Source organism: Lactuca saligna, chromosome 4 (genome assembly GCF_052625555.1).
Source record: "Lactuca saligna cultivar CGN05327 chromosome 4, ASM5262555v1, whole genome shotgun sequence".
In the NCBI taxonomy this organism is placed as follows: domain Eukaryota; kingdom Viridiplantae; phylum Streptophyta; class Magnoliopsida; order Asterales; family Asteraceae; genus Lactuca; species Lactuca saligna.
Window position 1 is genome coordinate 215,849,315 of NC_136420.1, and position 72,089 is coordinate 215,921,403.

Here is a 72,089-nt window from a genome sequence, read left to right on the forward strand (position 1 = left end):
AGAGCGGGTCTTCAAGATCAAGGTGATATTTGAAGAACGATTCTCGGTTTGGCAAATTTTGTTACAATTTGAGCAATTTTGGTGAGTCTCTCTCTATGATCTCTCTTAATTTCATTGAATCGTGCGTTGCGTTTTTTATTTGTGATCGTTTGACTCGTTGGGTCAAATTTTTCTTGAAAAACCCATTTTTTGTGATCGAATAAATTTTTCATTAATCAAGCCTAATCCAATCTCAAATCCATTTGTTTGATTTAATTCTAAATTTGAATTTGTTGTGTTGAATCAAAACTGAGTCCAAAATGCATCTTGTATTTGATCCGAATATAAGGGTATGTTACTATTCATCGAGATTGATCATGTTTTCTATTCGTTTAGTCCAGAATAAGCCCAAGTTCAATTTGTATACTAATTCATACTTGAGCACAATTCGATCCAATTAATATCTTCATTTGATAAGCCTAAAAGTAGATCAATCCATCACTGTATACAAAATTAATTCCGAATCGTCAAATAAAGATAAACATATGTGATGTTTTTCACCTTATGATGTGTCATCTGATCATTCAAATAACTAAAGTCTTTCATTGATTTATGTATCACTTCTCATTAGTTCTGTAAATCGATGATTTTCAGGTATGATTCTAAGCATGTGAATCGATATTCTTCTATATTGATGATGATCACTTTATGATTTTGAAATTGAGAATTTTCGTTTAATATTCGATGATTTTTGTGATGAACAATCAAGAACAGATGAAGAACAACATTTTTTTATGGTCAAAGATGAAAGTGAACATTCTGTTTTAGATCAACATTGAACTGGTTTAATTTGGAATTAAGAAGTCCATTTGTTATGGGAGTTTAATGTGATTTGAAAATCTATTGAAAAGCGAAGAACGGATGTTTGGATTCGTGATAATTTTGGATTTTGATTTCTAAGGGCTGTTGATAACTGAGAAACGAAGATTGTGAAATTGTTTTGGGTATAAAATTGGAATTTTGGAGTCGATTTCAAAGGAGTAATTGTCGAGGTATTTAATCGATGGAACTCATTAGGTTAATCGACAAAGGTCTGTGATCAAATGAGTAGAAATCGAATTCTATTTGGGTCGTATGTGAAGGATGATTGATGTCTTAGGTTGGTGAATGAAAAACAACAATTCGATGATCAACGATTAATAATGAACAGATGGTCGATTTGTGATTTGCTTTTGAAGATTTTAGATACGAAGGGATAAAAAGAGTGAATGTATGAAGCTATCATGTCTTTTGGATTGATGATTTGGGGAAGAACTGTAAGGAACAAAGGGTTGATGATTGAACAAACGAAGAATGATTACTATTCATTACTGTTCATATATAAGGCTTCGTACGCTTCAAATTCGTATGTTTAGTTGAAAAATTTTCATGTGTTTCGTGCCTAATAATTTCGTACGAAGCGTTGCAAAAGCTCGTATGTTGGGGAAGAAAGTTGGAAAAGTTTGGCATATAGCCCTTATAGTTTCGAATGTTTGACAAAGGGAAAAAGCAAGGCTTCGTATGATTGGCAAAAAGCTTCGAATATTTTGATCCAAAAAGCAAAATTTTCGAAAATCACCCCTGAAACTTCGAATGGTTGTCAATTGTGAAAAGTGTTCGAATGTTTTGAAAAAGCCTTCGAATGTTTTGGTGAAAAAGTAGATTTTTCGAATTCAACCCTTAAAATTTCGAACATTTGGCCATCTCCACAATTAATTGAAGTTTAGAATATTTGATACTTTTCACCCAAATTCGAATTTTTTTTGGAAGCTTCATATATTTTAGGCATGCTTCGTATGATTTCAGCACAAGGGTAGAATTTTCGAAAATGGTCCCTGAGACTTCGAATTTTCGGTAGTTTTCACCCAAATTCGAAAAAGGACTATTTTTTTCTAAAAATTGAAGATTGTGCATTTCAAGCCCCTGCAGTTTGTGCAAATTGACGCTTTCTACCCAGCTTTGACGACGTGTGCTCATGTCTAATGGGTTCTAGAGTGTCAGACACGTCTACTCATCGAAGAGGATCATGATAACTAAGCCTCAGGACGTGAGCAATCGAAAACTCACGATGTGAGACCCCAAATCAGCCCCTATAAATAGAAGCTTAAGGGTGTCAGCTTTTGTGCTCATCTCTTTCCATCTAAGTGTCGTTACTCTGCGTGATTACCTCGATAAGCCTTCCTGAAGCCTCGGTTTTCCATACTTGAGTTCCGAAGGAAGTCCTACACTCCTGAGATCCCCGAGAATCCCAAGATTTCAACTCTCTCTAGTCGAAGTTCTGCTCGATTCTTCTCTCGACTACTTCAAAATAACCACTTCAATCAAGTGAGTTTGTACCCCTTTTATACATCTTCAAATACTTTATAATGTTCTTTAATACATTTCGGGGGAGAATACAAGTAAACACTCGGTTAATCCCGAGTGAAACCATGAAAACTCTTGTGATACCTTGCATGCATTAGATTTATACAAAATGCATAGTATCCAGAGTAGCCATCTTTGTTAAACCATTTTATGCACTCAAATAACTTATGATTTTATGCTTCGTCAAACATTGTGAAAGAGGATAAACATTGCATACAAAACTGTCTCTTTAAATACAGACTTAGTTGAGAATCCGTGAGACGATTACATCTTCAATGCTACCTTTTTGTTAAAAGGTACTACTTAAAAGTCATGTCTATTATAAACAGAGTCTCCCGTTGGGAGAGCGTGTCAAATGAATATAGATCTATACGAGAAGTCATGATCCCGCGCACTAACTGTTAGCTACAGTCCTTTGGGTGACAGTTTGTCGTAACGTTTCGACGCCTGAAGACGGTCGCCACATTCATATTATGTTTAGTATGGTTATAAAATTCACTGGATAGACAATTATTATGGTAGTCTGATTTTATGAACGAGTAGCTATTAAAACTATTCTTCATCTAACGAGTGCAATCTTCTTATAGCATTACTATATAAAACTATGCCTCAACCTTTGAGCATGTCAGTTGCTTTCCATTTTTGGTCTTGGACATTAGAGACTGCCGGTTACTTTAGGAAAATAAGGGATTTTCCTGTATCCAAAACAATCAACAAATAAGAAAATAAGGGATTTTCTTGAAAAACACAAGAACTTTGGAATGGCATACATTTTTTCTCAAAACGGATTATGAGCTCACCAACTTAATTGTTGACACTTTTTCTTTGAAATAACTTGTATTTTTAGGGAACCACTAAGTAGGTTTGGAAACCAACTTATAGGGATTAGCAGTTTTTCGTTGATTACTTCTTTTGAAATATGTTTACGTATCTATCTTTTGAACATGTAACAAATACAATTATGTAAACATTTTGAAACCTTTATATGTATGGTGGTGTGTACTTTCCTTACTATGAAATGTGTTGGGATTAAAACCCTAATTGAGATTTGATGAACAAGATGTGGAAAATAAGAACAAACACAAATATGAAGATTATGTCGAATGATCACTTGATTTATTGAATTGTGAGGAACAAATTACACTTAAGAAATAAGAATCTAACTCTACAAGAAACCTCACAACGTGGCGGCTACATTTTGCCTAACTCTTAACCCTAATAATGAATAATACATGACTATTTATAGGGAAAAGACAAGTCTTGGGCTTTTAACCTACACTTCATCAAGGGGCCCATTTTCATCATCCATGGAGTGCTTTGAAACCCTACAATCTCCCCATCAAAGTATGGAATGGATGACAATGCTGTAACTTCCAAAACAAGCATCTAGCAAATAAAAAGATCTTGCAACGAGGAATAGATGAAGCAATCCACGAATCTTGATTCTTCAATAGTCTTCAAACACGGGCTCTAGGATATATAAATCAAGCACTGAAGTAATGTCTTTAAACTTCATTTTCGAATGTAATCCCAAAAAATCTTCATGAAAACCAAACCCGCCATAAAAACCCATTGCAGAACAAAGAAACCGAATCACTTCTTGTTTTTGAAGAGCTCCCCCTCCAAGTCATAAAGATCTTCAAAGAAGCTAATGATATAAGCCATCAAAAAATATCATGTAACAACCCAAACTTTAAGATTCGTAATGCCGCTTGATCGAGAAAATACTAGAATTCGGAGATATAACAAGTCCTTAGCAGAGCTCGATAAAGAACTTCCGCTGTAAAGGATACTTCTTTGTAAAAACTTTAGCAGAGCTCGATGAAGAACTTCCACTGTAAAAGCTACTTTCATAATTCTACCACAAGCTTTATCAAAAATCTTCAAATTTGAAAAGTTACAAATCCAATTTCGAATGACCATACCAAATTCTCCCCCGATTTATAATCAAAAACATGATTATAAAGCCTTCAAATGGTCATGAGAATGATCTTGAATGGATAAAAATTTACTAAGCTACCCCGCGACAAAATGATATACACAATGAAGTATAAAACCCAAAAAAAAAAAGTCGTGAAAAAATTGACGTTATCACGAAAAATGACGTTCCGAACCACCAAGACTTGATGGAATCTTTAATTTTCTGTTCACAAAAAAAATATGTGCGTAAAAAAATCCAAAACTGTTCACCGGCCCTCAAATTTGTAAACTTTTCTAAATACAGGGCAGAAACTGTCACTTGCTGAAAGACAGGGGCTGGAATGGAAATTCTACATCAATACACCCCTTCATTTGTAACAAAAACAGGAAATGGTCCAAAAATACCAAACTATGAAAACAACAGGGACCAAAAGTGCCAATTTGCTGAAGTTTTAGGGACCATAAATGAAACATTAAGTCTTCTTCCCCATTTTAATCAACCAGATGCAAATCGCACGTGAACTGCGAATCAAAAAAAAATTAACTCCCATGAATCATTCTTTACGAGCACTGAGTTCATTTGTAAGATGCGAATTAAGTCCATCCTTATTTCCAATTGAGAGAGGAGAACTGACTTCGAGCCATTTCAACTGCGAAACCATACAAAATACCGACTGCGAGAACATGTTCGCTTTCATTCTCGATGTGAATCTTAGTCAACCCGGAATCCATAGATATCAAGCGAATCTCAATCTATACTACCTCAACAAAAATGAGTGCGAGCCTAGAAGGACGAGCTACAATAGTTCGCGTCGATTCTGTTCAATCCAAAACAACCATTTGAAGTGCCTGTGACTGGATGCGAGCATTACAAGCTTCAAATATACCAACAACAAACAGTTAAGTCTGAAATCGGTCTTCATTTTTCCTTTTGAGTGGATGAGTGCGAACCCAAAATCCAATTCCGAGTCCGAGTCGATCACAGGTGAAACAGTTCATACCCAAAAGATTCAAGACTTCAATTTTGACTTTTATTGTTTGACTTGCAACAACATCTGCTGATTCCGATAAAATCCAATCCCGATTTCATTGGTTCCGATCATCACCGTTCCAAAAAAAGTTTCACAATTTCGATTTGGTCTCCAAATCCCAAATAAAATCTGATTCCTTCATTGATCTCGAAAAACATTGACCATCAGAACCTAACGCTTGATTCAATCAATAATTATCACCATCTTTATTTTTTCTTGATGTTCGTCAAAAATATTACGTTCACTGATTTTTAGATCAAAAACATTATTTCCAATCATCCAAATTATCTAATTCAAACCTCAAAACATCCAAATCAATTTAGCAAATCGCACACAATCAATGATTTACGAATATGGATTCTCAAACAAATCAATTGAAATAGACGCAAGAAATAACAAGATCGATCAAATATCAGTTACGGTATGAATCGAAATAGGAAACAAGCAAAATCACAAACTCAATCTAGAACCCATCATTGAAAAGATTATATCGATTGAAAGAATCTGTTATCAAAATTATGAAAGGTGCGAACTCAATTTGGAATCGATCAGAATATAAGAACGCTTAATCAACATACTGTTGAACCCTTAATTTGATTATAGAATTTTGACTTGTGAATTGCGATTTCAACAACAATATAAGGGCTAAACGATGAACAATAGTAAAAAAATAATGGGCTCAAGAATAGTACAGGATCGAATCAATGGCTAAATCAAGGGAAATAGATCTGGAAAGCAATAGAATAATATTGGATTAAATAATTGATTAGATCCAACAGTGATTAACAATGAAATACGAGATGGATTAAAATAATACCCAGATGACCAGTAGAATACAACATAAATCTTCATTAACAGTCGCTTGAACAGAATTTTGATTCCAAGATGCCAAGACACCAATAATCTTCAATAACTTGTGCAGAAAATCATGAAACCAAAAACCGATACTTCAAAAATCAATAGATTTTCAAAGACCCGCTCTGATACCACTTGTTGGGATTAAAACCCTAATTGAGATTTGATGAACAAGATGCGGAAAATAAGAACAAACACAAATATGAAGATTATGTCGAATGATCACTCGATTTATTGAATTGTGAGGAACAAATTACACTTAAGAAATAAGAATCTAACTCTACAAGAAACCTCACAACGTGGCGGCTACATTTTGCCTAACTCTTAACCCTAATAATGAATAATACATGACTATTTATAGGGAAAAGACAAGTCTTGGGCTTTTAACCTACACTTCATCAAGGGGCCCATTGTCATCATCCATGGAGTGCTTTGAAACCCTACAAAATGTTATGATACTGAATATGATGTCCTCCGCCCCCGAACATTTCCACCGTTCTAGTTTGGGGCTGTGACATATAGCCATATTTTTTTTATGTAATTTATGAAATTGATAGATATGAATGCGAGAATGTAGGTGAAGTTTCATGCTAGACTGCATGCTTAAGTGACATGCCTTGAGTTCCTTAAGTGTTAGGTCATTGTTTGTTATTTGAAGTCTATTTTAATACCGATTACTTGTTGAGTGAATGCTTTAGGGTGTATACACTTAGAATCATATAGGCTTGTGATTCTCGATTTGGCCTTATTTGATTTTCCTTGTTTGGTTGTTTCCTTAGGGTTGGTTTAATTATTTCAATGTGCATCTGGATCTTGACTACTACGACTGTGCATTCAAAATGTGACTTGTTAATATTAGGAAAAATGCCATCTAATATGATACGAGTGTCGGATCCTAGAGAGTTTAATACGATTAGTGTTATGTTTTTATGCAATGATATACTTATAAGATAGGACTCACAATAGTGGATTTAAGGTGCAAGTTAGGAACTTTAGGGAAATTCTTTGAACACGTAAGGATAGGTGTGGAAGTAATATGGGTACCTACTATCAGAAGAATATGATACGTAGTTGGATCAGGAAGGGTCACAAGGGTTTTGAGGAGCTATTAGACAAGGGAATAAAGTGGGTATACAACTATGTATAGGTTGTAACCTTTTTCTCTTGTTCCTTTAGTATGGTGGCTGACAAACCGAGAGCGGTGACTTTGGGATAGGTCCGAGTGAATTAGACTTGCAAGAAATGATTGCATTGGAGGTGTCGCATGTTATACTCAATGTGATAACATATGTGGTTGCAAGTATGAAAGAGGAGCTAATTGTGATCTTCGATGAGATGTATGCGCACAAAAATGGGAATTTGATTTGTAGACCCCACATAGGAAGAGGGAGTAGGTGCAGTTTTGTGTACCATTGACATCAAATAAGATCTTCAATGTTTCCTATATCCTTACAAGACATCATATGAGCCACAATCATTATGGATAGTGTGGGAAGACTCACAACGGTGCATGTTGTGTGTTTAGCTACTTCAAGTGTAAAGAGGAAGGTCATTTTAGTCAAGATTATAAGCATGAGTTGAGGAGGTGCTTTCATGTCAAGATTGATTGACCTAGGCTAGTAGGAGGGGTATTGCAGGGTACAACACATGTGATTTTATGGTTGATTTATGCAACACACCAAAAATCATAGAAATTTAAATTTTTCAAAACCACAACCAATATCCATAATTATTTACAAAAAGAACCATTGTGTCAAAAGTAAAGTCATATAAGACTGTCCCAAAAACCAATATCATGATAACAGGAAGATGTGCATGATCAAGACTTCGTTTTCCCACGATCCTGTGAAGTACGTTAAACAATAAACTCAAATTGTAGGCCAAAGCTTACTATGTTCCCCCAAAGTACCATCACACAACATATAATATACATATATTAGCATGTCGGGTCCACAACCTCCCAGTTAGATTACCCTAGCCCACAACCTCCCGGTTGGATTGCTCTACATTCCACATACTGGGTCCACAACATCTAGGTTAGATTACTCTAGTCCACAACCTCCTGGTTCGAATACACCCTGATCTATTGACTGACATCACAAAGCAGTAGTCTCAACCCATATTACATGTAGACATATAATAAACGACAGATATACTCAACAAACAAATAATCATATAGCCAATAATCATAGGTGGTCCTACATGCCTACGATTCTAACACTTATCACCATCTACCATATAATCATATAGGTCTACCACGCTCTTAACATATCAACAACATTATGGAACAAGTTATCAACCATTGGGCCGACCTTGGTGGCTTCGAGCTGCAAGTACAGTGAGCAAAACTCACCTCTCAGTCTGAAAAGATCTCTAACAGGACAAATCTTCGAATGACAGCTTAATTGCTCATCTAAAAACCAAATAATGACTAATCTCAAATACTACCCAAATTATCTAAAATACCCTTAGGTTAAACTTGGTCAAATTCAAAAAGTCAAAAGTCAATCTTTTGTTAACACAGTTGAGTACAATGGGTGTAACCAGCCTGAACATAGGGTGTACTTAGCTCTTGACTAGAAACGCAAGGTTGACCTAGTAGGCTCAGCGTACCAATCTGTATGCTAGCGTACGAAGCCTTCCATTAGTTCTTCTATTAAGAGCTTTTTCCCTTAAGCATTTACGTCCATTTCTTAGATCTGGCGCTAAACTAATGTCCTTCACCATAAAGTTTCCAACTTTATAGTATTACATGGCTAGCAAATGCCCAAGAGTTAAAACCCTAACTTCTTAACCTATTAAGATCCCTCAACACTTGCATGAAATGAAAGGAAGGTCAAAGATCACATTTTATTACTCAAGCTACCCTAAACAGATATAAGAACAACTCATTGGGTCTAGGGTAGCACATACCCAAAAGAATCAAGAATATGGGGCTAATAAGCATAAAAGTTTAACATAAACAAGATCTAGTGATATTATCATCAAGTTCAGAAGTTTATACCTCAAAATGAAGATTGGAGGTGAGGTGCTCCTAGAACTATGTGCTCTTGATCTTCCAAGTTGTTACTTCTTTCTTCTGCTTTCTTTAAATCCCACCACAAATACACACTTTCAAGCTCAAACAAACACACACAAGAGATTATGGTTGTAATGGAAGAAATGAGGGTTAGAGGCTAGTGACGAAGTAAGCATTGGAGAGTTAATGATATTTATATAGGGTCCAAACCCTAAAAATTAGGATTTGTGGATCAGGAACGTGCACCCATCGTATGCTACGTACGCCCTGTTGGGTTGTGAGCATACTAAAACTCCTATGGTGTACATGCAACCCTAAATACCATAGATCTATGTTTTCTCTATTATACATGAAAATATCAATTTTTCCAAGGTATTATCCTAACTAGTATATCATGAAGTACAAGTAATATAAAACTAGTAGAATTACATACCTCTATGTTGGTGCTTGACTCCATGGAGCTCAAGAGCCTACTGCCCCAAGTGTGACACCTCAAATAGTTTAAACAACACCATGAACATTTGGAATAACCATGAGATAAGATATGAGTGCATAAAAATTGGCTTGCCCACTTTTGTATACACTAGTGCCTAATTCACGAACCAATGGGGTCTTTATATAGTGTGCACATTAGGGTTACACCATGTAACCCATGACATTACCCATTCCTTATGCTTCAAGGGTTTTAACCTCCATGGAGTATCCATGGGCCACCACATGGGTTAAATCAAACATAAGGAATCATGGATCATAAGCCCACATATATAAAAATCAATAATTTACACAATCAATCCCCATATATTTAATTAGTCTCTTTTTGATCACTAAATTAATTCAGAATTAATTCCTTATCAATACTAATTAAACAATATGATTTCATAATAATATATTAGAACTTATAATATATTAATATGTCACAAATATCTTCTTCTCATTAAAAGGTCTACCCAAATGTTCCGATGCCATGCAACCCAAATAGACCATACTGCGTCGGGTCAAGTATATACCAATTATAGTTATGGACTTAGACACTAATCTAATAGTCTACTACTTGGATAAGTCTAAAAACTATTATTGAAAGTATAACTTCAAGACCTGACCAGCAATCGTAGCTCTTAAAAGTTGCTACCGAACTCTAAACAAATCAATGATACATCCATTAGATAAGTGATCATATATTCCTCCATTCTAGATATCATACGGACTGAGACATGGATTATAATCATTCTCTGTCCAATTTGTTGTTTCCTTAGTTTTGATTTATGACGACCAACTAATTGAGCAAATTAAATCAGCCCAGGCTTAGCCAAGCACATATGGGTGTCATCACTAAATCATCAAGGGGCTCACATATATCTCTTTTATCCTGAAGGTAAAAGGAATGGAAAAACATCGACTCATATGCTTATACTGACTACCTGTGGAATCATACACAAAGGCACGTTTTATAACATCAAGTTACCAATGCGTTTTTGTGCAGTCAATGTATAACCAACTCATAGTCAACAACTCATATCTCTAGGTTTGAAGAATATAAGATATTATCGTCTCGTGATAAAATCCATGAAGTGATTCAAATGAGCATGGGTTTAATCCAATACTAAGAACTTATGAGCACTCATGAATGTTGTAGCAACCATTGCTCTGTATAATGCACATTAGACAAATCTTACAAGCCATATTCATGACAGTCTTAACTCAATACCCACTTCCAAAGTATGACTGACTGTGAAGAGTTTGAATAACTTAGTCATTCGGGAAGAATGACCTAGTTATCCTGGAAGTCAAAACATGCAAAGTGAAACACAAAAATAATACTTAATCCTATATGGTCCCAAACTCTTGAGTGTAAATAAAAACCCTTTTATCTAAGCACCATATTGATTACTCATTATTCATTGTTTCTATTTATCAACTTAATACTTGAATTGAAACAATAGCCATGCTATGCACCAAGCATGCATACTATGTTCGTCTAAAGAATAGCTATGGCAAAGTCTAAGTATGCACACTATGTTTACATATGGTCTTCTCTTTGTGAAATAGATCAATTGACAATATTTCAATGATGTTTGTTTCATAATTCCAATCCTTATTGTAAATGTATGAATACCAAACTCTTTCCATCTACTATAATCTGTTAGATTATAAACTTATATGCAATGATCCCTTTGTAATGACTATGCACAAAATTCACAAAGACTTGGCAATGGACATTACAGAGTATTCTAATGGAAACCAATTCCATGGAAATGAAGTCTCAAATTCAAAGCACATTCGTTTGAATATCCTTCTTTGCATTAACTTCATTAATCTTGCATAGATTCAGAGAATAACTTCCACTTATGGAAACAATTCATTGTTACCATTTTGACTATCACTTCTGAACAAGAGTTGCCTCTTTTCAAAATATGTCAATTTGGTCATTTCCGTAGTTTACATTATACTTCTGATTGTCCATGATCAACCAATCTTTGGTAAACCCTAGATTGTCCTCAACAATTGTTTAATCATTTTAGTCATGGCTGGTTCCATTCATTTTTATTTGCCATGTTCTCACAATTCGAACTATGAAGAGCGATGCCGTAGTCATAATCAAATTTTGAGAACGCGACATATATAGAATTTCCTTATGTTGAACCATTCCAACATAACATAATATATATCTTTGACTAATGTTGACTAAAATCTCAATTTAAGCTTGTAGAATTGGAGTGAAGTATAAAATCCTCTCCCTTAATTATAGCAAAAAAACTTTTCAAACCCGAATTGAAACTTTTGTTTTTTATAATTAACATTGATAACTTGCAATACTTAACATAATAATCATGCTCCCACTAACATGATTATGTGTTGGTTAACCACATGCACTCCACTAATGACTAGGAGAATGCAAATTTCAAATTGCAATCTACTTAAAATCTACTTAGTGAAAGTATTTCCTCACCATCATTTTCAAGAATTGGAAAGAAACCTTATGACACTTAGATTTTATGTGGTGTGAGTGTTCCTATCCATGTGAATTTTTCATAACCATAGTTACAAGACAAGGTCAGTGGCAAATCCAAACACATATGGACTAAAGGTCGTGGGCTAGTGATTAAGAATACTCTTGATTAGTTCTTGAAACTATTTCAGGATCTTTTAGACTCCCATTGTCCTCTTGACATATAAGACTCTTTTGCCAAATAATTAATAGATAGTGTGGATTCTAATCAAGAGAAATGCTTCACACAATTGCCTTAGTTGGTTTTATTTTATCCAAAACATCAGAACTGACCAGGTTTGTCGCCGTAGACTATAAGTGTTTCGTTAGACGGGAGGTTTAAACGGATTGCTTTTTCGAAGCACATGATGTCGACGCGATGAAGACTCAACCAATCCATGCCGATGATAACGTCGAAACTTTTTATTGAGACCGGCATGAGGTTGATTGGGAATGGATGGTTATCTAGCGTTAGGGTACATCCTAAGTATATACTACTGGTGTTTTCTGTTTTTCCATTAGCCATTTCTACTGTGAATTGTTCTTTAAGTGCGTGTGGTTGTTGTTTAAGCATGCAAGCAAATTTATGGTTCACGAAGCTTCGCTCCGCTCCACTATCGAACAGAATACATGCATAGGAGTTATCGAGGAGGATCGTACCAGTCACCACTGTCGGGTCAGCAACTGCTTCCCTGTGGCCTATAGCTAGTACCCTCCCTGCTCCTCCAGCATTTCTCGCTTTGGGGAAGTCCCTCTTATAGTGGCCTGTTTTGCCACATCCATAGCAAGTTGGGCTCGCGCCGGAGCCAGGGACTTGGGAGATCGGTTGTGCCGGGAACTTACAGAAATGGACAGTGTGTCCTTTCCTGTTGCAGTTAGAGCACTGCATTTCACGGCAGGAGCCATTGTGGTGGAAGTTGCATTTGTTGCACTTTGGCAAACTTCCAGCATACTGCTTCATCGGAGCAGTAGCAGTAGCAGGGGTTATCACGGCATGTACTGCCAGAATTTGCTGCTTCTTGGCAGCTCGCTGCTTCTTCTTGTCATCCCAGAACTTCCGCTTGGTGTCAGCGGGTTTGGAGGGTTCCGAGATGGCTAGGGTTGTTGTGGTTGCAGGGGTTTTGACACCATGGTCAATGAGTCGATGTGCCAGTCGCTTGGAACTGTCGAAGGTAGCGGGGTTTGATGATAGGACATTCCCCTGATACGGAGGTACTAGCCCCTATATGTACCTTTCGATCTTTTTCCCTTTAGTGGGAACCATATTAGGGCAGAGGGCCACCAGTTAGCTAAATCGGGCAGTGTAAGCAACAATGTTGGTGCCCTTCATGGTCAGGCTCCAAAGCTCCTGCTCTAGTTTCTGGATCTCACCCCTTGGGCAGTATTCCTCAATCATGAGGTATTTCATCATTTCCCAGCCTATGTCGTTGGCCACGACGAGTTTTAGAGCTTTAACGTGGCCGTTCCACCACGTTAGGGCTTTTCCTTCAAAGGTGCATGCGACATATTTGACTTTGCTCGCAGCAGGGCATGAACAAATTTTGAAGACTGATTCAGTCTTCTCGAACCATTGCGAGAGAGTAATGACTTCGCCGGTCCCATGAAAGGACTTCGGCTTGCAGTTGGTGAAATCCTTGTAAGAGCACTCTCTCGAGCGCACAGGAGTTTCAACCGGGATAGAGTTTACAGGGGTTCCACCTCTACTGGCATCAGTAGAGTGATATTGTGCCATGGCAGTTGCCACTACTGCAGGTATGGCAGCATTTAGGGCTGCTGTATCGATGACCGGAGGTGGAGGAGGCGGTGTAGGTGTAGGGTTATTCCGGGGAGATTTGCGAGGAGGCATCTTTCAGCTATAAGTTTATAAAGATTAGAAAAGTGGTAAGAATCAATTTGTAAGTAATGTGAGAATGACACATGGACTAACTAACCATAGCCCAACAATTGAATGAGTGTTTGAGATCATAACAAGAAAGATGTGTAGGAAAACCCAAGTGTAAAGATTCTTCCCACAGAGTAGGTAGTTGTCAATAATGCTGGTATCACTGATGTAACGAGTTCAATGAAAATTGACCTAATAGTAGGTCTTACATCATACCATACGGAAAGTTTGACAGTTTTTAGATTCCTAATTAGAGTACTGAAAGTTAGGAATATTTTACAGATAAGTGCTACTTAGAGCACATATGTCAAAGGCCAATCCTTCACCAAAAAAATAATGATGTATTAGACATCATCTAACGGCGATGAGTATTCCTCGGGAGAACCCTAAGGTCTCTCATTTGTCGGATCACCTCTTGAAGGTGTCGTTCATGAGTCCCTTGACGAGCTCGAAGTTCTGTGACTTCTGCTTGAGAGGCAACCAAATGTTGCTGTAGGGTTTCATTGATTCTCCGGGTCCGTTCCATGTCTTCTTCGAGACGGCGAACGAGGACTGTGTTGACACCCGAGTTGGCATCAATCTCCACGACCCGGTCGATGGCTGCTCGCTATTCTGCGGATAATGACAGGTAGAGCTCGGTCAGCAGAGCCACCATCGCTGACGTTGTAAAAGGTTCGGTCCCCAAAGTATGGTAAGGGTTGACCCTGTTCGTCACTCCAGCGATTCAATTTATCTACCCACAAGGGAGTGGGACCTGGAAAAGCTGGTCGAGGGTTGTTGTTCGGGGCTTGACCTACTGGAGGTAGGTTGTTGACTTCGGGCTCAGAGTCTGGTCCATCTGAGAAGCCTTCAGCTTGATGATCATCCAACGGAATTTGGTGTTCATCATTAGACTCTGCTTCGAGCCATCCTGCGTTGCCTTCATTTGGAAAGTACGGGTCGCCGTGATGGAATCCAGCCATTTAAATCTACGCGAGAAGAGAGGTATAAAGATACAGTATATATGTAGTTAGTAGTACAAAATACACCTATAGTATTTTAAGTTTAGGTTCTACTGATCTTCTTGTGGTATTGTTGGTAAGTTTTTAGACTTGTTAACACATCACAACTATTCTAAGGCATATGCTAATCACTCCTTGGACCAGCATAGTTGATCATGCTATGCCATTCGCAGGACTGCACATATATCCCCGAGCTTACCTGTTCTTGTCATTGTGACATTGATTTTAGTATGAATGCAAACTAGTATACTTAATTAAATATTTTAATATTTAAAGTATAGACTCTTGGTCAGAGTGTTTTAATCAATCTACACGACCCGGTCGATGGCTGCTCGACCTTGCTCGACATTACGTGCTATTCTGCGGATAATGATAGGTAGAGCTCGGTCAGTAGAGCCACCATCACTGACGTTGTAAAAGGTTCGGTCCCCAAAGTATGGTAAGGGTTGACCATGTTCGTCACTCCAGCGATTCAAGTTATCTACCCACAAGGGAGTGGGACCTGGAAAAGCTGGTCGAGGGTTGTCGTTCGGGGCTTGACCTACTGGAGGTAGGTTGTTGACTTCGGGCTCAGAGTCTGATCCATCTAAGAAGCCTTCAGCTTGATGATCATCCAACAGAATTTGGTGTTCATCATCAGACTCTGCTTCGAGCCATCTTGCGTTGCCTTCATTTGGAAAGTACGGGTCGCCGTGATGGAATCCAGCCATTTAAATCTACGCGAGAAGAGAGGTATAAAGATATAGTATATATGTAGTTAGTAGTACAAAATACACCTATAGTATTTTAAGTTTAGGTTCTACTGATCTTCTTGTGGTATTGTTGGTAAGTTTTTAGACTGGTTAACACATCACAACTATTCTAAGGCATATGCTAATCACTCCTTGGACCAACATAGTTGATCAGGCTATGCCATTCCCAGGACTGAACATATATCCCCGAGCTTACCTGTGATATTTAACAATCGTAATACTTTTGTTCTTGTCATTGTGACACTGATTTTAGTATGAATGCAGACTAGTATACTTAATTAAATATTTTAATATTTAAAGTATAGACCCTTAGTCAGAGTGTTTTAATCCCAAATGGGTTTATAGTTTAGTATATCTTTTATGGGTTGATATACTTGTATCACTATAAACAATGCTCTGATACCAATCTGTCACACCCCAAAACCAAGAACGGCGGAAACGTTCTAGGGCGGAGGACGTCATGTAAAGTATCACAACACAGTAAATGTAAATAAGCAAACAACATCATCCATTGCATTAAATATATAATTTTAATACAAGCGTGTTCTGTACAGTATAGACACCAAAAATAATGTATATCAAAATAATAAGATGAGTCTTGGATGCGCTCCATCTTCTTAAAAGTTGGCCTCGGTACCTGTCTACTGATGACCTGAGAATACAAGTTATTTTGAAAGAGTTTATCAGCATTAAGCTGGTGAGTTCATAAGTATTTTAGTGTCGGTAATTGTCATCTGAAAATGTTTGAACATGTATCAAGTATAAGTTTGTAAAATGTATGTAAAGGTTTGTAATTGTTTGTAAAAGTTTGAATCTTTTAGAAAAACCTATATTTTCTATTAAAGTAGCCTTCTACCAAGGCTTAACTAATTGGTATGCTCGTTTGATGTAAAAGTGTGTAATTTCCCAAGTGTAACTATCATTTAACAAAATATAGTTTGTACATTAATGTTTAAGTGAGGTTATCACTAAAATATGTAATAGGTAAATCATTGTAGTACTGTAGTTTTGTATTATAAGAACTACTGTTGTACTAACTACCTTAAACCGGATTTATATTAAGGTATAATGTGATAAATTGCACCATGCTATCGACTGGTAACAACGACATAATGAATGGTCGTAATAACGGAATGACGTTTGGCACCCGCAGACCTGCAGGTCCGGCTATAGCTAGCAGCAAGGTGTAGGATAGTCAACCAAGTATAGATCTATACGCAAACTCACGCTCTCCCTCCAAGAGAATTCTGGCTACAACACGGGTCATGACATTTAAGGCATGCTCCGACACAGTGGATCACAATTGTTAACGTGTTCATGTATTTGTAATGTTTCTCGTTCTAGTATAGTTGTATATGTCCTGTTTCTAGTATAGTTGTATATGTATTGTTTCTAGTATAGTTGTATATGTTCTGTTTCTAGTATAGTTGTATATGTACTGTTTCTAGTATAGTTGTATATGTACTATTTCTAGTATAGTTGTATATGTTCTGTGTTACCCCGATGGTAACTAGCTATTAATGTACTGATAAGTGTGAATATGGAAGTACTTTTATGTCTATACATGTATATATGATATATAACTAATATTGAAACGACCTTCGGATGGTTACCCGAAATCCTACTAGACCAAATCCAAATCGAGGAAAAGGAAATAGGGCGAATGGCCTTCCCAAGCCCTTTAAACATTACTTATATATCTATACATATATGGGCATGCAATTTATAAGAAGTAAAACAAAGTTTCATAAAATCATTTGATAAGTAAAAAGAGTTTGTAAAACATTTTGAAGTGAAATAGTTTGATAAACAGTTTGAACAGTGATAGAATCATTGGTTTTCTAGTTATTAATCACATGTGATTAATGTAATCACGTGTGATTGATGTAATAACTGTAAGTGTTTAACTTGTATCCCCCCCATAAAGTATTTAAAACATTTAAAAACATTTCAAAGGTTGATTAAAGGGGTATGAACTCACTTATGTTGAGTAGATTGAATTGATGTATCCGGTACTGTGCTACGTGGCAAACGGAGACTTGTTCACACGTACGAGCCTAGTTATCATATAATGAGCATATATATAACTAATTAGCCAAATAACAACTTAACAAAATAAGTTGAGACACTTAGGAACATGTAAACACTTTATATAAGTGTTATAGGTCCTAATGGTTGCATCTAAGTTGATACAGGACAAGGCTAAAGGGGTTTAATGCACCAATGACCTTGTGTGTGAGTTCACCACCCAACAAACCCCACCTATGGAGTTTACGATCATAAACTCCTTGAGTTTACGTCCGTGAACTCCACACTTGTTGGTTTTGGGTGTTTTGAAGTGCTATATTGATCCTAGAATAAGCCTAGCCTTGTTGGAATTATCCTTGAAGTAGTTTAAGGCCTTGGAATGCTCCTTTGGGGAGTTTACAGCCAAAGGACCATATCCCCTATAGTTTACAGCTGTAAACTCCTATGGGGTGTTGGTTTTAATTCATTTAAGGCACTTGCACATGTACGATAACTTCCATGTTTTTGCTTAAGGCTAAAGGGGACATTAGGCACACATTTATGCCATTACTTGGGGTTTACGGCCAAAGAGATGTTCCTTGGCCGTAAACTCCCTTTAAGGGATGATTTTGATGTCATTTTCTCCCCATTCAAGTTACAAGTATCCAAGGTTAATTGTCTTAAGGCCTTAGGGGTGTTTAGGGTACACATTGCCCTTGAAAAAGGGGTTTACGGCCCAAGAGCATATCCTTGGTCATAATCTCCTAAAACTCTATGATTTTGAAGTGTTTTGGTGTCCAAATTAGCTACAAGCATTAGAGGGTAAATGTCTTTAAGCTTTAGGGGTGATTTAGGGCACTTATAGCCCTTAAAAAGGGGTTTACGGTCCAAGAGATATCCTTGGCCGTAAACTCCTATAACTAGTGGTTCTTGATTGATTTCTAGCCTCTAATGTTTATACATTAAGTCCTTAACTAGTTGTCTAACAAGGAATCGGGACTAGGAAGCTTTTAGGCTTTGATTTGGAGTTTACACCCCAAGAACGTTCTTGGGCCGTAAGCTCCCGAATCTTGTATTTTGGACATATAACCAATGTTATGAAACATATAACAAGTATTAAAACACATTTAGGAAAGTAGACTCACAATCCGGGATGAAAACCCGAAGATCCGTCAGAGAGAAAATGGCTTTTCTCTAGTTGGAATTGTGAATAATGAATTAATTAAATTCAGAAATCTATTTATAGTCCTGAAATATTTTGACAGAAAATATTTTGATAGAAAATATTTTTATTCCGGAAGTTGGACTATAACATTATGAAACTTGGAATGTTCAAGTTTCACAAATCCAGGAGCATCCACTCTCCTGATATCTCCTGAAACGTAAATCCTAATGTACACAAACTTGTTCAGAAAAGTCTGAAAATCACTGAAACTGGACTGGCTTCTATTGAATAGATATCGTTCGTACAAATGGAAATTTTGGGTTGTCACATCATCCCCCCGTTAGAAGGAATTTCGTCCCAAAATTAGAATTTAAGCAAATAAGAAGTTACAAATAACTAAGCGAAAAGATGAGGGTATTTCAGTTTCATCTGATCCTCGCGTTCCCAAGTGAATTCCGGTCCTCGCTTGGCGTTCCAGCGAACCTTCACGATAGGGATACGACTTTGCTTCGTCTGCTTGACCTCACGGTCCATGATCTCTACTGGTTCTTCCACGAAGTTGAGGCTCTTGTTGATCTCGATCTCGTCGAGTGGGATTACGAGAGTCTCGTCGGACAGACACTTTTTCAAGTTAGATACATGGAATGTAGAATGTACATTACGAAGTGTGTCGGGTAGATCGAGTTTGTAATCTACGGGGCCGACTCTTGCAAGAATCTCGAAAGGCCCTATGTACCTAGGATTAAGCTTCCCACGCTTACCGAAGAGTATCAAGCCCTTCCAGGGTGAGACTTTGAGAAGGACTCGGTCTCCCACCTGAAATTCCAAAGGTTTTCTTCGTTTATCAGCGTAGCTCTTCTGTCGGTCTTTAGAGGCTTTCAATCGTTCACGAATCTGAACGATCTTCTCTGTCGTTTCCCAAATGATTTCCGGACCGGTGAGAGTACTGTCGGTAGCTTGCCCCCTAGCTAATTGGGTATCACCCACCTCAACCCAGCACAGAGGGGATCTGCACTTTCGGCCGTAGAGAGCTTCAAATGGAGCAGCCTTAATGCTCGTGTGATAACTGTTATTGTAGGAAAACTCGACAAGGGGTAAATGGGTATCCCACGCTTTTCCAAAGTCAATTACACAAGCCCGCAACATATCTTCTAAAGTCTGGATTGTCCTCTCACTCTGTCTGTCGGTCTGTGGATGGTAGGCTGTGCTCATGTCTAGCCTTGTTCCTAGGGAATGTTGCAATGATTGCCAGAATCTTAAGGTGAACCTACTATCTCTATCGGAGATAATGGATATAGGCACACCATGTAGCCGTACGATTTCCCTAATGTATGTTCTCGTATGTATCTCCATCTTGTCGTTTCTTTGATTGGCAGGAAGTGTGCAGACTTGGTCAATCTACCGACGATGACCCATATGGTATCTGTGACAACTGTCAATTCAGGTCATTCTTGGACTCATGCATCTTTATAATAACCATTCATGCACAACATGCCATGACCTAGTAGTATAAATTAGGTCAAAAATCTTGCATAAACTAGGATCCAACTAAGGTCTAGGACTAATATACTTGATACTTACAATTCTAGTAAGTTGCGTAGCTACAATAGGAAATGCCAATACTATAATTAGAATAAGCTTCAAACTTTGTTATAATTGAAATAGGGTATAAAACTCTAAAAATAAATTAAAACACTCTAATTATACTTCAACATGTTGTTGAATACCAAACAATGTTCCAAAAACCCTAAAGAGCCAAAAATCCAAAGTTATAAAATATAAAGCTTAAAAACTTTATAAAATTTGGCTATAAACTTCCTAGTATCAAATTATATTAATCAAATTATGGATTATACCAATGAACTAGAAATATAAATTACAAGTATTAATCATAAATTATTTGTTGAAAACAAGATTTTTAAATAAATCAAATTGCTTAATAAACATTTTATAAAAATGAATGTTTTTATATAAAATATGGGAGGGAAGTTTATAAAGTTTAAAATTTAGGAGAGAGGAGGCCAAAAGGCATGCAAAAACCGGCCATCACCTCTCCCCATGCCCTCTCTCTTCCCCAAAACACAATCATCAAGCCTAAACCCTTACTCCACCTCTTCCACTTCACTCTCTTCTTCCTTCTCTCTAAACTCACGAAAATCCTCTCAATCCTCTGCAAAATTTCCATATTTTGAATCCCTTGAAGTGTTCTTACTTCTCTCAAGATCAAAACCAAGGTAAACAACAACATCTTCTTCCATAGTTTCATGGTTAAACCTCTTTTTCTTCTTAGTCTTCTCTACTTTTCGGATTCTATGCCTTTCCATGGCTAGAAATCTTTATTCTCCCCTTGTGGTTTGTAGATTCTCACCATAACACAATGCATGTGTTAAAGATGGTGAAAATCCGGGATCAAACCCATGCAAGGAGTGGAAAAGAAGCACATATGATCATGTGACATCAAAACATAATATTTCATGTTCTTCTCCATTTCTTGTGTGTTCATGCATGAACGAAAGCATTAAACCATTTCTAGTACATCTTGGATGCTCATTCATTCCATGCATGTGTTAGAAATCGGGCCTTACCAAGGACATGCATGATGTTCTTATTGAAATACCCTAATAATGCACACAAGCAAACATGCAATCTGCCAGATTACTTTGTTCGACTTTGAACAGTCATAACTCAGTCATTTCTTAACCAAATCATGATATTCTTTTTGTATTGGTTAGTTCCACGAGTTAACTTTCAAACCCAACTGGTCTTACTGTAAAATATTAAATATCCGATTTTTGGCAGATTTTACAAAAAGGTTGCGCATACAGCTCTTTTTCTGTGATCACTATTTTTATCTTGCTTAAACAATGGTCTTAAACCCAACCATAAATCTTAGGAAAAATACCTTAGAAACTTAACATATCTAGTGAGTTATGGTTGAAATTTCGTGGCTTAAAACCTCACTGAATGGGCTACAAAAATTCATGAACCTCAGCCACATCTACACTTCATGCATTATTGCATGCAACTTTTCTTAAATTGTTTGGAATCATTACCCTCATTTCTCTTCTGAATATATTCTTAACATTTTTACTTTTGAAAGCCCTTGCATGCATGAGATAATCTGGAAAATTTCAAGAGCTTTTGTTATTTATTTGATTTATTAGAATTATTGCTAAAACCAAGGGCATAAATCATATAAAATACTTCCAGAGGTCAATAAATCCTAAATAAATTCATGGATGATACTTATGGGGAATAATGACCCCTCACCAAATTTCAGCAATTTTTGTTACTGTTTCATATGATTTCTAATTTTCTTTTATTTAGGACATGATAAATTACAAAACCACTTTTTAGGATGTGAAAATTTTATCTAACAATTTTCGCATACCTTACTTGTGATGGGTGACTCAAGAAAATAATTTCAAGATTTTTCATCATGTCTAGCTATTTTTCCCAATTTTTGGTAATTATAATGGCTTAAAAATGGGAAAAATAGTTCTGATTATCCAAAATTCATGAAAATTTGCCAGGATATCATATTATATAGTAGGAGGTTACATAAAAATTTTGAATATTTTTCTCCACTGTAAACTATTTTTCCCTTATTTTCTAAAGTTAATTGCACTAAAATTCACTTAAATATACATAAATACCCAAAACCAGTTTATACATTATGAAAACCACTTTTGATATTTTTCCCAAGATATTTATACTGTAAATGATGTTACAAAAATTTATGGTAATTTATTTTAACTGTTTAATAATATTTCTTTAATTAATGACTATTTAAAGAAATAAAACAAGGAAAAATACAAATAACCACTGAAAAATATATTTTATATTTTTCCCAGCCTATTTATGTATAATAACAATTAAATAAAAAGTTTGGGTAATTTTGGAAACTGTTTACTATTTATTTCAATTTTTATTGAAATAAATGCTCAAAAATTATAAAATATAATTAAACAGCTTGGAAATCCATTTTTATAATTTTCCCAGCTTAGTGTTGTGTATTAACAGTTAAATAAAAAGTTTGAGAATTTTTATCCCTCGAATACTATTTTTCGTGAATTTATGTTGTTATTGAGACTTAAAATTTGGAAAATTAACCTTCCAAGGTTGTAATTAATCGCACGACTTGTAAAATTTCAATACATCAGAAAAAGTGTAACAAAATGATATAAATCCAATACTAAAACATAAATTGGCATTTCCCTATATGTAGAGTTTAGTATATTAGCATTAGATATCGACATGGAAACTCACTAGTGCGTGTGTTTGGTGTCGTAGGATCCCGGTAGTAAGACGTTGGTGCATCCCGAAGTACCGCTTGTGTCTACACAAAACATCGTGAGTATTCACGCACTCCCCTATTTTCGTTTTTTATGTTTTGGGGTGGAAAAGCATGTCCAGAAAAACTATTGTTTGCATGTTGTACTTAAATTGAATTGTATCAAACATGATTGCTATTGTATTGCTATGTTTCTTTATGTATGTCTATGCAACACGGAACATGAGAACTTATCGTACAAAGGCCCTTCCCTTATCTCTAACCATTAACTCTTTGAGCCAATGGTCGTTATGGATAGCGCTATTAGGAATTGACAACTCCTCACTCGCCCGAATCGCTGGAGTGCATGATACCATATTCATCTATGGAACGATAAGCATAGATCTCGATAGGGCTTCAGTCATAGGTTTGGTTGAGACTCATTGTTTGCTCATACACATACAAACGCGTTTCTCGTTATAGCAATAAACTTGTATTCATTAATAGCAATCAACTTGTTTATCATTGAAGCAATGTACTTGTATTTACGAAAAGCCTTATTGTACGCTCGATTTTATAAACTTGTGATACTCACCAACTATTTTCATAGTTGACGCTCGTTTTACATGCTTTTTCAGGAAATAATTAGTAAGTGGATGTAAAGATTCATCATCATAGAGCATGCTGCATCGTGTTGAAGCTATTATGAAGCTATATTTTGAACAATGTTATTTTGAAAAACTTGTATTTTGTTCTTTTGAAGCTATGGGTTGTAAACTTTTAAATACTGCTATGGTGATGTATCTTTATCTTTTGCAATGAAACCGTTATCGCTGTCATACCTTGCGTTTCCGCTTTAGCGGGGTGTGACAGAAGTGGTATCAGAGCTAAAGTTATAGAGAACATCGGTTTTTCTTTAAGAAAACACAACCTATAACTAAAACTTACAAAGAAATTCCTTTTACATCAAACATATTACAAGTATAATTAGGTTGGGAGTTGTATTATTGGACCTTGATTAAACATAGCCTGATCACCTATGTTTAATTAAGAAAAGATTTATACAAAGCTTGAGCTAATTATAATGGGAATATGTTCAACAAAAATATTTGAGAAAACTTTATTTCAAAATTTCAAAAGGTTAATTTTGGTGTGTGTAAGCATTGCATATTATAGGCATGCATTGTCATTTATTTCATATCTCATTGAAACTATGTCACAGTCCACTATGTCAACATCGTCATCTTCCCGCGTTACCGCCTCAGCCGATGAATCCGGCTACGTCACTGTTATCCCTAGACGTAATCCCCCCGCCTTGGTAGAAGAAGACCCATCAGAGGATACAAAAGATATTGGGAACTCGGTGGAGATCAGCAATGACAACGCCCCGAGTCAACGACACGAGGCATCACCTACATCGGTGTTGCCACAACCACCGCTTTATGGACTTCGCATTCGGAGGACGGCGAGGAAGAGTGTTCCCATTCTAGGAAGGATACCCACCAGCACAGCAGGACATGGCAAGGTAGGACCCAGCGATGCAGGACCAAGAGCATCCTCACCTCAGCAAGTCATAGGGATACCTGTCCGACAGCCAGGTATGACCCCGGAGGAGTCCCGGAGATTGCAGTCGATAGCAGCGGGCCTACGTCACAGTCTCGCTGCGATAGCTGGGCATCGAGAAGTTTTGGATGAAGTTTTAGCAGGAATGGAAATCCTGTATCAGCATTCGATGGAGACTGCTAACACTGCTAGTGCTGCTAGACGAGAGGCAGGTCATGCGATGACAGCATATTATGTGTTTGGTGGGCTGTTCCTGATTGTGATGTGATAAGGATGGGAGCATTGACAAAGGAAAGCTCTAGTAGCAAGAGGAAGCCAGCAGATCAGGGAGAGAAGAAGTATGGAGGCAAGTCAGGGAGGAAGTAGAAAGTCTCAAGAAAATTTATGTTAAGAGCCCAGGAGCAAGAACCAGTGAAAACTCAAGGACAAGAAGTGCAGGAGCGAAAGCAGTACTCAGGGCCGCTTCCGAAGTGCAATAAGTGTAACTTCCATCACAAGGGAGCTTGCCCGGTGTGCCAAAACTGTAAGCAAACAGGCCATTACTCGAAGTATTGTAAGGTGAATAAGGAGGGAAAAAGGACATGTTACGAGTGCGGGAGTATTGATCATCTCCGTAGAGCATGTCCTAAACTGAACAATGGACCTGGTAACCATGGACAAGGCCAAGCCAGGCAAAACTTTCAAGGAAATCAAGTTAGACAACCAAGAGGTGTAGCCTTTGTGATTGGTGCAGAAGAAGCTCGTCAGAACCCTGAAGTGATAACAGGTACGTTCCTCCTGAACAACCACTTTGCATCAGTAATATTCGATGCGGGAGCAGATAGGAGTTTTGTTTCTTTAGCATTTAGACCGTTAATTGGCTTGAAATCGGTAAAGATGAGGATTGCATATGCTATTGAACTTGCTGATGGGTATGAAATTAGGGCTAGTGATATAATTCCTGGTTGTACTCTGAATTTAGCTGATAAACTCTTTAGCATTGACCTAATTCCTATAGAGCTAGGTAGTTTTGATGTGATAGTAGGGATGGATTGGTTATCCAAAAATAGAGCAGACATTGGTTGTTATGAGAAAGTCATCAGAGTGCCTCTCCCTAATGGAGAAACCCTTATCATACACGGTGAGAAGCCAGGAAGAAGTTTAAACATAGTATCAAGCGTGAAGGTTCACAAGTACCTGAAGAAGAATTGTATTGCATTCATGGCCCACGTGCTAGAAAGAGAACTAGAAGCTAAGCAACTCAAGGAGATTCCAGTGGTTCAAAACTATCCCGAAGTATTTCCGGAGGAATTGCCCGGTCTACCCCCTTATAGACAGGTCGAATTTCGGATAGACTTAGTTCCCGGAGCGGCACCGGTAGCAAAAGCACCATATCGCCTTGCACCATCCGAGATGCAAGAACTATCCGGACAACTTCAAGAACTTCTAGACAAAGGGTTTATTCGACCAAGTTCTTCACCTTGGGGAGCCCCAGTGTTATTCGTCAAAAAGAAAGATGGTTCGTTCCGAATGTGCATTGATTACAGAGAATTGAACAAGTTGACAATCAAGAATCGATATCCCCTCCCTAGAATAGATGACTTGTTCGATCAGTTGCAGGGCGCTTCCTACTTCTCAAAAATCGACCTTCGGTCAGGGTATCATCAGCTAAGAATTCACGAAGAGGACATTCACAAGACAGCGTTTAGAACCCGTTATGGACATTATGAATTCTTAGTCATGCCTTTTGGACTAACGAACGCACCCGCTGTATTCATGGATTTGATGAATAGGGTCTGTAGACCATACCTAGACAGGTTTATAATTGTCTTTATCGATGACATACTTGTTTACTCGCGGACCAAAGAAGATCACAATAGACATCTAAAGCTAGTGTTGGAGCTGTTGAAGGAACAAAAATTGTATGCCAAGTTCACTAAGTGTGAATTTTGGATTCGGGAAGTACATTTTCTTGGTCATGTGATCGGTGAAAGAGGAATCCATGTAGATCCAGCTAAGATAGAGGCAATCAAGAAATGGGAGGCCCCCAAACCCCCGACAGAAATACGACAATTCCTAGGATTAGCTGGGTACTACAGACGCTTCATTGAGAATTTCTCTAGGATTGCTCAACCATTAACATCTTTGACCCAAAAGGATAGAAAATTTCTCTGGGAAGAGAAACACGAAGAGGCGTTTCAAATCCTGAAAAACAAGTTGTGCAATGCACCAATTCTGGCTTTACCAGAAGGATTAGAGAACTTTGTGGTGTATTGTGATGCGCCTCATCAAGGATTAGGATGTGTGCTAATGCAAAAAGATAAGGTCATTGCATATGCTTCCAGACAACTCAAACCGCACGAGAAGAATTATACCACCCATGATCTAGAACTAGGAGCAATAGTTTTCGCCCTTAAGATATGGAGGCATTATTTGTACGGAACCAAATGCACCATTTATACCGATCACAAAAGCCTTCAGCATATCCTGGATCAGAAAATGTTAAACATGCGGCAGAGAAGATGGGTAGAGTTGTTTAGTGATTATGATTGTGAGATACGATACCACCCAGGAAAGGCTAACGTAGTAGCCGACGCTCTTAGTAGGAAAGTAAGAGTGAAACCTTCCCGTGTGAGAGCTTTGGGAATGGTAATTCAGACAAGCTTGAAATCTCAAATCATTAATGCCCAGGAGAAAGCGTTATGCAAGGAAAATCTTCCAGGCGAAACTTTACATGGTTTGGAAGAAAGATTTGAAACCAAACCTGATGGAGTTCGTTATTTTAAAGACAGGGTCTGGATTCCAAGGGTTAACAACCTGAGAGACATGGTATTAGAAGAGTCTCATCGATCTAAATACTCCATCCACCCTGGAGCAGATAAGATGTACAAGGATCTTAAAGAGTACTATTGGTGGCCTGGAATGAAAAAGGATATTGCCTTGTACGTCGGGAAGTGTTTGACATGCTCAATAGTCAAAGCTGAACATCAGAAACCTTCCGGGTTGTTGCAACAACCTGAAATTCCCCAATGGAAATGGGAGCAAATATCTATGGATTTCGTTACCAAACTCCCTAGAACTGCTAGAGGTCACGACTCAATTTGGGTCATAGTGGATCGACTGACGAAATCCGCTCACTTTCTCCCTATTCGAGAAGATTTCAAGATGGAAAAATTGGCCCAAATCTACATCGACAAAATTGTTTCTCTGCATGGTGTACCCCTATCTATCATTTCTGATAGAGATAGTCGTTTTACATCTCGATTTTGGTGGATGTTACAGAGGGCACTAGGAACCAAGATAGATTTGAGCACAGCTTACCACCCGCAGACAGATGGGCAAACAGAGAGAACAATACAAACATTGGAAGACATGCTACGAGCGTGTGTCATTGAGTTCAAAGGAAATTGGGATACTCATTTGCCCCTAATTGAGTTTTCCTACAATAACAGTTACCACACGAGTATCCAATGTGCTCCATATGAAGCATTGTATGGACGCAAGTGTCGTTCGCCCTTATGCTGGACAGAAATCAGAGACAGACAGTTGACTAGAGTCGAACTTATCCAGGAAACATCTGACAAGATTACTATCATCAAAGATAAGCTTAAAGTTGCTAGAGATCGTCAGAAAAGTTATGCGGATAATCGTCGAAAACCATTAGAATTCCAAGTAGGAGACAAGGTACTTTTAAAAGTGTCGCCTTGGAAAGGGCTTGTGCGTTTTGGTAAGAAAGGAAAACTAAGCCCGAGATATGTTGGACCCTTTGAAATCCTTGAAAGGATTGGTCCGGTAGCGTATAAACTCCAATTGCCCCAAGAGTTAAGCGCCATTCACGACACATTCCACGTCTCCAACCTTAAGAAATGTCTAGCCGACGAAACATTAATAGTACCCCTGGAGGAAATTAAGATCAATGATAAGCTGAGCTTCGTTGAGGAACCGATAGAAATCCTTGACAGGGAGGTAAAACAACTTAAGCAGAGTAAGATCCCGATTGTGAAAGTTCGATGGAACTCAAAACGCGGGCCGGAGTACACCTGGGAGCGCGAGGATTACATAAAGGAAAAGTATCCGCAACTATTCCCATGCGATGACAAGCGATGATATAGAATGAATTTCGGGACGAAATTCTTTTTAAGTGGGGGATACTGTGACAACTGTCAATTCAGGTCATTCTTGGACTCATGCATCTTTATAATAACCATTCATGCACAACATGCCATGACCTAGTAGTATAAATTAGGTCAAAAATCTTGCATAAACTAGGATCCAACTAAGGTCTAGGACTAATATACTTGATACTTACAATTCTAGTAAGTTGCTTAGCTACAATAGGAAATGCCAATACTATAATTAGAATAAGCTTCAAACTTTGTTATAATTGAAATAGGGTATAAAACTCTAAAAATAAATTAAAACACTCTAATTATACTTCAACATGTTGTTGAATACCAAACAATGTTCCAAAAACCCTAAAGAGCCAAAAATCCAAAGTTATAAAATATAAAGCTTAAAAACTTTATAAAATTTGGCTATAAACTTCCTAGTATCAAATTATATTAATCAAATTATGGATTATACCAATGAACTAGAAATATAAATTACAAGTATTAATCATAAATTATTTGTTGAAAACAAGATTTTTAAATAAATCAAATTGCTTAATAAACATTTTATAAAAATGAATGTTTTTATATAAAATATGGGAGGGAAGTCTATAAAGTTTAAAATTTAGGAGAGAGGAGGCCAAAAGGCATGCAAAAACCGGCCATCACCTCTCCCCATGCCCTCTCTCTTCCCCAAGGTTGTAATTAATCGCACGACTTGTAAAATTTCAATACATCAGAAAAAGTGTAACAAAATGATATAAATCCAATACTAAAACATAAATTGGCATTTCCCTATATGTAGAGTTTAGTATATTAGCATTAGATATCGACATGGAAACTCACTAGTGCGTGTGTTTGGTGTCGTAGGATCCCGGTAGTAAGACGTTGGTGCATCCCGAAGTACCGCTTGTGTCTACACAAAACATCGTGAGTATTCACGCACTCCCCTATTTTCGTTTTTTATGTTTTGGGGTGGAAAAGCATGTCCAGAAAAACTATTGTTTGCATGTTGTACTTAAATTGAATTGTATCAAACATGATTGCTATTGTATTGCTATGTTTCTTTATGTATGTCTATGCAACACGGAACATGAGAACTTATCGTACAAAGGCCCTTCCCTTATCTCTAACCATTAACTCTTTGAGCCAATGGTCGTTATGGATAGCGCTATTAGGAATTGACAACTCCTCACTCGCCCGAATCGCTGGAGTGCATGATACCATATTCATCTATGGAACGATAAGCATAGATCTCGATAGGGCTTCAGTCATAGGTTTGGTTGAGACTCATTGTTTGCTCATACACATACAAACGCGTTTCTCGTTATAGCAATAAACTTGTATTCATTAATAGCAATCAACTTGTTTATCATTGAAGCAATGTACTTGTATTTACGAAAAGCCTTATTGTACGCTCGATTTTATAAACTTGTGATACTCACCAACTATTTTCATAGTTGACGCTCGTTTTACATGCTTTTTCAGGAAATAATTAGTAAGTGGATGTAAAGATTCATCATCATAGAGCATGCTGCATCGTGTTGAAGCTATTATGAAGCTATATTTTGAACAATGTTATTTTGAAAAACTTGTATTTTGTTCTTTTGAAGCTATGGGTTGTAAACTTTTAAATACTGCTATGGTGATGTATCTTTATCTTTTGCAATGAAACCGTTATCGCTGTCATACCTTGCGTTTCCGCTTTAGCGGGGTGTGACAGTATCAATTCCACCCATTGTCTTGGGCAACTTGGTTATGAAATCCATAGTGATCCGCTCCCACTTCCATTCTGGAATCTCTGGTTGCTGCAGTAAACCGAAGGGCTTCTGGTACTCGACCTTAACCTTTGCGCAAGTAAGGCATCTACTTACAAAGGTAGCAAGCTCTGCTTTCATATTAGGCCACCAGTATAGCTTATTAAGATCCAGATACATCTTATCTGAACCTGGGTGGACGGAATACCGAGTGTTGTGCGCCTCGGTCATGACCAAGTCTCGGAAACCACCGTGTTTCGGTGTCCAGATCCGGTCCATGATGTATAAGGCTCCGTCACCCTTGGCTTCTCATTCTTGTCCATTCCTCTGAGGGATTCACTCGTCACATTTTCAGGCTTCATGGCCTCAAGTTGGGCCGCCTGAATTTGGTTAGACAAGTGTGAATGGATGGTTATTGACAATGACTTGACCCTGCGACCAGAATATTCCTTCCGACTTAGGGCGTCTGCTACTACGTTGGCTTTACCTGGATGATAATGAATATCGCATTTGTAATCACTGAGTAGCTCGACCCACCGTCGTTGTCTCATGTTGAGCTCCTTCTGATCGAATATGTGTTGTAAACACTTGTGGTCGGTAAAGATAGTGCTCTTCGTTCCATACAAGTAATGTCTCCAGATCTTCATAGCAAACACCACTGCTCCCAGTTCAAGATCGTGGGTCGTGTAGTTAACTTCGTGCGTCTTCAATTGTCTGGAGGCGTAGGCGATGACCTTACCTCGCGACATCAGAACACACACGAGCCCTTGGTTCGATGCATCGCAATAGACTACGAAGTCTTCTATCCCTTCAGGGAGAGATAGTATTGGCACGGTGCACAAGGCTCGCTTGAGTGTTTGGAATGCTCTCTCTTGTTTCTCTTCCCAGTCAAAGGTCACGCCTTTCTGGGTCAGGGTTGTAAGAGGTTTCGCTATTCGGGAGAAGTTCTGAATGAATCTGCTGTAGTAGCCAGCAAGACCTAGAAATTAATGAATTTTTGTCGGCGTCTTGGGTGTTGACCAGTTCTCAATGGCTTTAATTTTGGATGGGTCCACGTGGATTCCCTCTTCGCTTACCACGTGTCCTAAGAATTTCACTCTTTGGATCCAAAATTCACATTTCGAGAACTTCACATAAAGTTTCTCCATTCGTAGAGTTCCTAAAACTTGTGGTAGGTGATCGCCATGATCTTCCTTACTTCAAGAGTAGATCAGGATGTCATCAATGAAAACGATGACGAACTGATCCAAGTAAGGTCGGCATACTCTGTTCATCAGGTCCATGAAAACTGTGGGCGCATTGGTCAATCCGAATGGCATCAGCACGAACTCGTAGTGTCCATAACGAGTTTAGAAGGTTGTCTTTGGAACATCCTCCTCTAGTACCCGTAACTGGTGGTACCCAGATCTCAGATCAATTTTGGAGAAGTAATTCGCCCCTTGCAGTTAGTCAAATAGATCGTCTATGCGAGGCAGAGGGTAACGATTTTTGACCGTCATTTTGTTGAGTTCTCTGTAGTCGATACACATACGGAATGATCCGTCTTTCTTCTTAATGAACAAGACCGGTGCTCCCCAAGGTGAGAAACTTGGTCTTATGAAGCCCTTGCTGAGCAGTTCGTTAAGTTGACCAGATAATTGTTGCATCTCTGCTGGTGGTAAGCGGTAGGGCGACTTGGCTACTAGGGTAGCTCCTGGGACTTAGTCGATTCTGAACTCGACATGTCATTGCGGAGGTAATCCAGGTAGTTCTTCTGGGAAAATGTCGGGGAAGTCGCTCACAACTGGGATGTTCTTTAGTTCTTTCGTTTCAAGGCTCGTGTCGACGACGTGAGCAACGAATGCGTGGTATTCATTGCGCAGATATTTCAGTGCTTGAATACTTGATATAATGCGAAGACTCGCACCAGGTTTGTCGCCGTAGACTATAAGTGTTTCATTAGATGGGAGGTTTAAACGGACTGCTTTCTCGAAGCACATGATGTCGGCGCGATGAAGACTCAACCAATCCATGCCGATGATAACGTCGAAACTTTTTATTGAGACCGGCATGAGGTCGATTGGGAATGAATGGTTATCTAGTGTTAGGGTACATCCTAAGTATATACTACTGGTGTTTTCTGTTTTTCCATTAGCCATTTCTACTGTGAATTGTTCTTTAAGTGCGTGTGGTTGTTGTTTAAGCATGCAAGCAAATTTATGGTTCACGAAGCTTCGCTCCGCTCCACTATCGAACAGAATGCATGCATAGGAGTTATCGAGGAGGATCGTACCAGTCACCACTGACGGGTCAGCAACTGCTTCCCCGTGGCCTATAGCTAGTACCCTCACTGCTCCTCCAACATTTCTCGCTTTAGGGAAGTCCCTCTTATAGTGGCCTGTTTCGCCACATCCATAGCGAGTTGGGCTCGCGCCGGAGCCAGGGACTTGGGAGATCGGTTGTTCCGGGAACTTACAGAAACGAACGGTGTGTCCTTTCCTGTTGCAGTTAGAGCACTGCATTTCACGGCAGGAGCCATTGTGGTGGAAGTTGCATTTGTTGCACTTTGGCAAACTTCCAGCATACTGCGTCATCGGAGCAGTAGCAGTAGCAGGGGTTATCGCGGCATGTACTGCCAGAATTTGCTGCTTCTTGGCAGCTCACTGCTTCTTCTTGTCATCCCAGAACTTTCGCTTGGTTTCAGCGGGTTTGGAGGGTTCCGAGATGGCTAGGATTGTTGTGGTTGAAGGGGTTTTGACACCATGGTCAATGAGTCGTTGTGCCAGTTGCTTGGCACTGTCGAAGGTAGCGGGGTTTGATGATAGGACATTCCCCTGATACGGAGGCACTAGCCCCCATATGTACCTTTCGATCTTATTCCCTTCAGTGGGAACCATATTAGGCTAGAGGGCCACCAGTTTGCTAAATCGGGTAGTGTAAGCAACAATGTTGGTGCCCTTCATGGTCTGGCTCCAAAGCTCCTGCTCTAGTTTCTGGATCTCGCCCCTCGGGCAGTATTACTCAAACATGAGGTCTTTCATCGTTTACCAGCCTATGTCGTTGGCCACGACGAGTGTTAGAGCTTTAGCGTGGCCGTTCCACCACGTTAGGGCTTTTCCTTCAAAGGTGCATGCGGCATATTTGACTTTGCTCGCAGCAGGGCATGAACAAATTTTGAAGATTGATTCAGTCTTCTTGAAGCATTGCGAGAGAGCAATGACTCTGCCGGTGCCATGAAAGGACTTCGGCTGTAGTTGGTGAAATCGTTATAAGAGCACTCTCTCGAGCACACAGGAGTTTCAATCGGGATAGAGTTTACAGGGGTTCCACCTCTACTGGCATCAGTAGAGTGATACTGTGCCATGGCAGTTGCCACTGCTGCACCTATGGAAGCATTTAGGGATGTTGTATCGATGACCGGAGGTGGAGGAGGCGGTTTAGGTGTAGGGTTATTCCGGGGAGATTTGCGAGGAGGCATCTTTCAGCTATAAGTTTATAAAGATGAGAAAAGTGGTAAGAATCAATTTGTAAGTAATGTGAGAATGACACATGGACTAACTAACCATAGCCCAACAATTGAATGAGTGTTTGAGATCATAACAAGAAAGATGTGTAGGAAAACCCAAGTGTAAAGATTCTTCCCACAGAGTAGGTAGTTGTCAATAATACTGGTATCACTGATGTAACGAGTTTAATAAAAATTGACCTAATAGTAGGTCTTACATCATACCATACGGAAAGTTTGACAGTTCTTAGATTCCTAATTAGAGTACTGAAAGTTACGAATATTTTACAGATAAGTGCTACTCAGAGCACAGATGTTAAAGGCTAATCCTTCACCCAAAAGATAATGATGTATTAGACATCATCTAACGGCGATGAGTATTCCTCGGGAGAACCCTAAGGTCTCTCATTTGTCGGATCACCTCTTGAAGGTGTTGTTCGTGAGTCCCTTGACGAGCTCGAAGTTCCGTGACTTCTGCTTGAGAGGCAACCAGATGTTGCTGTAGGGTTTCATTGATTCTCCGGGTTCGTTCCATGTCTTCTTCGAGACGGCGAATGAGGACTGTGTTGACACCCTAGTTGGCATCAATCTACACGACCCGGTCGATGGCTGCTCGACCTTGCTCGACATTACGTGCTATTCTGCGGATAATGATAGGTAGAGCTCGGTCAGTAGAGCCACCATCACTGACGTTGTAAAAGGTTCGGTCCCCAAAGTATGGTAAGGGTTGACCATGTTCGTCACTCCAGCGATTCAAGTTATCTACCCACAAGGGAGTGGGACCTGGAAAAGCTGGTCGAGGGTTGTCGTTCGGGGCTTGACCTACTGGAGGTAGGTTGTTGACTTCGGGCTCAGAGTCTGATCCATCTAAGAAGCCTTCAGCTTGATGATCATCCAACAGAATTTGGTGTTCATCATCAGACTCTGCTTCGAGCCATCTTGCGTTGCCTTCATTTGGAAAGTACGGGTCGCCGTGATGGAATCCAGCCATTTAAATCTACGCGAGAAGAGAGGTATAAAGATATAGTATATATGTAGTTAGTAGTACAAAATACACCTATAGTATTTTAAGTTTAGGTTCTACTGATCTTCTTGTGGTATTGTTGGTAAGTTTTTAGACTGGTTAACACATCACAACTATTCTAAGGCATATGCTAATCACTCCTTGGACCAACATAGTTGATCAGGCTATGCCATTCCCAGGACTGAACATATATCCCCGAGCTTACCTGTGATATTTAACAATCGTAATACTTTTGTTCTTGTCATTGTGACACTGATTTTAGTATGAATGCAGACTAGTATACTTAATTAAATATTTTAATATTTAAAGTATAGACCCTTGGTCAGAGTGTTTTAATCCCAAATGGGTTTATAGTTTAGTATATCTTTTATGGGTTGATATACTTGATTCACTTTAAACAATGCTCTGATACCAATCTGTCACACCCCAAAACCAAGAACGGCGGAAACGTTCTAGGGCGGAGGACGTCATGTAAAGTATCACAACACAGTAAATGTAAATAAGCAAACAACATCATCCATTGCATTAAATATATAATTTTAATACAAGCGTGTTCTGTACAGTATAGACACCAAAAATAATGTATATCAAAATAATAAGATGAGTCTTGGATGCGCTCCATCTTCTCAAAAGCTGGCCTCGGTACCTGTCTACTGATGACCTGAGAATACAAGTTATTTTGAAAGAGTTTATCAGCATTAAGCTGGTGAGTTCATAAGTATTTTAGTGTCGGTAATTGTCATCCGAAAATGTTTGAACATGTATCAAGTATAAGTTTGTAAAATGTATGTAAAGGTTTGTAATTGTTTGTAAAAGTTTGAATCTTTTTGAAAAACCTATATTTTCTATTAAAGTAGCATTCTACCAACGCTTAACTGTTTGGTATGCTCGTTTGATGTAAAAGTGTGTAATTTCCCAAGTGTAACTATCATTTAACAAAATATAGTTTGTACATTAACGTTTAAGTGAGGTTATCACTAAAATATGTAATAGGTAAATCATTGTAGTACTGTAGTTTTGTATTATAAGAACTGCTGCTGTACTAACTACCTTAAACCGGATTTATATTAAGGTCTAATGTGATAAATTGCACCATGCTATCGACTGGTAACAACGACATAATGAATGGTCGTAATAACGGAATGACGTTTGGCACCCGCAGACCTGCAGGTCCGGCTGTAGCTAGCAACAAGGTGTAGGATAGTCAACCAAGTATAGATCTATACGCAAACTCACGCTCTCCCTCCAAGAGAATTCTGGTTACAACACGGGTCATGACATTTAAGGCATGCTCCGACACAGTGGATCACAATTGTTAACGTGTTCATGTATTTGTAATGTTTCTCGTTCTAGTATAGTTGTATATGTCCTGTTTCTAGTATAGTTGTATATGTACTGTTTCTAGTATAGTTGTATATGTTCTATTTCTAGTATAGTTGTATATGTACTGTTTCTAGTATAGTTGTATATGTACTGTTTCTTGTATAGTTGTATACGTTCTGTGTTACCCCGATGGTAAGTAGCTATTGATCTACTGATAAGCGTGAATATGGAAGTACTTTTATGTCTATACATGTATATATGATATATAACTAATATTGAAACGACCTTCGGATGGTCACCCGAAATCCCACCAGACCACATCCAAATCGAGGAAAAGGAAATAGGGCGAATGGCCTTCCTAAGCCCTTTAAACATTACTTATATATCTATACATATATGGGCATGCAATTTATAAGAAGTAAAACAAAGTTTCATAAAAGCATTTGATAAGTAAAAAGAGTTTGTAAAACATTTTGAAGTGAAACAGTTTGAACACTGATAGAATCATTGGTTTTCTAGTTATTAAGCACATGTGATTAATGTAATCACGTGTGATTGATGTAATAACTGTAAGTGTTTAAATTGTATCCCCCCCCATAAAGTATTTAAAACATTTAAAAACATTTCAAAGGTTGATTAAAGGGGTATGAACTCACTTGTGGTGAGTAGATTGGATTGATGTATCGGGTATTGTGCTAGGTGGCAAACGGAGACTTGTTCACACGTACGAGCCTAGTTATCATATAATGAGCATATATATAACTAATTAGCCAAATAACAACTTAACAAAATAATTTGAGACACTTAGGAACATGTAAACACTTTATATAAGTGTTATAGGTCCTAATGGTTGCATCTAAGTTGATACGGGACAAGGCTAAAGGGGTTTAATGCACCAATGACCTTGTGTATGAGTTCACCACCCAACAAACCGCACCTATGGAGTTTACGATCATAAACTCCTTGAGTTTACGTCCGTGAACTCCACACTTGTTGGTTTTGGGTGTTTTGAAGTGCTATATTGATCCTAGAATAAGCCTAGCCTTGTTGGAATTATCCTTGAAGTAGTTTAAGGCCTTGGAATGCTCCTTTGGGGAGTTTACAGCCAAAGGACCATATCCCCTAGAGTTTACAGCCGTAAACTCCTATGGGGTGTTGGTTTTAATTCATTTAAGGCACTTGCACATGTACGATAACTTCCATGTTTTTGCTTAAGGCTAAAGGCGACATTAGGCACACATTTATTCCTTTACGTGGGGTTTACGGCCCAAGAGATGTTCCTTGGCCGTAAACTCCCTTTAAGGGATGATTTTGATGTCATTTTCTCCCCATTCAAGTTACAAGTATCCAAGGTTAATTGTCTTAAGGCCTTAGGGGTGTTTAGGGTACACTTTACCCTTGAAAAAGGGGTTTACGGCCCAAGAGCATATCCTTGGTCATAATCTCCTAAAACTCTATGATTTTGAAGTGTTTTGGTGTCCAAATTAGCTACAAGCATTAGAGGGTAAATGTCTTTAAGCTTTAGGGGTGATTTAGGGCACTTATAGCCCTTAAAAAGGGGTTTACGACCCAAGAGATATCCTTGGCCGTAAACTCCTATAACTAGTGGTTCTTGATTGATTTCTAGCCTCTAATGTTTATACATTAAGTCCTTAACTAGTTGTCTAACAAGGAATCGGGACTAGGAAGCTTTTAGGCTTCGATTTGGAGTTTACACCCCAAGAACATTCTTGGGCCGTAAGCTCCCGGATCTTGTATTTTGGACATATAAACAATGTTATAAAGCATCTAACAAGTATTAAAACACATTTAGGAAAGTAGACTCACAATCCGGGATGAAAACCCGAAGATCCGTCAGAGAGAAAATGGCTTTTCTCTAGTCGGAATTGTGAATAATGAATTAATTAAATTCAGAAATCAATTTATAGTCCTGAAATATTTTGACAGAGAATATTTTTATTCCGGAAGTTGGACTATAACATTATGGAACTTGGAATGTTCAAGTTTCACAAATCCAGGAGCATCCACTCTCCTGATATCTCCTAAAACGTAAATCCTAATGTACACAAACTTGTTCGGAAAAGTGTGAAAATCACTGAAACTGGACTGGCTTCTATTGAATAGATATCGTTCGTACAAATGGAAATTTCGGGTTGTCACACAACAATTCATGATTCCTCTCCTTAGCCAAACAAATGAACTAAGGTGTCCTTAGAGGATCAATTGTGATAAGTTTTCATAATCACTAAGATAATCATAAAACAAGATGCTCGAGTACTCTCCAATCTCTTTAGATTGGAGAAACTTTTATCTTCCTGCCATATTTGGTTCTTCTTATCCATTCTGTCATACATTGAAACCTTTCCAATGTTTCAGAATTACTCTTAAACATTTAAGCATAATCATATTTTTTTAACTTTAGTAAACTATGATGAATAGTCTTTGTGGTGGACTTGATCAGCGCACACCCAAGTGTACCCGATCCCTTTGTCCTTCACTTGACTCACATATACATGTGAACAAGGAATAACTCTTAATTTCCCAAAGATGAAAATTTCCAATTCATCATACAATACAAGTTGCATGATTCCAAGTTTCTATCGAAATGAACCTTGGATGATGAGAATCGTACCTTATTTGGTAAATTATGACACTACCACAAATGAAAGAATCAAATCCATTTACCAATAGTGCTTATCAATGGAAACATATAAACAACAATTTTTTCACAAATGCCATTGTAAGGATACTTAAAATAAATAAAACAATACTTTTCTTTTATTTTAAAAAACTTGTGGAAAAACTTATCCTTTACAATGCAAGTACATATGAAAAACATTTTGTTGTCTATTCCTAAGCAATATATATCATAACTCTTATGCAACAGCTAAAAATTCTGATCATCGGACCATGCTATCGAAATCCATCTTCGCAAACAGAATCAACATAATCATACATTAAGCTTCCTTTGATTCTTCCAAAACATCAAAATGTAATTACATTACGTCATGTATTAACAATCTCAAAAAGAGACTTAAATAGAGTTAGATAATGGATTTTATCTAAAGCAAAGTCAAACTTTTTGACTTCACCTTCCTTATGAACTTTCCTGTAAATTGGGCAGCTTCGTAACCAATGTCCCTTTTACTGGCAAAAGAAATATATGGACTCTTTGGAAATGGTACATGGGACAATCACAAACTTAGAATTTCTCTTTACGATTGGATCAAACGACTTGACCATGGCCGATCCTTTTCATTTGGGAAGAAATTTTTTTTCTGGACTTCTAGTGTTATCATTGTTAATGTCCATGAAAGTTTGGTAGGTAGATCTTCCAATCAAATTTGCTTTTCCAGTGCTACAAATCATTGTCGATTTAGCAGCAACAAGTAAATAGGTAAGATCATTAAGGTTCATGTCGTGGTCTGTCATCAGGAAGTGACTAAAGAACCCAGTCAACAACCAACTTTACTCAATACTTTGACATCCTATTCTCCCAGCTTGTCAATATGTTACTTAAACTCTATGATGTAAGCACATATAGACATTGCTTGCCAATAGGGATTGAGTGACTTAGAACATATCAAGTCTTGAAACTTGTGGGATAGCGATATTTATTGGTGGAGGTGGAGGAAGTGAAGTATGATTTCCAGTCCTACTAATACAAAACAAATAGATTGATCTTTCACCTTGGTTGCCATTTAGGATATCATCTTCATTAGGACACTTGTTACTAAAGATTTGGGAAGACCATAGTTGTCTAAAGGAGACATCAATAAGGGAGAAATTCAAGTTAGTTGATTTAAATTCCTTAATATAACACCCAATATGAAATATTAAGGCTAAGACCCAACAACCTACTTATAACTGGAAGAGGGATGCCGTAATCCAAGTTATAAAATAGTTGAAGGTAGGTTAATGATGATTTACCAATTTCAACCATGAAAAATGAAATATAATTAAGTTTTAATTGGATTTGAGACTCCTAGATATTTGACATACATTGAACATTCAATGGCATGTTTGAATCTCAATTGTGCCCACTCAAGTTTGTGACTGGGATGATGAGGATCACAAATAAGGTGTGAATAACCATGTAAATATACTTGATACCCTTAATAGTTATCACCTAATCGATGTTCCGGTTAAGCACACATGCTCCACCGATCTATGATAAATTTAAGTTGCCGTTTGCCACACTTGGTCAGTCCCAGGTTAGTGTACCAGTTAACCACACATGCTTCACTAACGACTTTACAAGGTACAAAGTGCAATTTCATGGGTTATCACCTTTTCACATTTTCCTAAGTAACTAAGATTGGGAATTTATAAGTGTTTAGTTACTTAGTATTTATCATTATACTTTTAATGAAGGGAGAATAATAGTCATATCCTACCCGTTCGGCTAACGACCCTCCACCAGTCAAGGAAGCGGTGGGTGAGAGTGGACACCCATTAAACTGCCATTTTATAGGCAGTAACCTTATACCACCCTTAGAGACTGGCTTCGTGAATGAGGCCTACTAACGGTAAGATTGACTTTACTCTTATACATACATACATACATACATACATACAAACATATATATATATATATATATATATATATATATATATATATATATATATATATATATATATATATATTGTAACAATGTAATTTTTAAACCAATTTTTTTCATTTTTACAAACATCAAACATGGAGTAATAATTTAAGTTCCAATGTAAATAATATTGTCACGACCGATTACATAACAAAGATCACAAAATAGTTTTCCCCGAGTGTGTATATGATCACGCCGGCGCCTTCCCACTATCCTCGCTAGTACCTGAAACACATAACACAACAACTGTAAGCATAAATGCTTAGTGAGTTCCCCAAAATACAACCTACGCACATACGCCTTTCCAGGCCCTGACCTTCTGGTCCATGTGTCTTAGGGGACTTCCGTCCCGACTGGGTAAGCCTTCCGGTCCGACCCACGTCAACCTTACAGTCCATTTTACAATGCCTTCCGGCCCATAACATATTTACCTTCCGGCCCATAATATAATGCCTTCCGGCCCATATCAAGCATATCATACATGACACATATAACGATTAACTTATCACACATAATGTATATAACTCATATCATATTCGACCTTCCGGTCACACAATTAAACCATTCCGGGTACAGTATAGTGAGAAGACTCACCTCGTATGTCTCGATAACTCGTGAACCCTGGAAATCACTCGTGCTCAAACCCCCGAGCTGAAATCCTCCTATGACATCATATATTTATAATTATTACTTGTACCACTAAGGTTGACCATCCATATCAAGTCAACACTGGTCAACTTGGTCAACAGTCGTTGGTCAAATTGACCGGACTCGGTGAGTGCACTAGAGTGACTCGGCGAGTCTACACGTTTTCACCAACTCGCAAGGATTTTCCCTTTCACATGTCGAGTACTCTCCTAACTCGACGAGCTCCACCTGGTCATGAATCAAGGGGCCACCGCGACTCAAATCGCCGAGTCGCAAGGACAACTCGGCGAGTCCCAACTCGACTCAGTCCACCTGTCAAATAGCTTTCTAACTCTTTGTGACTCACTGAGTCACCCACAACTCGGCAGGACTACACATTGGGTATTTTTAAGGACAATCTTCAAGCTACTCGTCGAGTCTGTTCTTCAGACTCGGCGAGTCCATGCCATGCATCAGCTAAAACTTGCTTTTGCGGTCAGATCCGTTCCATACACACATAGATCTGGCCTTCCCAAGCTCATTTATCACGTAAAGTCTCAGTCTTGGCCGCCATGCAACACATACAAGGCTCTTTTTGGGGAAATAACCTCTAATATGGAAACCCTAGTTTCCAACTCAAAAGAATGGACATAAAGCATATCATTTGGGGCCTTCTGGACCTGCTAAGGTCCAGATCTAGGTTCCATATCTCCATGGGACCTTTCATACTTCAAATCCAAGTCAAATAAGGCAAGAAGAAACCCTAGATTTGACATATTAACCAAAACACAAAGTTTAGCTCTGAAAGTTACCTCAAGAAGGCTCCCTTCATGAAATAGAAGCAGATCCAAGCTCCCCAACTCTTCAAGCTTGATCTTCTCCTTCCTTTCTTGAAATAACACACAATTTGATGAACAAATAGCATCTTATCTCACTCACAAGGACTCTCAACTGCTTTGGTGCACTGAAAGCTCAAGGTGGCTGCAATGAAGGGCCATAAGGTCCTTTAAATAGGGCTTAGGACCGGGACATTAGGGTTTCATTAAACAGCGTGGACTCGCCGCGTCCATCCCTTGGACTCGCCGAGTCCAGACGCGAACCTCCGTCCAAAACCGCGACCCGACACAGCGAGTACGACCTCCAACTCGCCGAGTCCCCTCACAAAATACCAAAAATATGAAAGTAAAGATACCTGGAGATCCGGGCTGTTACAATTCTCCCCCACTAGAACAAGACTTCGCCCTCGTAGTCTCGCTATGCAAATAGCTCCGGATGCTGCTCACGCATCTCATGCTCCGACTCCCAGGTCATCTCTGAACCCTTCCGATGCTGCTACTTTACCAACACCATGGGTACCTCCTTGTTCCTCAACACCTTGATCTTTCGATCTCTAATAGCTACTGGTCTCTCAGCATAATTCAGTCTCGCATCGACCAGAATAACCCCTAATGGAACCACTACCGATTCGTCGGCTATACTGTTGGGGTGCAAAGTTATTCATTCATGACTTTGTAAATGTTTGACTTTTGTAAAACCCACTTGCAAGTGGTGTTTTAGCCTTTAGACCCATTTGTTAGTTAGAGTGAGAGAGAGACATGTAAACACCTCTATAAATAGTGAGTGCATACCACTTGTAGAGGTGTGCTTGAGAGATGTAAATGTGAGTGTGTAAGTGTGTGTTAATTATGTAGTCTAGATCTAGATCCTTTTTGTGTAACACCATATACATTCAATATATCTCTTAAACACCCAAATCACCATGTTCAATTGTGCAAGCTTTAATTCCGCATGCCAAACCATGTTCTTTGTCACAACAATTGGTATCAGAGCGGGTCTTCAAGATCAAGGTGATATTTGAAGAACGATTCTCGGTTTGGCGAATTTTATCGCAATTTGATCAATTTGGGTGAGTCTCTCTCTATGATCTCTCGTAATTTTTGATTCGTGCGTTAAGTTCTTGTTTTTTTTTGATCGTTTTGATTCATTGGATCTAATTCATTTCAAATCTTATTGTTGATCCAATTAATTTTTGTTTAGATCAAAATTCCAAACATCAAAAACAATTCTCAAATTTATTTTACTGTTGGTAAAATCAAAATGAGAATCTAATTCATTTTTTTCTTTACGATTTCATAACCAAATCAAATGAACTCGTTACTGTTCATCATTTCTTGAGTCCATAATAAGCCCAAAATTCATTTGGTTCAGATCTGAGGTCCTTTACTGTTCACAATTCATGGAGTCCAATACATTTGTTTTTTATCCGATTTCATTATGTGAGTCCAATGATTTAATAAATGTTTTCAATATATCTCACTGTTGTTCTTCTTCATGTTACACTTAATGACTTGTACTTTGACTGTTCTTGAATTGCTTTTCTTCAACTTGTTCTTGCGTCTTCATTTTCTTCTCATCACACTTTGGAATCGATTAATCTTGTATGTAATTCCAACTTTGTGAATCGGTTTTGTTATATGTGTTTCAAAATCGATAATGATCAAAATATGACTAAGAAATCGATTTAGTTCAAACTGTAAAGTCGAAAATTAATTTTTGAGATTAATAAAATTGTTCAAGAAATCTTAACTTTTTGTGAAGAACATAGTTTGAACAGTTGTTTAAACCTAGTTTGATCTACGATTTGGCATTGGAATCTTTGATTTCGTGTTTATGGTTCATTGACTCTAAAAAGTCAAACTGTGAAATCAAATGATATGATCGTGATTTTGGAGTCGTGAATCATAGCTAAGGACGGAACTGGAATCAATATTGAGTTGGAATCGATTTCAAAGGAGTAATAATCGAATTGCTTTAAGATTGCGTGATGATGTTCGCAAGTTCAAATTCTGAAAATTTCGAACGGATGGTCACAGATTGCGGTTATTAGGATCGATATTTCAAAGTCGATGGTATCAATTAATGAATGGATTCGCTTTTGGATGTCTAGTTGGAATGATCGAGAATGAAGAACTGATTCAGAAAACTCAATTTTGGAGTTGTTTACGTTGATTTTGTGAATGTATAACAATCGAGTGTTTGCATCTTTCAGCAATGGTTTCGTTAATAGGAATGTTATCGAGTAATTTGAATGATAAATGCGAACTATGAAGATTGAATGAATGATATTGATGGTTTGATTTCGCAACTCTGGAGTCGATACTGGTATCAGATGATTGAGACTGGGTTTTCGCATATGAGTGAATATCAAAATCGAGTGTGCATCCATGACTTATGTTTGATGGATTCGCATTTGTGTGAATCAGTTTAAAGATCAAAGTTGAGTTTGCATCTGGGTTAATTGAATTAAAATGTGAATTTGTTTAATGCGAAGGAATGAAGAAGAAAACAAAATTTTTTCGCATTTGGTACCTGCTCTTTTCAAGAAATAATATAAGTGGTCCAACTTCGCAAAATGGGGTAATAAAAAGATAAAAGTGCAGAATTTTCATTTCGCATCCCTGTAGTCTTCGAAAGATGGAAAATTTTACCCATTTTCGCATTTGGGGTATAAATTTTGAGAAATGGGAATATTTTCGAATCAGGTCCTTGCAGTTTGTGCAAATTGACACTTTTTACCCAGCTTTGGAAAAGCGGGAGAGTTTTGCATATTTTACTGTTTTGGGTGCAACGGGTCACTGCAGAATTTTGAAATTGACAATTTCTACCAATTTTTGAGAAATTTTGTCAAAGGCGATCCGTGAACGGCAATAAAAATTGATTATTTTTTGGGTTTTCCGGATTGAAGCACAAAGTTTATGCCACATGTTAAGGGGGAGTTTTGACACGAAAATTTCCGAATAGAGCACGTTCTCTTTCCTTTGGAGTTTTATAATCAAATTTTGATTATAAAAAGGGGGAGAAGTTTTATATGGAAATTCGAACTTGAATTTTTCATATTACGCGGATTTGAAGACCGAGGTGATCTTGAAGTTTTGAAGATTACGAGATGATGGAATTGGAAGTTCGGAAGTGATGTGTTCGAAATGGGTTTGGAATTATTGAAGATTTTTGGGGTGTGTTTTTATGTGCAACTTTGGGTGATTATTTGGAGTTTGGAATACTCTTAATCATTCATTGCTGCTCGGATTGTAATGTCTCACATCCTAGAGCCCAAATTGAAGAGTCATGGAAGAATTGCAGATTGAAGTTCATTTCGACATGTGTCACCTTTGAGGCTCGAACCGCGTAGTGCTTGATTTTGGAAGATTTGAAGTCGGTCATTCATTCCTAACTTTGAGGGGGAGAATGTTGGGGTGCAAAGTTATTCATTCATGACTTTGTAAATGTTTGACTTTTGTAAAACCCACTTGCATGTGGTGCTTTATCCTTTAGACCCATTTGTTAGTTAGAGTGAGAGAGAGACATGTAAACACCTCTATAAATAGTGGGTTCATACCACTTGTAGAGGTGTGCTTAAGAGATGTAAATGTGAGTGTGTAAGTGTGTGTTAATTATGTAGTCTAGATCTAGATCCTTTTGTGTAACACCATATACATTCAATATATCTCTTAAACACCCAAATCACCATGTTCAATTGTACAAGCTTTAATTCCGCATGCCAAACCATGTTCTTTGTCACAACATATACACATCCTCAAGTGTGACACATGGAAAGTGTCGTGAATCTGCCCCAACTCTGCTTGCAAGTCTAAACGGTAGGCTACCCGGCCCACCCTCGCAATCACACGGAAAGGACCAATATATCGAGGCCCCTACTTGCCCTTCTTCCTGAATCAAATCACTCCTTTCCAAGGAGAGACCTTCAGGAGTACAAGATCACCGACCTGAAACTCAAGCTCGGACCGACGTCTGTCTGCATAACTCTTCTGTCGACTCTGAGCGGTGAACAACCTCTGCCTAACCAGCTGAATCTGCTCGGTCGTCTGGACTACGATCTCCGTGCTACCCATAACCCGCTGTCCTACCTCACGCCAACAGATGGGGGTGCGACACCTCTGCCCATACAACAGCTCAGAGGGTGGCATACCAATGCTCGAATGATGGTTGTTGTTGTAGGAAAACTCTACCAAGGGTAAATATGCATCCCAACTACCCCCGAAATCCAACACACATGCCCGGAGCATGTCCTCGAGCGTCTGAATCGTCCGCTCACTCTGACTGTTTGTCTGGCGATGATATGCGGTACTAAAATGTAACCTAGTACCCAACTCCTCATGAAACTTCTTCCAGAACCTGGAAGTGAAACGCACATCACGGTCCGAAATAATCGAGATCACCACTCCATGCCGCAATACTACCACCCTCATATATAACTCTACCAACTTCTCCGCAGAAGAGCTCTCGTTGATGGCTAGAAAATGAGAATCACCCAAATCGCATCGACTCCCCTCGCAGTCCACGGTAACTTGGTGATGAAATCCATAGTGATTTGTTCCCACTTCCATTCGGGAATATCTAACGGTTGCAGCTTACCATGCGATCGCTGGTGCTCGGCCTTGACCTGCTGACAAATCAAGCACCTCTCGACAAACCAAGCGACATCCCTTTTCATACAGGGCCACCAGTACTCCTTCCTTAGATCCAAATACACTTTCGTAGCACCGGGATGAATCGAGAATTTCGATCGATGTGCTTCCTCCATCAATAAAGTACGCGCACCGCCCACAAACGGTACCCAAATCCAACCCTGAAAAGTCATAAGCCCTTGACCATCCGTGACGAATCCTGATACCTTACCTACAACCGGCTCCTTCTTCTGATGTTCTGGCTTCGCAGCCTCTACCTGAGCTCCTCGAATAATATCCAAAATCGGGGTCACTACCGTCAATCTCATACAAATATCTCGGATCGGGGCGCTTTCCGCCCTACGGCTCAACGCGTCGGCTACCACATTAGCCTTGCCCGGGTGGTACAGGATCTCACAATCGTAATCCTTCACCACATCCAACCACCTCCTCTGTCGCATATTCAGATTTGGCTGATCCATCAAGTACTTCAAGCTCTTATGGTCCGTGTATATTGTACACCAAACCCCATAATAGTGTCGTCAGATCTTGAGGGCAAACACCACAGCCCCCAATTCCAGGTCGTGGGTGGGATATCTCGACTCGTGAGGCTTCAACTGCCTCGAAGCATACGCTATCACATGACCCCTCTGCATAAGCACCGCCCCCAAACCCGATATACAGGCATCACAGTACACCAAAAAATCCTCCATCCCTTCCGGGAGTGCAAGCACAGGAGCCTCGCACAGTTTCTGACGAAGCGTCTTGAATGAGGACTGCTGCTCCGGTCCCCATGAAAACGTAACACCCTTCCGGGTCATCCTAGTAAGTGGCACAGTGATCTTGGAGAAGTCCTTGATAAACCTGCGATAATATCCAGCCAAACCAAGAAAACTCCTGATCTCGGTGGGCAATCTCGGCACCTCCCACCTCAACACCGCCTCAATCTTGGCCGGGTCGACCAATATCCCTTTCTAGTTAACAAGATGCCCGAGGAACTGGACCTCTCATAACTAGAAATCACACTTGGAGAACTTGGCATACAGTCTCTCCGATCTCAAAACCCCAAGAATCTCTCTCAAATGTTCCTCATGCTGATCCCTTGACCTCGAATACACCAGAATATCATCGATGAATACGATAACCGACCGATCCAGCATCGGCCGGCACACCCGGTTCATAAGATCCATGAACGCGGCTGGGGCATTGGTGAGCCCAAAAAGCATCACCACAAACTCATAATGTCCATAACGAGTTCTGAAAGCAGTCTTCTGGATATCTTCCTCTCAAACCCTCATCTGATGATACCCCGACCTCAAGTCAATCTTGGAGAACCAAGATGCCCCCTGCAACTGATCGAACAGATCGTCGATCCTAGGTAACGGATACCGGTTCTTAACTGTCAACTTGTTCAACTCCCGGTAATCGATACACATCCGGTGTCAACCATCCTTTTTCTTGACGAACAAAATCGGCGCTCCCCAAGGTGAGCTACTCGGTCGAATGAATCCCTTTCCCAACAGTTCCTGAAGCTGCGAGGATAACTCCTGCATATCCAGTGGAGCGAGATGATAAGGCGCCTTGGCAATGGGCGCCGCTCCCAGAACCAAATCGATACGAAACTCCACTTGCCTCTCCGGAGGCACACCCGGTAACTCTTCGGGGAACACATCCGAAAACTCGCATACAACCGGAACGTCATCAATCAAATGGGGCCTCCCTGCAGCCACTCGAGTATCCATCACGTAGGCTATGAATCCATTACAGCCCTGCTGCAAACTCTGCCTTGCCCTGGCAGCCGAACAAAACGCCAACCCACACCGAGTCCCCTCGCCATAAACCGTAAGCACTCCCCCACTAGGGTCTCGAATCATCACCAGCTGTCTCTCGCAGTCAATGACTGCTCCAAACTTACTCAACCAGTCCATGCTCACGATAACGCAGACATCTCCCATAGCTATAGGAACCAAGTCTATATGGAACTCACCCCCAAAAATCTCGAGCACGCATCCTCGAATCACCTCAGTGGCGTATACCGCTCTCTCATTTGCTATAGCAACTTGCAGGGGTCGACTCATCACCTCCCGATCTTGTTAGAGGTCTTGTTAACCAGTTCCTTAGAGATCTTGTTAACCAGGAAGGGATATTGGTCGACCTGGCCAAAGTTGAGGCGGTGATGAGTTTGGAGGTGCCTAGGTCACCCTCCGAGATCAGGAGTTTTCAAGGGTTGGCCGGTTATTATCAGATATTTATCAGGCATTTCTCTAAGATCGTAGTGCCACTCACGAGGTTGACCCGGAAGGGTGTCGCTTTTTCATGGGGCCTCGATCCGCAGGCCTCCTATGAGATGCTTCGCCAAAGGTTATGTGAGGCCCCGGTGTTAGCCCTCCCGGAGGGAATGGAGGACTTTGTTGTATACTGTGATGCATCGATCTTGGGGTTGGGAGCGGTGCTGATGCAGAGAGGGCATGTGATAGCATATGCATCGAGGCAGTTGAAGCCTCATGAGACGAGGTATCCCACCCATGACCTAGAGTTGGGGGCACTGGGGTTTGCCCTCAAGATTTGGCGTCACTATTTTTATGGGGTTCGGTGTACGATATACACGGACGATAAGAGTCTGAAGTATTTGATGGATCAGCCCAACCTAAATATGCGGTAGAGGAGGTGGTTGGATGTGGTTAAGGATTATGATTGTGAGATCCTGTACTATCCGGGCAAGGCTAATGTGGTAGCCAACGCCCTGAGTCGCGGAGCGGAGAGCGCCCCATTACGAGAAGTATGTTTGCGATTGACCGTCACAACTCCGGTGTTGGACACCATTCGAGGAGCACAGGCTGAGGCAGTGAGGTCGGAGAACCAGAAGAGAGAGCGAGTTGTTGGCTTGGTATCGGAGTTTGTTACCAATGGTCGGGGGCTTATGACTTTTCTAATGGGTTTTGAGCATTCTAACACTTCCTAAGTTTACATGCAACCCTAATAACCTTGGATCTATGTTTGTCTAATTTGTCATGCAAAGTTGAATTCCAAGGTTATATCCTATCTAGCATACATGGGGAACAATTTTAACATAAAGTATAGATAGAATAACTTACCTTGTTGTTGCTTGTGTTCCTTGAAACCTTGTGAGCCTAGCACCTCAAGTGGTGATGCCTCAAATGCTTCACACAACACCAAATACTCTTGGAAGAACTTATGAGAGAATACTCACTTCTCCAAATCGGCCAAGCCCTCTTTTTCACTTAGTGTAACCGATTTGGGAGGAGATCATATTCCTTATATAGTGTTGACACATCTAGGGTTAAACCCGAATGTGTCATGACTCTTCATTTCCATGACCCATGGGTTTGTAACTCCCATGGAGCATCCATGGAGCATCCTATGGGTGGAACCCAACTTGATGATCCATGGAGCCTTTTAGCCCACTATACAAGATATGGATGATTTACTTAATCAACCCATATATTTAATTAGTTATCTTTTGATCACTTAATTAATTCTAAATTAATTCTTGATCAAACTAATCAAATAATATTATTAATATATTAGAACTTATAATATATTAATAATCTCCAAGCGTTATTTCTCTCATTTAGTTTATCCAATTGCATGGTGCCATGCAACCCAAATGGACCATGCCGGGTCGGGTCAAGTACATACCAGAAATAGTTATGGACTTAGACACCTTATCCAACAGTCTCCCACTTGGATAAGTCTAGTAACTATTACTGCAAGTATGACTTCAGGAACCGATCGGCAATCGTAGCTCTTTACAAGGTTTCTCGAAACTTGAGAAGATGATGGTACGCCATTTAAGATAAGTGATCATATAATCCTCTGTTCTAGATATCAGTCGGACAAATACATGGAACAATGTCTTACTTATTGTCCAACATTTGTTTCCCGAATTCCGATTTGTTTGACAAAGAACTTTATTGAACACATCAATCTAGTTCTGACCGGGCCCGGTACATAGGTCAAAACAAAATCATCGAGGGGCCCAGATATCAGCTTCTAATCCAAGAAGGAACAGATAAACTTCGACTCATATGTTTGTTCTACTACTCATTGAATTACACATAAAAGCACGATTTTATAACATCGAGTTACCAATGCGTTTTTCGTACAATTAAAGCACAACCAACTCGTAAGTAACAAATCATATCTCTAGGTTTAAAGACTTATATGATATTACCGTCTCACGATCACTCGAGATAGAATTCCATGAAGTGATTCCAGTGAGCGTGGGTTGAGTCCAATGCTCAGAACTTATGAGCACTCATGATTGTTGTAGCCTTGTCCCAGACCTCTACAACCAATCATGACAGTCTTGATTCATACCTACTTCCGACATATGACCGACTGTGGAGGTTTGAATAATATGTTATACCAAACAAAATTATTCTGGAAGTCAAAACATGCAAAAGAAATATAGTAAACGATCGACAAGAGATAGCAACACTTTACTCATAAATAAACACTTTTATTCATCATCAAATGTCAATTACACTTTACAAATTTCAAGATTATCTAACTACTAAATCTAATATCATCCTTCAGCCCTATGCTCCGAGCATGCTGGAGATGCTTAACCCGAGTCAGTCCCTTCGTGAGGGGATCTGGCGGATTCTCATCTGATGATACCCTCTTTGCCACGAGGAGTCCTTCTTCGATCCGATGTCTGATGAAATGGTATTTTCTGTCGATGTGTCTGGATCTCCCGTGATCCCTTGGTTCCTTGGCTAAGGCAACTGCACTTTCACTATCACAGAAAATTTCCATCGGCTCTTTAATAGCTGGTACAACTCCAAGGTCTCCAATGAAGTTTCTCAGCCATAACGCCTCCTTTGCCGCTTTGCTAGCTGCAATATACTCTGATTCACAAGTAGAATCTGCCACTGTCTCTTGCTTGGAACTCTTCCAAGAAATTGCTCCTCCATTTAGGGTAAAGACCCAGCCCGACTGAGAGCGGAAGTTATCCCTATCAGTCTGGAAGCTAGCATCACTATACCCTACAACTCTCAAGTCATCACTCCCACCGAAGGTAAGGACCCAGTCCTTAGTCCTTCGCAGGTACTTGAGAATATTCTTTACCGCAGTCCAGTGTGCCTTGCCAGGATTCCCCTGAAACCTGCTAACCATGCTCAAGGTAAAGGCTACATCATGTCGAGTACACGTCATAGCATACATGATCGAACCTACAGCCGAAGCATAAGGTAATCGACTCATTTCTGCTATCTTAGCCTCAGTGCTAGGGCTTTGTGTCTTACTCAGCTTGGCGCTACTCTGGATGGGCAACTCTCCTTTCTTGGAGTTTTGCATTCTGAATCTCTTCAGAATCTTCTCCAAGTAGGTACTTTGACTAAGTCCAATTAGTCTTTTACTCCGATCTCTCAAAATCCTTATCCCCAGAATATAGGCAGCTTCACCAAGGTCCTTCATAGCGAAACACTTTCCAAGCCAGGACTTTACTTCCTGCAACGTTGGAATGTCGTTTCCTATGAGTAGTATGTCATCCACATACAATACCAAAAAGCTAACTATACTCCCACTAGCCTTGACATATACACAAGATTCATCTTCACTCCTAGAAAAGCCAAATTCCTTGACCTTTTCATCAAAGCAAAGATTCCATCTGCGAGGTGCTTGCTTTAATCCATAAATGGATTTCTCAAGCTTACACACTCTATTAGGGTACTCATTACTGACAAAACCCTCTGGCTGACTCATGTAAACATCTTCAGCCAACTTTCCATTAAGGAAAGCGGTTTTGACATCCATTTGCCAAATTTCATAGTCATGAAATGCGGCTATGGCTAACAGAACCCGAATAGACTTAATCTTGGCTACCGGAGAAAAGGTCTCATCATAGTCCACTCCAGGAATTTGAGAGAAGCCCTTTGCAACCAGCCTAGCCTTATAAGTGTGTACTTTACCATCCATGTCGGTCTTCTTTTTGAAGACCCATTTGCACCCTACAGTCTTTCGACCTGGTACATTCTCAACCAAGTTCCAAACTTGATTGTCATACATGGATTGTATCTCGCTATCCATAGCCTCTTTCCATTTGGCAGACTCGGGGCCCGCCATGGCTTCCTCGTAGCTGTTAGGGTCATCATGACTTACTAGTGTCTCATCACTAATAAGTGTCTCACCTTCTGCAGTAATATGGAATCCATAGTAATGCTCAGGTGCACTCCTAACTCTCGTGGAACGCCTCAGAGGTACAGATTCGTCAATTGGCTCAACAGGAGTTTCCTCCTCAAGTTGAGGGCTAGAGTTTGAAGTTCCTTCACCACTTGATTCTTGAATTTCTTCAAGATCAACTTGCCTCCCACTGTCTCCTTGGCTTATAAACTCTCTCTCTCGAAAGACTCCTCTTCTTGCTACAAAGACCACGTTGTCACTAGGTCTGTAGAAGAGGTAACCAAAGGAATGTTGTGGGTAGCCGATGAAAATACACCTCTCACTTCGGGGTTCGAGCTTATCATGAGTCTCGCGTCTCACGAAAGCCTCGCAGCCCCAAATCTTGATGTGGTCTAGTTTAGGTACTTTACCAGTCCACATCTCGTGAGGAGTTTTGGCAACTTTCTTTGTAGGGACTAGATTAAGAATATGGGCGGCAGTCTCTAAGGCATACCCCCAGAATGATATTGGTAGCGAAGATCGACTCATCATGGAACGAACCATGTCCAACAAGGTTCGATTACGCCTCTCAGCCACACCATTCAACTGCGGTGTCCTGGGAGGTGTCAATTGTGAGACAATCCCACATGCCTTTAGATAGTCGAGGAACTCTGAACTAAGATACTCACCACCTCGATCGGATCGAAGCATCTTAATGTTCCTGCCCAATTGGTTCTCGACTTCCTGTTTAAATTCCTTAAACTTCTCGAAAGTCTCTGACTTATGCTTGATTAAGTAGACATATCCATATCTACTGTAATCATCGGTAAAAGTCAAATAATAACGATTAGCATCTCTAGTGGCATGTTTGAATGGTCCACACACATCCGTGTGTATAAGGTCCAACAAACCTTCACCCCTTTCACATGAGCCTGTGAAGGGTGACTTTGTCATTTTTCCAAGTAAGCATGATTCGCAACTATCATTTGACTTTAGGTCAAACGACTCCAAGACTCCATCCTTTTGGAGTTGGCATATGCGTTTCTTGCTTATATGTCCAAGACGACAATTCCATAATGATGCTTTATCCAAGTTATTATTATTAGTAGAATCAATACACAAAACATTATTTCCTAAGTTATCTACAATAGATACAGCTTCATACACACCATCACAAGGTAATGCTTTAAAATAAAGAACATTATTAAAGAAAGCATTAATCGAACCAACTTCATTATCAAACGAAAAGGTGAAACCTTGTTTGTACAATGCATGAAAGGAAATAATATTTCTTGCCATTTCTGGCGAATAACAACACTTATTCAAATCTAAATTTAACCCACTACTTAGCGATAAAGTATAAACTCCAATCTTGGTGACAGGTGTAACTTTCCTATTCCCCATGATTAAGTTTATTCTTCCTTGCTCCACATTCTCACTTCTTCCTAGTCCCTGCAAGTCACAGCAAATATGAATTCCGCAACCTGTATCGAGGACCCAAGATTTCGAATGGGGTGAGTTATTAGAAATGATAGTGTAAATACCTGCATGGTTGGGTTTGACTTTCCCATCCTTTACATCTTGCTGGTACTTTGGGCAGTTCCTCTTCCAATGAGCTTTTTCGTGGCAATAGAAGCATTCCGCCTCTTTTGGGTCAGAAGAAGGAGTAATGAAACCTTTCTTGGTTCCATTTGAAGAAGAGCCATCAAGGGTCCGAGCCTTGGTACCCTTTGAAGATCTCTTTCTCTTCCTCCCTCGACTCTGCCCGATTGCCAAGACCGGAGTTGTTTCTGGAGTAGGAGTGATAGCAACCGACTTCCCCTTAAGACCTGTTTCTGCGGTCTTGAGAAGTCCCTGAAGTTTGCTGAGAGTGACCTCTTCCTTGTTCATGTGATATGTCATGCGGAATTGATCATAGCACGATGGTAAGGAGTGCAAAATGATATCTATTGCAAGCTCCTCAGGAAAGTTCACATTGAGCTTCAGCAACCGATCCACATACCTTTGCATTTTCTGCATGTGGCTCGTGACGGACTCTCCGTCCTTCATCATGGTTGTTATCATGGAGCAGATGACTTCGTACCTCTCTTGTCGTGCACTTTGATGGTATCTTTCCATCAAATCTTGGTGCATTTCATAAGGGTAGAAGTCTTCGTAAGACTTTTGGAGTTCAGCTGTCATGGTGGCTAACATGATGCAAGCCACCTTGGTTGCATCTCTTTCATGAGTATGAAAGTCAGCGATCTCCTGGGGAGTTGCAGTGGACTCGTCAATTTCCTTAAGCTCCTTGTCAAGGACATATTCTTTGTCCTCGTAGCGGGTAATCATCCTGATGTTTCTGATCCACTTATTGAAGTTGGATCCATCAAAGGTGACTTTCCCGCATAGACTCATAAGAGTAAAGGAGCCATTAGGATTCGAGCCAGAAGCATTAGTTGAAGACATCTGAAGAAGAAGAACGAGTTTAGTTTAGATTTAAGAGAGTCCTTAATAAAACACCCAAATGTAATATTATGGCTAGGATCCAATCACAATATAATATAACTTAGAAGAGGTATGTCGTAATCTAAGCTATACCATATTTGAAAGGTAGGTGAATGACGATTCACCAATTTCCACCACGAAAACCGAAATAATAAATATTTAGTTTTTATTGGTTTTAGAAATTCCTATATTCTTTGAGATCCAATGAACTTTTCAAAGGCATGTTTCGATCTCGGGAGTGCCCTCCAGGTTTTGTGACTGGGATGCCGAGGATCACAAAACGAGGTGTGAAGTAACCATGCAAATTACTTGGTACCTTTAAAGTTTATCACTCAATCGATGTGCCGGTAAACCACACACGCTCCACCGATACTATAATAAACTTTTAAGTCACCCTTTACCTACCTTGTTAAGTCCAAGTTAGTGTGCCGGTTAACCACACACGCTCCACCAACGACTCAGACAAAGTGTAAAGTGTAATTTCATGGATTAGCACCTTATTCACATTTTTCCTAAAGTAACTAAGATTGGGAATTTAATAAACATTTAGTTACTTTATATATTCATCATACTTTGAATGAGAATTTATAAGTCCTTGTCTTACCCGTTCGGCTAACGACCCTCCACCAGTCAAGCAAGCGGTGGGTGAGAATATTCACCCATTAAGTCACCATTTTATAGGCAACAACCTTATACCCACCTTATAGACCAGCTTCGTGAATGAGGCGTACTAGCGGTAAGACGACTTGTTCTTATACATATATATATAATTAATAAATTATCATAATATAAGTATAAGGGTTGAATTTTAACTTTTAAAATTCTAGGGGTTGGAACTAAAGTTTTATCTTAACTTTACTTGTTCCAAAACTTGAGGGCAAGTTTTGTAACTTTCAAAACTTTTCATTTCTTGTAACTTATGAGTTTAATAGAGTCATAAAATGAAGACTCTTCATTTTTATAACTCTTGTGTTTTCTTAATGGTTTTTAACTCAAGTGACTCTTGGTTTTCCATAACTTAAGGATAAGTTATGGACTCCATTAAAACACATTATGATCAAGAATTAAACTACCAAATAGGTTACAAATAATTCCTATGATCATCTAAAACTTCATAAGAACAAGAACATGAATATGAACATAATCAAAAAATTACATAAAACTTTGTAATTTTGATAACTAGTTGTTGTAAATGAATTAGCAAAATATTACACCACCAAAAACAAGTTTATATTTACTAAAACAGTTTAGGGTAATGTTTCTAATTCATTTTCCAGCAACTGAATCGAAATTCTGCACTCATTCGACCCTACTCGCCGAGTGCATGAACATGACTCGCCGAGTTGGTTGAAGATACACATGGACTCGGCGAGTCCCCCCTATGGACTCGGCGAGTCCGATCGCAGACAGCAAATTTTCGATTCTGTTTTCAACTTTTAAGAACAAATAAGAACAAACAAGCCTAGGCTCTGATACCACTGATGGGTTTTGAGCATTCTAACACTTCCTAAGTGTACATGCAACCCTAATAACCTTGGATCTATGTTTGTCTAATTTGTCATGCAAAGTTGAATTCCAAGGTTATATCCTATCTAGCATACATGGGGAACAATTTTAACATAAAGTATAGATAGAATAACTTACCTTGTTGTTGCTTGTGTTCCTTGAAACCTTGTGAGCCTAGCACCTCAAGTGGTGATGCCTCAAATGCTTCACACAACACCAAATACTCTTGGAAGAACTTATGAGAGAATACTCACTTCTCCAAATCGGCCAAGCCCTCTTTTTCACTTAGTGTAACCGATTTGGGAGGAGATCATATTCCTTATATAGTGTTGACACATCTAGGGTTAAACGCTAATGTGTCATGACTCTTCATTTCCATGACCCATGGGTTTGTAACTCCCATGGAGCATCCATGGAGCATCCTATGGGTGGAACCCAACTTGATGATCCATGGAGCCTTTTAGCCCACTATACAAGATATGGATGATTTACTTAATCAACCCATATATTTAATTAGTTATCTTTTGATCACTTAATTAATTCTAAATTAATTCTTGATCAAACTAATCAAATAATATTATTAATATATTAGAACTTATAATATATTAATAATCTCCAAGCGTTATTTCTCTCATTTAGTTTATCCAATTGCATGGTGCCATGCAACCCAAATGGACCATGCCGGGTCGGGTCAAGTACATACCAGAAATAGTTATGGACTTAGACACCTTATCCAACATTTTCAGGGGCATATATGGGTACCGTTTGTGGGAGGAACGCGTACCATTTTGATGGAAGAGGCTCATAAGTCGAAATTCTCAATCCATCCTAGGGCCACTAAGATGCATTTGGACTTGAGGAAGGAGTATTGGTGGCCCTGTATGAAGAGGGATGTTGTGTGGTTTGTTGAGAGGTGCTTAACCTGTCGTAGGGTTAAGGCCGAACACCAGAGACCGCATGGTAAATTGCAGCCGTTGGAGGTTCCTGAATGGAAGTGGGAATAGATCACCATGGATTTCATCACCAAATTGCCAAGGACTGCTAGGGGAGTAGATGCAATTTGGGTGATTGTGGACAGGTTGACGAAGAGCGCTCACTTCCTTGCTATCAGTGAGAGTTCATCTGCAGAAAAGTTAGCAGAGATTTACGTGAGGGAAGTGGTATCTCGACATAGGGTGCCGATCTCGATTGTCTCAGACCGGGATGTACGTTTCACTTCCAAATTCTTGATGAAGTTCCATGAGGAGCTGGGTACTAGGCTGCATTTTAGTACCGCATATCACCCCCAGACAGACGGACAGAGTGAGCGGACGATTCAGACGCTCAAGGACATGCTCCGGGCATGTGTATTGGATTTCCGGGGAAGTTGGGATACGTATTTGCCCTTGGCCGAGTTTTCTTACAACAACGACCATCATTCGAGCATCGGTATGCCACCCTTTGAGCTATTGTATGGGAGGAGGTGTTGGACCCCCATTTGCTGTGGAGAAGTCGGACAACGTGGTATGGGCAACACCGAGATTGTACTTCAGATGACAGAGCAGATCCAGCAGGTCAGACAGAGGTTATTGACTTCTCAGAGTCGACAGAAGAGCTATGCGGACAAACACCGGTCCGAACTTGAGTTCCAGGTCGGCGACCTTGTGCTCCTGAAGGTCTCTCCTTGGAAAGGAGTGATTCGATTCAGGAAGAGGGGCAAGTTGGGTCACCAATATGTTGGACCATTTCGAGTAGTCACGAGGGTAGGCAGGGTAGCCTATCGTTTGGATTTTCCAGCAGAGTTGGGGCAGATTCACGACACTTTCCATGTGTTGCAATTGTGAAAGTGTATAGCCGATGAGTCCGTAGTGGTTCCATTAGAGGATACTTAGGTGGATGCGAGCCAAAATTATGCTCAGAGACCAGTGGCAATCAGAGATCAAAAAATCAAAGTTCTGAGGAACAAGGAGGTACCTTTGGTTTTGGATCAGTGGCAGTATCGGAAGGGGTCCAAGATGACTTGGGAACCGGAGCGTGAGATGCGCGAGTAGCATCCGGAGTTATTTGCAGAGCGAGACTTCGTGGGTGAAGTCTAGTTCTAGTGGGGGAGAATTGTAACAGCCCGGAATTTCCAGGTATTTATTATTACTGTATTTTCGGAGAATTGTGAGGGGACTCGGCGAGTTGGAGCTCAAACTCGCCGAGTAGGATCGCAATTTTGGACGCGGGTTCGCGTGTGGACTCGGCGAGTCCAAGAGTGGAGTCGACGAGTCCACGTTGTTTAATGAAACCCTGATTTCCAGGGTTTAAGACCTATTTAAAGGGGCTTATGGCCGTCATTTGCGGCCACCAACCCCTAGAGAGAACCCCTAAAGAGTTTTGAGTGTTTTGGGAGAGAAAAGAGGCCATTATTGACCTTTGAAGCTTGGTATGGCAAGGCAAAGGAGATTCTAGCTAAGAGAAGGCAAGGGAAGTGGACATTCTTTGATTTTGGAGCTCAGAGCATCATCTTGGAGGTATATATTGGCTTCCTTTTTCGGTTTTTATGATGAACATGGGGGTTTAGGGTTTCTTGACCCCTTTTTTGGTTAGATTTGATGTCCATTTTGTCCCTATTCATGATAAGGCTTGAGATGAGATCCATAGAGGTCCAGAAGAGTTGTATTCCTTAAGCTTTATGAGGGTTCATGAGAGTATTGGCCTAGAATTATGAGATATGGGGCTAAAACATAATTTATGATAAAATAGTTGTTGATTGAGCCCCAAGGTTTGGACTTTACGTGATTATCATGCTTGGGGAGGCCAGATCTATGAATGTATGGAACAGATCTAACCTCAGGAATGAGTTTGAGTTGATGCATGGCATGGACTTGCCGAGTCTGAATAACAGACTCAGCGAGTAGCATGTAGATTGCCCAGCACCACTCAACGAGTGGTCTTGCCGAGTTAAGGGATTGACTCAGTGAGTCAGGGAGAGTCATAATGGGTTGACAGGTGGACTGAGTCAAGCTAGAACTCGCCGAGTTGTTCTTGAGACTCAGCGAGTTGAGTCGTGGAGGCCCCACAACTCATGCCAGGTGGACCTCGTCGAGTTAGGAGAACACTCGTCGTGTCAAGTGAGGATCCCAGGAAATCAGTGTATGCGCATAGACTCGCCGAGTCGCTGTAGTGCACTTGCCGAGTTCAGTCAAAGTTAATCATTAACCATTGACTAGTGTTGACCTATGTTGACTTGTTAAGGGATCATCAACCTTAGTTGTGAATTGTTATTTAGAGGCGTATTGTGTTATAGGAGGACTATAGATCGGGAGATCGAGCACGAGTGATTTTAGGGACTTGCGAGTTACCGAGATACGCGAGGTGAGTCTTCTCACTATACTTTACCTTGGGTAGGTAACTAGAGTTATGTGATACAGTTTTTGTATGCTATATATGTGTTATTTGTTGCGCTGCATTATTCTATGTGATTTATGATGTGCATGTTTACAGAGTTAGAACCTAAGGGTTCACAGTGTTTGGGTGCACGGACCCACAGAGTTATAGCCTCGAGTGGCAAATATGTGTTATATGTGGTATTTTGGGGAACTCACTAAGCTTTGTGCTTACAGTGTTTGGTGTTATTTGTTTCAGGTACTAGTGACGATCGTGGGAAGACGCCGGCTTCATTAGTACACACGCATGGGATTTTTATGATTTGGATATCTTGGGATTTTTGTATTACTTCGATTAAATTTCAAACATGGTTGTTTAAGAATATTAAGTGAATTATGTTTTTATATAAAAATGAAAATTTTGTTTCCAAATTTACGGTGTTACAGAAAATTAGCCAAAATCATCCAAAACGAGTTCTGAATCGCTAATGTAACTTCCCTAACTCATGAATTAGCATCTTAGACCTTCAAATTCGGAATTTTTATGAGGAATGAGACCATGAACAAGTGTTTACGGTCTAGGAACCACCTTAGGCCGTGAACACCTCATATGAGGGTTTTGAAGCCTCAAAACTCCTCCAAGACACTTCTAGGGCTTAGATTTGGCCTAGAAACATGCATGCATGAGCTTAGGACCCCAAAATCGTATCATATGATGTATGGACATGAGTTTACGGCCCAATCATGTTCTTGGACCATAAACCCTCATTCATGGACCATAAACTCATGTTAATGAGTCAAAATGCCCTTAAACACCTTCGAAATGCTTCCATGGGAGTGTAGAACCTCATAAACCTTCATGTGATGCACCAAATCATCATCAAATGGGATAAACTTGAGTTTACAGCCCAAGAACATTCTCGGACGGTAATCCCACATCCTTAGGCTGTAAACACCCCTCAAAGGGTGTTCAGGTGCCTTTAACCCCTTGAATAGCTTGGATTTGGACCTAGAATCACATGTAATTAACCTACAACCAACAAAGCCCTTGATTCATGGAGAAACATGAGTTTACGGTTGAAAACTCATGATTTTAAGGTAGTAAATTCCCCAAGAGCATCTCCTTAAACCGTAAACTCATTTCCAAGGCCATTCCAAGTCCCGATCACTTCGTAAGCCATGAAATCGACCCTAGAACCTTCCCGTGAGCATTGTATGGCCATTTGGCATCCAAGAACCCACCACCCATGAGTTTACGGTCGAAACCTCATGGGGATATGTTCAATAGGCCATAAACTCCTCATAGAGTTTATTTTTGAAGAGTAAACTCCATATCTAGGTCCTACACATCCATAGATGTCACCCGGGTCACTCCGAACACTTGTATTGAAGTGTTTTCACATCTTGGAGTGCATATTCATGTCTAATTAGTGGTTCAAAGTCTAATTAGATGCAATTTCATATAATTTCATATTACATAGGAACCTTGCGCGTTATCAAGCCTCGAACTGACACATAGCATCCAAACCGACACGTTTTCTCATCTAGTGAGTTCATACCCCTACCCATTTTCACTGTTTTCACTGTTTTCAGGGGGAGTACAAGCAAAGTACAAGTGATACTTGTACTCAAAACTTGTTTTATACACGTTGTGTTTCATACTACATATGCATTTAACACTGACACTCGTAACAAACAACCATTTGAACTTACAGGACACATTATCATGTTATTTGTGAATTACATTATAAATTGTTGTATTTATATTTTCACAAATGTTTTCCCACTTTATAATAGTCAAAAGCATAACATTGGAACATGGTTTTATCCTCGGTAACACTCCACAGAGATACGCGGGTGGAGGAGAGTCATTTGATCTTTCAGTATTATTACTAGTAAATTTGTTAGTCCTATAATTGGAGACACGTCCTCGGTGAACACTCCACAGAGATACACGACTGGATGACTCCCCCCCGTAACCACAATCTCTTAGATAGGGAGCCTGATTTGAGTGTAATGATCTATACGGGGCTGACTACCCCGCACCTGGCTACTAGCTAAAACCGAACCGAAAGGTTCAAGGGTGATGAAAGTCATATAGGGTGATGGACTATTTATTGCCCTAATTAGTCTATTGTATGGTTATGGAACTCGCAATTTGGATAACAAAGATTTACATAATAGTAATAATGGGTTAAGTAACTAGTTTACTTGATATTTATTAGTTTTATGAATGTGTTAAAGCCAATACATTTCAGTATACATCTTTTACATTACATTTCGGGTTGGTAAACTAACACGTACTTTACAAGGATAACCAGGTTTTCAGTATACATTTTTCACATTAGGAAAATATGGGATTTTCCTAGGATAACAGTTAAACATAACAAGAACCATGTAACCTAACAGTTAATCAAACATTACTTTTAAGATAATATGGGATTTTCTTGGGTTGTAACATTTTCAGAAACCAAAAGGAAACTCGTACATTTTCACAAAACAAAACCTCTTATGAACTCACCAGCTTTATGCTGATTTTTAAAATTCTTGTATTCTCAGGTCCACATTAGACAGGTACCCGATGATCCATTTTGGTGAAGACGGAGTTCAAAGAAGACACGTCTTGTTTTGTTCGTAAATACTATGTAATACAATTGTACAACTTTACTTTTGAAACAAATGTAAATTTCTATATGTAATGTAATGGTTGTTTACTTTACTTACTATGTGCATTGGATTTTATACTCAACGTGAACTCCGCCCCGGTAATGTTTCGGCCTTCGGTTTTCGGGGTGTGACAGATTGGTATCAGAGCCCTTGTTTATAGTGAATGAAGTATACCAAACCTTACATGGTATAAAACTATAAACACTAAGGGGCCTAAGTGCTCTGAACTAAAGGTATACTTCAAAGTATAAGTATTTTCAAAAGTATAAAGGTATACCTAACCGTCGAGATACGTAACTACAAGTAGAACAAAGCATAAGTAAATGGGTGTTGTATGTTGCGGTTAAACCTGGGCAGTTATGTAGTCATGTCTAGGATCAATATAGCCTGGCCAACTATATTCATTCGAGACACGGCCAACATGTGCTTGGGAGTGACTGTGGTGTTTGGAATGCCAAAAACTTACCCTAATATCCCAAACATCGAACCATGGTCAACCATGGTCGCAGTGAATCATGAAATACTATGGGAGTATTTCTCGAACCAATCCTTTGTAGAGGTCCTCTTTCAAGCGGTATTCCCTGATCATTCCTTTAGCGATAATTTATCTGTTTTGATAACTCATTCTTGCTTTATCGCTTATTCGGAATATCTAACTGCCATATCTCTTGATTCAATTCAGAGGACTTATCGTCCTCTCTTTCATGATCTTATGAGATCAAGATGCCTCCAAGAAAGAGACCCAACTCAAAGACCAACAACCCTCCGCCACCACCTTCTCCTCAAATTGACTTGTAACACTTCAAACAACCATCACTACTGCAGTGATAGCCGCCATGTCACAAATGAACCCTGGTAGTACAGGAAGTGGTCCCCAGCCCCAAAACTTAGAAGATATCCAAGGACACCGAAAAGGGGGTTCTTATAAAGACTTCATGAATGCGAAACCCACTTCCTTTGATGAAACTGGAGGTGTCATTTCCCTCACTCGATGGTTCGAGAAAATCAAATCTAAATTCGAAATTTGTGCTTGTTCGGAGTCCGATAAAGTAAAGTTCGCAACATGTACCTTCAACAACAAAGCCCTGACTTGGTGGAACGACTTAGTCAAATCCCTGACCTAACCTGTAGCTAATGCTATGGGCTGGGAAGCCATGAAAGAACTTCTTCTGGCTGAGTACTGCCCTCGGGGCGAAATACAGAAGTTAGAGCACGAGCTTTGGAACCTAAAGATGAAGGGTTCTGATCTTGCAGCGTACACCTCGAGGTTCGATGACCTGGCACTGCTCTGTCCGAGAATGGTTACCCCGAAGAGTAAGAAAATAGAAAGATTTATTTGGGGGTTGACCCAGGCAACCAAGGGACACGTTTTATCTGCACGGTCGGATACTTATGATAATGCCAAAAGTCTAGCCCAGATCCTGATTGATCACATCGAAGAAGTTGAGGAAACAACCGCGACTCCCGAACCGACCAAGACTAGTGGTGAAAAGAGAAAGCTCTGGAAAAAAAAAGGCCAAACTTCCCAAGGATCCGCAAAGAAACAACAGACTGTAGCAGTCCATGCTGCTACTACCCTCATTGCTGCTTCTTCTGTTGTGGGATCTACAGCTCAGACCCCTACTAGTAGGTATGCTGGTAACCTTCTCCAATGTGAAAAGTGCAAATACCACCACAACCCCGGCACCTGCCGCGAGCTAACATGCACCAACTGTGGGAAAAAGGGGCACACGGTTCGATTTTGCAAGGCACCAGCCCAATCTGCAAATCAATCTTCTGGAGCAAGTGTTGGTCAAACCTGCTATAATTGTGGAGAAGTTGGGCACTACAAGAGGAACTGCCCCAAGAAGGCGACAGCTGATAATACCGGGAGAGTCCTAGCCATGGGATGGGAGGACGCAGTCGCCGATCCCACTGTTGTTTCGAGTACGTTCCTTCTCGACAACTCTTATGCTAGTATTCTTTTCGATTCGGGTGCTGAAAGAAGTTTTGTTACTCATTCGTTCCAACATAATCTAAAACCTAATCCCCAACCATTAACCGAAACTTTTACCATCGAGATGGCTAATGGTGAGAAAGAAAGCGCTGGTGATGTATTGATAGGTTGTAGCCTTACCCTGAACGATCATTCATTTCCCATCGATCTTATGCCAGTCTCCATTAAGAGCCTTGATGTTATCATTGGCATGGATTGGTTGAGTCCCAATCATGCTAATATCCTTTGCTATGAAAAATCCATCCGTCTCAATCTTCCTCTGGGTCAAACTCTCATAATCTATGGCGATAAACTCAGCTCCAACCTTCGCATCATTTCCTGCATCAAAGCTCAGAAACTCTTGCGAAAGGAATGCCAAGCATTCCTAGCCCATGTCATTAACGAGAAACAGGAAGTTAAAGACCTCGCGAGCATCCCCGAAGTCTGTAACTTTCCTGATGTCTTTCCGGAAGAGCTTCCAGGAATTCCTCCCGAACGTCAGGTCGAATTTCGCATTGACCTAATTCCTGGAGCTACCCCTATAGCCAAGTCTCCATATCGTTTAGTTCCAGCAGAAATGCAGGAGTTGTCTAGCCAACTCAATGAGTTACTCAACGAAGGGTTCATTAGACCGAGTTGCTCACCCTGGGGAGCTCCGGTATTATTTGTAAAGAAGAAAGATGGATCCTTCCGGATGTGTATCGACTACCGTGAGCTGAACAAGTTGACCATAAAGAACCGATATCCTCTTCCGCGAATAGATGACCTCTTCGATCAACTTCAAGGAGCCAGCTACTTCTCAAAGATAGACCTTCGGTCAGGGTACCATCAGCTACGAGTTCAGGAGAGTGATGTTTCCAAAACAGCTTTCAGGACTCGATATGGACACTACGAGTTCGTAGTGATGCCCTTCGGTCTAACCAATGCACCGGCAGTGTTCATGGACCTGATGAACCGGGTGTGTCGTGCTTTCTAAGACAAATTTGTCATCGTGTTCATTGATGACATCCTTGTCTACTCCAGAAGTGAAGAAGACCACAAGCAACACTTGAGGTTAGTGTTGGAAACCCTTAGATCTGAGAAGTTGTACGCAAAATTTTCCAAGTGTAAATTCTGTATCCGGAAGGTAACTTTCCTCGGTTACGTGGTAAGTAAGGAGGTAATTTATGTGGATCCTTCCAAGATTAAAGCGATAGAGAATTGGTCGGCACCAAAGACACCCATAGAAATCCGTCGATTCTTGGGTCTCGCTGGCTATTATTGGAGATTCATCCAGAATTTTTCCAAAATTGCCAAACCCCTAACCACTCTAACATATAAAGGTGTACCCTTTTGTTGGAGTAAAAAGCAAGAATCTGCGTTCCAGACGTTAAAGCAAGCCTTGTGTAGTGCACCTGTTTTGTCCCTACCCGAAGCGACAGAAGACTTCGTTGTCTATTGTGATGTGTCTAATCGGGGTTTAGGTTGTGTGCTTATGCAAAGAGGAAAAGTGATTGCTTATGCCTCAAGACAGCTGAAGACACATGAGGTCAACTACACCACACACGACTTGGAGTTAGGAGCTGTAGTCTTTGCACTTAAGATTTGGAGACATTATATCTACGGAACCAAGTGTATGATCTTCACTGACCATAAGAGCCTGCATCACATCCTCAATCAGAAAGACCTAAACATGAGGCAACGGCAATGGGTAGAGTTACTCAGTGATTATGAGTGTGAGATTCGCTACCATCCTGGCAAGGCCAATGTGGTAGCAGGTTCCCTTAGCCGAAAGGAAGCTTCAAGTCGTAAAGTGAGGACACTGACAATGACTATCCATTCCCGATTATCCATGCAAATCCGAGACACCCAAATAGAAGCCCTCAAACCCGAGAACAAATCAAGTGAAGCCTTAAGGGGAATGGATAAGAAACTTGAGATCAGAGGTGATGGAGTCTAGTATTTTATGGACCGAATGTTGATTCCAAAGTCCAGAGGCACACAAGACCAGATACTCTGTTCACCCAGGTTCGGACAAGATGTACCAAGATCTCAAGAAACAATACTGGTAGCCGAACATGAAAGTTGAGATCGCTACATTCGTGGGCAAGAGCTTGACTTGCGCCAAAGTGAAAGTCGAATACCTGAAACCCTTGGGTCTGCTCCAGCAACCCGAGATACCCAAGTGTAAATGAGAGATGATTACCATGGATTTCATCACCAAGTTACCCAAGTGTCCGAGTGGGTACGATGCCATTTGGGTAATTATCGATCGTTTGACCAAATCCGCTTAATTCATTCTGATCAAATAATCATTCAAAATGTAAAGACTCACACGAATCTACATCTAAGAGGTAGTTCGACTGCACGGTGTACCTGCATCCATTATCTCCGATCGAGATAGCAGGTTTACCTTTAGATTTTGGCAGTCTCTTCAGAAGTCTCTTGGAACCAAACTAGACATCAGCACGGCCTATCACCCTCAGACCGACGGACAGAGTGAGAGAACTATCCAAACCCTGGAATACATGCTTACGGAATGTCTCATTGATTTTGGACAGGCGTGGGACACACATTTTCCATTGATCGAGTTCTCATACAACAACAGTTACCACACCAGTATCAAGGCTGCTCCGTTTGAAGCCCTCTACGGTCGCAAGTGCAGATACCCTCTGTGCTAGGTCGAGGTAGGGGACACGCAGCTAGCCAAGATTTGATTCCCGGACAGTGCTCTCACTGGTCCTGAAACTATCCGCGAAACCACCGAAAAGATCATCCAAATCCGAGAACGACTGAAAGCTTCACGACATCGCCAAAAGAATTATGTTGATAACCAACGGAAACCTCTGGAGTTCCAGATTGGAGACCATGTCCTGTTGAAGGTCTCACCCTAGAAAGGCATGGTACGCTTTCGAAAGCATGGGAAACTAAATCCGAGGTATATTAGACCCTTCGAGATCCTCGCTAGGATCTATCTGGTAGCCTATAAACTTCGATTACCTCACGAGCTTAGAAACATACATCCCGTCTTCCATGTCTCAAATCTCAAGAAGTATCTATCTGATGAAACCCTCTTGATTCCTCTTGAAGAGATCGATACCAATGAGAACTTAAACTTCATGGCGGAGCCCATCGAAATCATGGATCGAGAAATCAAACGTATGAAACAAAGTCGCATCCCGATAGTGAAGGTTCGCTGGAATGCCAAGAGGGGACTGGAATTTCACTTGGGAGCGTGAAGACTCAATGAAACAGAAGTATCCACATCTCTTTCCAAATCCATGATTTGTATCTTAATTTTGAATTTCGGGACGAAATTCCCTCTAACGGGGGGATAATGTGACAACCCGAAGTTCGTTCCATTATTTGTAACCCGTTTTCGTTAATAAAGTTGTTAAGTTCCAAAATTTTCCGTTAACTTCGTTTTAAATAAATTATTGCGACTTCTATTAATGTTTTAATAAGGTGTTGCAATACATTTTAAAACATTAAAATATTTTCTATTTCATTTAGAAAATATTTAGTTTTATTTAAGTCGTAATTACGATAACTTTATCGGGTGCGACCAAAAGCACCGTCTAACGGCAGTATCGGGTAGAATTCCACCGGTAACAAACTCAACCCCTATATAAGGGATTGAGTGACATCATTTTGAGGCATTTACTCTCTCTCTAAAAACTTTCTCTCACTACTCTCTCTCTAAAATCCGAAAATTAGCCAAAATCATCCAAAACGAGCTTCGAATCACTAAGGTAACTTCCCTAACTCATGAATTAGCATCTTAGACCTTCAAATTCGGAATTTTTGTGAGGAATGAGACCATAAACAAGTGTGTACGGTCTAGGAACCTCCTTAGGCCATGAAGACCTCATATGAGGGTTTTGAAGCCTTAAAACCCCTCCAAGACACTTCTAGGGCTTAGATTTGGCCTAGAAACTTGCATGCAGGAGCTTAGGACCCCAAAATAGTATCATATGATGTATGGACATGAGTTTACGGCCCAAGAAAGTTCTTGGACTATAAACCCTCATTCATGGACCATAAACTCATGTTAATGAGTCAAAATACCCTTAAACACCTTCACAATGCTTCCATGGGAGTGTAGAAACTCATAAACCTTCATGTGATGCACCAAATCATCATCAAATGGGATAAACTTGAGTTTACAGCCCAAGAACATTCTTGGACCGTAAGCCCACCTCCTTAGGCCGTAAACACCCCTCAAAGAGTGTTCAGGTGCCTTTAACCCCTTGAATAGCTTGGATTTGGACCTAGAATCACATGTGATTAACCAACAACCAACAAAGCCCTTGATTCATGGACAAACATGATTTTACGGTTGTAAACTCATGAGTTTAAGGTATTAAATTCCCCAAGAGCATCTCCTTAGACCGTAAACTCATTTCCAAGGCCATTCCAAGTCCCGATCACTTCCTAGGCCATGAAATCGACCCTAGAACCTTCCCGTGAGCATTGTATGACCATTTGGCATCCAAGAACCCACCACCCATGAGTTTACGGTCGTAAACTCACAGGGATATGTTCAATAGGCCATAAAATCCTCATAGAGTTTATTTTTGAAGATTAAACTCCATATCTAGGTCCTACACATCCATAGATGTCACCCGGGTCACTCCGAACACTTGTATTGAAGTGTTTTCACATCTTGGAGTGCATATTCATGTCTAATTAGTGGTTCAAAGTCTAATTAGATACAATTGCATATCATTTCATATTACATAGAAACCGACACGTTTTCTCATCTGGTGAGTTCATACCCCTACCCATTTTCACTGTTTTCACTGTTTTCAGGGGGAATACAAGCAAAGTTCAAGTGATACTTGTACTCAAAACTTGTTTTATACACATTGTGTTTCATACTACATATGCTTTTAACACTGACACTCGTAACAAACAACCGTTTGAACTTACAGGACACATTATCATGTAATTTGTGAATTACATTATAAATTGTTGTATTTATATTTTCACAAATGTTTTCCCACTTTATAACAGTTAGAAGCATAACATTTGAACATGTTTATGTCCTCGGTAACACTCCACAGAGATACGCGAGTGGAGGATAATCATTTCATCTTTCAGTATTATTACTAGTAAATTTGTTAGTCCTATAATTGGAGACACGTCCTCGGTGAACACTCCACAGGGATACGAGAGTGGATGATTGCCCCCGTAACCACAATCTCTTAGATAGGGAGCCTGATTTGAGTGTATACATCTATACGGGGCTGACTACCCCGCACCTAGCTGCTAGCTACAACCGAACCGAAAGGTTCAAGGGTGACGAAAGTCATATAGGGTGATGGACTATTTATTGCCCTAATTAGTCTATTGTATGGTTATGGAACTCGCAATTTGGATAACAGAGATTTACATAATAGTAATAATGGATGAAGTAACTAGTTTACTTGATATTTATTAGTTCTATGAACGTGTTAAAACTAATACATTTCAGTATGCATCTTTTACATTACATTTCTGGTTGGCAAACTAACACGTACTTTACAAGGAAAACCAGGTTTTCAGTATACATCTTTCACATTAGGAAAATATGAGATTTTCCTGGGATAACAGTTAAACATAACCAGAACCGTGTAACTTAACAGTTAATCAAACATTACTTTTAAGAAAATATGGGATTTTCTTGGGTTGTAACATTTCAGAAACCAAAAGGAAACTCGTACATTTTTAAAAAACAAATCCTCTTATGAACTCACCAGCTTTATGCTGATTTTTAAAATGCTTGTATTCTCAGGTCCACATTAGATAGGTACCTAATGATCCATTTTGGCGAAGACGGAGTGCGTAGAAGACACGTCTTGTTATTGTTTGTAAATACTATGTAATACAATTGTACAAGTTTACTTTTGAAACAAATTTAAATTTCTATATGTAATGTAATGGTTGTTTACCTTACTTACTATGTGCATTGGATTTGATACTCAACGTGGAGTCCACCCCGATAATGTTTCCGCCTTCAGTTTTCGGGGTGTGACACAACGCTTGTCGGCAAACTCTTCTGTTGACTCTGACCTGTCTAAAGTCTATTCCTGATATGTTGAATGAGCTTTGTCATCTAAACAACTACCTTATTCCTTCCCATGAATCTATGACCAAAATCTCCCCAACACATTGGGGTGTGACACTTTTTCCCATAGAGGAGCTCAAAAGGCGGCACACGGATATTGGAGTGGTAGTTGTTGTACAAAAAACTCAGCTAAGGGAAGGTAGGAGTCCCAACTCCCACCAACATCAATGACACAAGCTCTTGGCATGTTCTCAAGTGTTTACATGGTCAGCTCACTCTGAACGCCCATTTGAGGATGATAAACAATGCTGAGATGCAACCTCATACCCAGTTTCTCGTGGTACTTCTATCAGAAAACGAGATCTGAACCTAACGTCTTAATCAGATACAATGGAGACTGGAATACCATGTTGAGCCATGCTCTCGTGCACATATAAATTGGCCAAATTCACGGTCGACGAGCTCTCCTGGATAACTAAGAAATGGGCACCCTTGGTTAAGTGGTCCACAATAACCCATATTACGTTGAATCCATTAGCTATCCAAGGTAACTTGGTGTTGAAATCCATCAAACACCTGAAAGACTTCCGATTAAAAGTCAAAAGGATGATAGTGATGAAGAAGTGAGCATTTGTCACAACTGCAAAGGAACAAATCACTATGCCATAGAATGTCGAGCCAAAAACAAAACCAAAATCAAAGACTCAGCATACTATGCTCAAAGAGTCGATGAATTGAAGAAACT